This window comes from Ambystoma mexicanum, chromosome 11, assembly GCF_040938575.1.
Source record: "Ambystoma mexicanum isolate Mex_15411 chromosome 11, UKY_AmexF1_1, whole genome shotgun sequence".
Lineage (NCBI taxonomy): Eukaryota > Metazoa > Chordata > Amphibia > Caudata > Ambystomatidae > Ambystoma > Ambystoma mexicanum.
The window spans coordinates 361010264-361082352 of NC_090934.1; positions in this window are offsets into that span (position 1 = coordinate 361010264).

The window sequence follows — 72089 nt, forward strand, 5'->3', positions numbered from 1 at the left end:
ATTTTCTCCTTCTCAAGTTCGATGTTAAAGTCTCACAGTATGGTGAGATGTTGGTGGGTTACAGAGAGGTTTGTCACCAACTAAGCCAGGTTGTCTTTTAATCGAGAATTGTAAGAACATGGTCTATATATGAGGAATAATGCTATGGGTGATGTGTATGACATTGAGAAAGTTTAGAAGATATTTGCAACCTAGCTGCAATTGAGTGTTGGAATTGTAACTTTGAAGGAGTGTTTGTGAACCAGTGCTCCTCCTCTTCTGGCTGGCTAATTGGCAAATGTAAATGTGCATCCTAAAGATACCTTTAGTGTATGCTTGTTGAGTGATTCTCCGACAGCCAGGTTTCTGTGATGAATGTGTTTAATTTTTTGTTCTCGGTGCAGTAATCACATTTACTACAGAATCTGTAGCAGAAAGGCTTTTCATGCAGCATCTTTTAACCCAAACAATTTTAATGTGAATACAATCTGTAGAAAAATTGTTGTTTTAAATGTTGCTAAAAATCTACTGTATATAATATTCGGTTGTGTATTTTGTGAAGGCATCTTGGAGTAAGACACAGACAACAGATTCTGAATGAACATTAAAGGTTGAATAACCTAAAAGCCAGGATGGAAAAAACGCCTATCTTGCTCTATCCTATTGTGAGATTTCCTTACCAAACCAAAACTAAGGAAAGTCAAAGTCCAAAAGTTCAATATAGGAATCTGTCTGTGTCCTAAAATCTATATTTGCCCTCACAACTAATCTATACAATGTGTAGGGAGGACAGCAACCAACAAAACAGTGTTCAACACAAAGTTCAGAGTTCTGTCCTGCTCACAGCTTTCTTTCAGCTCCCTTCCCCAAGTATAAAGCAGTTCAAATAAATGTCTCAGGAATGCCCTCAGTTCAGATATAAAGTTAAGCAATACTCAGGGTTCCCTTCCCCAAGTTCAAAAGCACAGTTCCAACTACAAAATCACAATAAACCTCAGGTTTCCCTTGCCCAAGATTTGTTTCCAACATATAAATAAAATAAATACTAAATAAAGCATGTGAGAATGGAGATTTATAAGAGTGGTCTCATTACTTTAATTTGGCCGAAAGCCCGACTGTTTGAAGTGTAGAATTTTTTTGCTTCGATGAAACATTGAAACTGCATATTTGCTGCTTTGTCTAATACTTTCAGAAGTACATTGCAGTTAGTGATAGGTCTGATGTTGTTTGGGATCACCTGGATGAGGGGTCTTTGGGGAATAGAAGTGGGACACCGAAAGGTTGAGATGTGGTATCCCCTTCTTTATGACACCTTTTCCAATCCTGCCCACTAGGATACTTAAAAACTCTACCCCCTCCCCTTTTCCAGAACAGTTTCTCGTAGCGTGAACGACAACTGACTTATATCCAAGCTGTTTACCTGACATGTCCCAACACAAGGGCCAGGCAGAGTCAGGCAATTACCGACAACCAGTCACACCTTACTGCCCTTTCCCTTCCCCATAGGGATAAAAGGCAGAGCACAAGAGCACACTCCAAGTAAGGCCGAGCAAACGAGGAAGCAGCCATTCCAGGATGGCAGTTCAAATGGAGGAGAAAGGCGGCGAGACCTGAAAGGATGTCAAGGAGGGAGTCGCCTTTGACCTTTTCAACCCAGATCCACAAAGCCTCCAATGAAAGAAACATAAGACTGTGAATCGCAGCTGGCCCATGGTGTGACGGATGTCAGTGGTACATGGCACCCTCCCACACTGATAGCTAGGGTGGGGAGACATGGATGCCATTGTGGTACCATCCTTGACTCCAGCAGAAAAAGAACCGCCATCAAGTTCAGGGCAGCCGGTGAGTAAAAATAAAACTTGATAGTCGACCAGACTGGGTTGAGTTCAAGAGGTCTTATGTGAATAAACTGGCTACCAGAGATAGATTGGTCCGGCGTCACGTGGGCGCTCAGTCGAAAGGTCTCTGACTGGTACCACTCTCCTGAGCAAAAGAGAGTGGGCCTCATTACGACCCAGGCGGTAAGTTACCGCCTGGGCCGTGACTTTACCACCATGGCGTAAACTACGTTTACGCCATGGTGGTTGGCGGACTTACCGCCCCATTCCGACCTTGGCGGGGTGGTAAGTCCCCAATCCCCATTTACCCTTCCCCATTCCCATTTTTGCCCCATAGGGCATAATGGGCGTGGGGAAGGCGTTAATTACGCCACCGTAAATTACGGTGGCGTAATTAACTCCATGGTCCCTTAGCGCCATGGATTTTAACACCTGCTAAAAGCAGGTGTTAAATCCGCCATGGCGCTAAGGGACCTCGTACTCAGGCGGTAAGGGTCGGCGCTGTTTACGGCGCCGTAAACCCCTTACCGCCTGAGTTGTAATGAGGGCCAGTGTGTTGACCACTGTGAACTATCTAAAGAAAACTACAAGTACCAAGAGGCCATAAAGAAGGCCGGTATAAGGTGTGAAGGTGGTCATATGTTAGGGAGAATTCTCATTTTATGGCTAATTTCCCTTATGTCTAGAGTCCCCCAGCAGCTTTGCTGGATTTGGAGGGTTTGTTTCTTTTTACCTGCTAAGAGTGAGACTCTTTTTCCCACTCTTAGGCATTTTTGCTATGTGTGTTCTAGGCTATTTTTGTGTTTAATGCCTATGGGATTTTCTCTCACCCATAGGAACCATCTTTATTCACGTGTTACACAGCACCCTCAGTGCAGTGACACAGGGGTGTTGTGACTAGTAAAGTCCCCATTGACTTTACTAGTCAAATCTTATGAACTTAACCAGTCCAACCCATCTTACTATGGAGGTACTGGAAAGGGTGAATAGTTTTTCCCCTCAGGTTCATTTTCAAGGGGGTACCTTAAAGTCCCGCACTCTAAAGTTTCTGGCTGGTGGCAGTGGTTACTACCATAAATATTCAACCGCGAATATTTTCCTATGGGATTTTCCCATTGTTCGAGGCTAACACTTTTACTGACAGCCTCTAATATACCGCCGGTTTATTTTAATATTAACTTTACTCCGGTAGGTTTTATTTGCCAGAACTTTAATATAACTTCTTTTTCGTGTCTTTCTCTAAACTCCTAACCCAGGTCGGGGATCCTTTGTTCGCTCTTTTGGCGGGCTTCTGCCAAGAAGCCGTCCTTTCGGCGCCTCTGAGTCTGGGGTGGGTCTGTTGTTTGGGAGGCAACAGCAACTCAGTTCGCACTCTAACCTGATAGGCTGGAGGGTTTCCTGCCAAGAAGACCACTCCACTGTGTGAGTGACAGCTAGGCTGTATGAATGGGTCTCTTTCTGCATGAAAGCAGGGTCCTGAGGACTGGAAGAGCAGGACGTCACCACTGGAACTACGGGACCGAAGGGGAGAGAAGCCACAGATATCTTCAGCATCTACACCACTGGTGAAGTCCTGCCGGATCGTCTCACCACTTTTCTTCCACACGACGAGAGGAGATCTTCATCGAAAGAGCCTTCTTCCCTTGAGCTGGTGGGAACAACCAGTTCACCCATCGCTTCCCCGGACCTGCATTGGTCGAATCGATAGTGCCCAGCACTTGGAGACCGGATAGCCAGGCAGCTATCGACCCGGACCGCGATTAAAAGGCACGTACCTTTTAAACATAGTTTGGCAGCACTGCGGCTGGTTTCATCCCTGGGTAGTGCAGTGACTCGAAGCTTCCTCCACGAAGAGAGCCTCTCTTCCTCTGCTGGACCCCTCGAACTGCAGGAACTACCAGGAACAACCGCCACCGCCGGAGCCTCTTCTTCACGTTTAAGGTGCATTGTTCCACCAGGCCTCCCTTTCCCCGTGGTCGCCCTAAAGGTGTTTTAAATCCTTTATCTACTTGTTGGGTTGGCTGCCCTCTCTCTTAAACTTGTCTTTCGCCTCGCCTCTACCTTTTCAATATTCATTTACCAAAGACTTGACTGCAGCTACAAGAACATTTTTTGCTCCTATGCTCTTGGTCCTGTACCACTGACTCTGGCTCAGGCCTATTGACTCTGGCTGATTTGTTAGATCTGCTCTTACTAGATTGATTTTCAATAAGAAATTTGTTGATGCACATGAATCTTCTAAACCCCTCTTCCTTCCTACTGTTTTAACTTGTGGAGTGCCATTTTGCTCAGTTTTCATTCACTTATCTTTCTGCTAAAGTGTTACTGTGCATTACTTGTTCACAAAACTTCAGGGAAGTGTTGCTAGGGGGTGTCTGAAGATATTTAGGTTTAACTTGTGCTTTCCCTCCCTTTCGTTAAAGTGATAGAGTGCCATTTGTAGTTGGTTTTCACTGTGCCGGTTTGCTCAGTTTTCACTTTACCGCAAACTTGTCTACCTTTGAATAGGGAGTTGTATATACTTTTTCTTGACTGAACTTAACTTACTTTATCAAATGTGATTCATGTGTTGAACTAGATGTGTATAAAAAACAAATATATTCTCTTTTTGATACAAAGCTTTGGTCAGTGTTTCCTTGTTCCATAGTGCTGTGATACCTATTGTGTAAACCCTGAATACTGCTCATCTCCCTCTTGAGATAAGTCTGACTGCTTAACCTCAGCTACCAACTAAGGGGCCGATTCATGGAACAAACGTGCGCCGAAAATCTACGCGCAAGTAGGCGCAAGCAGGCGCAAGCAGGCGCAAGCGGAAAAAAACAGGCGCACGCGCACGCGCGCGATTCATGGAAGTCCCTGCGCGTGTTCACCGCGCGATGTGCGCCAAACCCGTGCATGGCGCACAAGTCACTGCAACATCGCGAAAGGCGTGCGCGACGGTGCGCGACGCGCACAGTGAAAGCGCACAACCTCAGCGCACACAGCAGAAAGTGGGCGGGACATGGGGCGTAACGCACGGAATGGGGAACAACACGCGAAAATAAGGGCGTAACTGGGGATGCACTGCACGGAAGCAGAGGTAACGCCCACACGCACACGAACCACACGTATTCATGGAATGGAATAGGGCAAACCCACGCACAGCCAAAGCCGCGCACAAGCTGAAACACGTCCGCCACACGAAGGCAGGCGGTAGAGTCCCAGCGCATCAAAAAAGTGGCGCCGCGGGAAGTAAAATACGCGATTGAGCGGGGTACGTGTATTCCGGGGGTGCGCGGGAAGTTACACACGCGAATGAGCGGGCTACGTGTATTCCGGGGGTGCGCGGGAAGTGACACACGCGATTGAGCGGGGTACGTGTATTTCGGGGGTGTGCGGGAAGTTCCACACGCGATTTGGCCGGGTACGTGGATATCAGGGGTGCGCGGGAAGTTCCACACGCGATTTGGCCGGGTACGTGGATTTCGGGGGTGCGCGGGAAGTTCCACACGCGATTTGGCCGGGTACGTGTATTTCGGGGGTGCGCGGGAAGTTCCACACGCGATTTGGCCGGGTACGTGGATATCAGGGGTGCGCGGGAAGTTCCACACGCGATTTGGCCGGGTACGTGGATTTCATGGGTGCGCAGGAAGTTCCACACGCGATTGAGCGGGGTACGTGTATTTCGGGGGTGCGCGGGAAGTTCCACACGCGATTTGGCCGGGTACGTGGATTTCAGGGGTGCGCAGGAAGTTCCACACGCGATTGAGCGGGGTACGTGTATTTCGGGGGTGCGCGGGAAGTTCCACACGCGATTTGGCCGGGTACGTGGATTTCAGGGGTGCGCGGGAAGTTCCACACGCGATTTGGCCTGGTACGTGGATATCAGGGGTGCGCGGGAAGTTCCACACGCGATTTGGCCGGGTACGTGGATTTCAGGGGTGCGCGGGAAGTTCCACACGCGATTGAGCGGGGTACGTGTATTTCGGGGGTGCGCGGGAAGTTCCACACGCGATTTGGCCGGGTACGTGGATATCAGGGGTGCGCGGGAAGTTCCACACGCGATTGAGCGGGGTACGTGTATTTCGGGGGTGCGCGAGAAGTTCCACACGCGATTTGGCCGGGTACGTGGATATCAGGGTGCGCGGGAAGTTCCACACGCGATTTGGCCGGGTACGTGGATTTCAGGGGTGCGCGGGAAGTTCCACACGCGATTGAGCGGGGTACGTGTATTTCGGGGGTGCGCGGGAAGTTCCACACGCGATTTGGCCGGGTACGTGGATTTCAGGGGTGCGCGGGAAGTTCCACACGCGATTGAGCGGGGTACGTGTATTTCGGGGGTGCGCGGGAAGTGACACACGCGATTTGGCCGGGTACGTGGATTTCAGGGGTGCGCGGGAAGTTCCACACGCGATTGAGCGGGGTACGTGTATTTCGGGGGTGCGCGGGAAGTTCCACACGCGATTCGGCCTGGTACGTGGATATCAGGGGTGCGCGGGAAGTTCCACACGCGATTTGGCCGGGTACGTGGATTTCAGGGGTGCGCGGGAAGTTCCACACGCGATTTGGCCGGGTACGTGGATTTCAGGGGTGCGCGGGAAGTTCCACACGCGATTGAGCGGGGTACGTGTATTTCGGGTGTGCGCGGGAAGTGACACACGCGATTTGGCCGGGTACGTGGATATCAGGGGTGCGCGGGAAGTTCCACACGCGATTGAGCGGGGTACGTGTATTTCGGGGGTGCGCGGGGAGCAGCACACCCTCTACAGTGTACCCTCTACACCCTCCACGGCCCCTGCAGGTGGCTCACACCACAGGGGCCTACCCAGCACATGTCCTGCAGGCACCCCATCCACCATGGCCATGCCCACCAGCCAACCCACATATCAACTAGCACTACTGCCCACCAACGCATGTCCCCCTGCACCCCCAGCCACCAGGGGCAGCCTCCAGCAGGCCCCCACCCATGTCTCCCCCCACCCCCCACCCCCCAGCAGTGCAGGGGCAGCCTCAAACAGGCCCCCACTCATGTCCCCCTGCACCCCCACCCCCTAGCATCCAGGGGCACCCTCCACCAGGCCCCCACTCATGTCTCCCACCCCCCAGCACTGTGGGGCACCTGCCAGCAGGCCCCCACCCATGTCTCCCACCACCCCCACCCCCCCAGCATCCAGGGGCACCCTCCACCAGGCCCCCACTCATGTCTCCCCCCACCCCCACCCCCCAGCAGTGCAGGGGCAGCCTCAAACAGGCCCCCACTCATGTCTCCCACCACCCCCACCCCCCCAGCATCCAGGGGCACCCTCCACCAGGCCCCCACACATGTCTCCCAGCACACCCACCCCCCCAGCATCCAGGGGCACCCTCCACCAGGCCCCCACACATGTCTCCCAGCACACCCACCCCCCAGCATCCAGGGGCACCCTCCACCAGGCCCCCACACATGTCTCCCACCACCCCCACCCCCCCAGCATCCAGGGGCACCCTCCACCAGGCCCCCACTCATGTCTCCCACCACCCCCACCCCCCCAGCATCCAGGGGCACCCTCCACCAGGCCCCCACACATGTCTCCCAGCACCCCCACCCCCTAGCATCCAGGGGCACCCTCCACCAGGCCCCCACTCATGTCTCCCACCACCCCCACCCCCCAGCCACCAGGGGCACCCTCCACCAGGCCCCCACTCATGTCTCCCCCCACCCCCACCCCCCAGCAGTGCAGGGGCAGCCTCAAACAGGCCCCCACTCATGTCCCCCTGCACCCCCACCCCCTAGCATCCAGGGGCACCCTCCACCAGGCCCCCACTCATGTCTCCCACCCCCCAGCACTGTGGGGCACCTGCCAGCAGGCCCCCACCCATGTCTCCCACCACCCCCACCCCCCCAGCATCCAGGGGCACCCTCCACCTGGCACCCACTCATGTCTCCCATCACCCCCACTCCCCAGCAGTGCAGGGCACCCTCCACCAGGCCCCCACTCATGTCTCCCACCACCCCCACCCCCCCAGCATCCAGGGGCACCCTCCACCAGGCCCCCACACATGTCTCCCAGCACACCCACCCCCCCAGCATCCAGGGGCACCCTCCACCAGGCCCCCACACATGTCTCCCAGCACACCCACCCCCCAGCATCCAGGGGCACCCTCCACCAGGCCCCCACTCATGTCTCCCACCACCCCCACCCCCCCAGCATCCAGGGGCACCCTCCACCAGGCCCCCACTCATGTCTCCCACCACCCCCACCCCCCCCAGCATCCAGGGGCACCCTCCACCAGGCCCCCACACATGTCTCCCACCACCCCCACCCCCTAGCATCCAGGGGCACCCTCCACCAGGCCCCCACTCATGTCTCCCACCACCCCCACCCCCCAGCCACCAGGGGCACCCTCCACCAGGCCCCCACTCATGTCTCCCCCCACCCCCACCCCCCAGCAGTGCAGGGGCAGCCTCAAACAGGCCCCCACTCATGTCCCCCTGCACCCCCACCCCCTAGCATCCAGGGGCACCCTCCACCAGGCCCCCACTCATGTCTCCCACCCCCCAGCACTGTGGGGCACCTGCCAGCAGGCCCCCACCCATGTCTCCCACCACCCCCACCCCCCCAGCATCCAGGGGCACCCTCCACCTGGCACCCACTCATGTCTCCCATCACCCCCACTCCCCAGCAGTGCAGGGGCACCCTCCACCAGGCCCCCACTCATGTCTCCCACCACCCCCACCCCCCCAGCATCCAGGGGCACCCTCCACCAGGCCCCCACACATGTCTCCCAGCACACCCACCCCCCAGCATCCAGGGGCACCCTCCACCAGGCCCCCACTCATGTCTCCCACCACCCCCACCCCCCCAGCATCCAGGGGCACCCTCCACCAGGCCCCCACTCATGTCTCCCACCACCCCCACCCCCCCCAGCATCCAGGGGCACCCTCCACCAGGCCCCCACACATGTCTCCCACCACCCCCACCCCCTAGCATCCAGGGGCACCCTCCACCAGGCCCCCACTCATGTCTCCCACCACCCCCACCCCCCAGCCACCAGGGGCACCCTCCACCAGGCCCCCACTCATGTCTCCCCCCACCCCCACCCCCCAGCAGTGCAGGGGCAGCCTCAAACAGGCCCCCACTCATGTCCCCCTGCACCCCCACCCCCTAGCATCCAGGGGCACCCTCCACCAGGCCCCCACTCATGTCTCCCACCCCCCAGCACTGTGGGGCACCTGCCAGCAGGCCCCCACCCATGTCTCCCACCACCCCCACCCCCCCAGCATCCAGGGGCACCCTCCACCTGGCACCCACTCATGTCTCCCATCACCCCCACTCCCCAGCAGTGCAGGGGCACCCTCCACCAGGCCCCCACTCATGTCTCCCACCACCCCCACCCCCCCAGCTTCCAGGGGCACCCTCCACCAGGCCCCCACTCATGTCTCCCACCACCCCCACCCCCCCCAGCATCCAGGGGCACCCTCCACCAGGCCCCCACACATGTCTCCCACCACCCCCACCCCCTAGCATCCAGGGGCACCCTCCACCAGGCCCCCACTCATGTCTCCCACCACCCCCACCCCCCAGCCACCAGGGGCACCCTCCACCAGGCCCCCACTCATGTCTCCCCCCACCCCCACCCCCCAGCAGTGCAGGGGCAGCCTCAAACAGGCCCCCACTCATGTCCCCCTGCACCCCCACCCCCTAGCATCCAGGGGCACCCTCCACCAGGCCCCCACTCATGTCTCCCACCCCCCAGCACTGTGGGGCACCTGCCAGCAGGCCCCCACCCATGTCTCCCACCACCCCCACCCCCCCAGCATCCAGGGGCACCCTCCACCTGGCACCCACTCATGTCTCCCATCACCCCCACTCCCCAGCAGTGCAGGGGCACCCTCCACCAGGCCCCCACTCATGTCTCCCACCACCCCCACCCCCCAGCCACCAGGGGCACCCTCCACCAGGCCCCCACTCATGTCTCCCCCCACCCCCACCCCCCAGCAGTGCAGGGGCAGCCTCAAACAGGCCCCCACTCATGTCCCCCTGCACCCCCACCCCCTAGCATCCAGGGGCACCCTCCACCAGGCCCCCACTCATGTCTCCCACCCCCCAGCACTGTGGGGCACCTGCCAGCAGGCCCCCACCCATGTCTCCCACCACCCCCACCCCCCCAGCATCCAGGGGCACCCTCCACCTGGCACCCACTCATGTCTCCCATCACCCCCACTCCCCAGCAGTGCAGGGCACCCTCCACCAGGCCCCCACTCATGTCTCCCACCACCCCCACCCCCCCAGCATCCAGGGGCACCCTCCACCAGGCCCCCACTCATGTCTCCCCCCACCCCCACCCCCCAGCAGTGCAGGGGCAGCCTCAAACAGGCCCCCACTCATGTCCCCCTGCACCCCCACCCCCTAGCATCCAGGGGCACCCTCCACCAGGCCCCCACTCATGTCTCCCCACCCCCCAGCACTGTGGGGCACCTGCCAGCAGGCCCCCACCCATGTCCAACTCATGTTCCCCACCCAACATGTCATCACAGTCCAGATCCCTGGTCTCTATGGTCAGCCCCCAAATGCAAAACACCCACCCGAGTATTGCATCCACCCACTCATATTCTGCAATTACATCACAGAACACCAATTGCAAGTTCCAAAACAAACACATGTCCCTCACATACACCCAATGGGTGTCAGTGAATCTCAAAACACATAACATGAAATGCATGAAAACAATGAGACACCACACATTGAAGTGCAACAAATAAATAATGTATTAAAGGAAAGATGAATAGAAACAAAAATGAAGAAACTGAAATGTGAATGGAAAAAAATGAAAAGAAGCATGTCCGTCCAAAAAAAAGAAAAAATCAAAGAATATAGAAATCCAAAGTAATGTACTACAAAGTCAATGTCCACCAAACAAAATCCAATGTGAAAAAAAAACATAAGCCATTGATCCATGGATAATTCAAAAAAAAAAATATGTCCAAGTCCACAACTATGTACAAAGCAAGAAGCCAGGGTCCATCATCCCAACAAAATAAAGGAAACCTAACTAACTACACTAACTAATAAAAAAAACTATATACAAAAATGTGGCCAATGTCCAAAAGGTCCAAATGAAATAAAAACAAAAATGAAACTTAACACTACCTACATAACTATGTACAAGGGCAGCGGGCTAGTTCCACGGCTCACTTCTGGATGTGCCGGGCCAGGGCATCATCGAACTCCTCCTCTATGTCCCGGAGGCGGTCCACCTCCATGGCCCCGAGGGTCCGCAGGGCCGTCGACGTGTCCACCTCCAAAGCCCTGCGGATTGCCTCGAGGCACTCGACCCGCCTCAGGGCCCTCTGCATGGAGTTCTCCGCCCTGACCATTGAGAGCCGTGCCTCTTCCGCCCGCTGCCGCTCCGCATCTATGGCGTGGCCCAACCGCTGCCACACGGAAGACACTTTTTGTCCTGGGTCCTCCTGCCCTCCGGCCGATGCCTGCCCCTCCGATGTCGAAGGCCCCGAGCCTTCATGGCTCCCACCATGGAGCTGCTGCTGCTGTGCCTCTGCCCCTGCACTGCCTCCTGCTGCCTGCACATCCTCCGCCGGCTGGGGTGCAGTCGTTGACGTGGCCACCCCTGCTGGACGTCCGACTCCCGACTGTGGCAGGGATGCCTCCTCCACCAGCCTGGCCGCACCGTCAGAGGCAGCTCCACAGGGCACCCAGGTGACTGATGGGTGGGAAGATGGCACAGAGGACGACTGGCGCGTAGGGGGTCCAGCTGAGGAGGGGGTCGTGGCAAGCCCCATCAGACGGAGGAATCCGGCCTGGGTGACCTGTCCCAGCAGGCTGACGTGGTCAACGAGCCATTCGAGATGACCTGCAGTCTCTTCATGAAAAGACTGCAGGTCGCCTCGCATGGCCCGTTGACGCAACGCCACTCCAGCCAGGACAGGCTCAACCCGGGCCTGGATAGCCACGTCCGCAGGCAGGGGAAGGCCAGTTGACGTCAGCTCATCCCCTGCCTGAAAACTGGTCTGGACATGGGCATCCCTGCTGGTGCAAGATGATGCAGGGACAGGATCAGAGACAGGATTGCACACAGGCACCTCCGCGGCGGCCTGTGCTGCCTCCTGTCCCTGGTCCTGCACTGCACCACTAGCACCAGTGGGATCCCCACCCCCAGACCCCGTCTCCGGTGCTTGCACGGCCTCCTCCTCCACCAAACCCCCCACCAACCTGGATGACTCTGTGCCATCTTCCCCCGTTGGGCCCTGTGGGGTCCCAGCTGCCCCTTCTGCTGCCGAGGAGTCCAACTGCAACCTCCGCCTCTTGGACCTCCCCCCGGCAGCTGCGGCCTGGGACGCGGCACCGGACTCCTCACTCCCCGACGAGATGACAACCTGGGAGGGGAGCCGGGCCTTGCGTCTCCGGCTGGCGGTCGGATCCCCGCCGCTGTGCTCCACAGCACCTTCTCCGCCCTCTTCATCAGTTGACGCTGCAGACAGGGAGAAACAAAACACAGGCATCAGGGCACTGTACAATGTACACATACACACATGACAGTTGTACATGAGTGGCATTGGCAAACCTCTGACATGTCATCACAATCCCCAACACACATGTCATTACAACTTGCACACACGAGCCATACCACAGCCATGTTGCAACTGCCAACACCATCCATACACATACAACAGCATCAGCAGGCAAAGGTGAGCCAGACATCACATGCAACACAGGAAGTGCACCACACATGTACACACACCACCACACTTGCATGCATGTGTACACCTCTGCTAAGTGTCGCAGTGTTCAGACGGGCATCCATGTCACATCTGCCAATCAGGCTTCCACATACCGCTGTCACATGCATCCATGTTGCATCACTGTTGCACCCTTGTCAAATACACACACATGCACATGTACACAGCGCTGATACAATCAGCTGAAAACAACATACATGCGTGACATCACGGACATGTCTACTCACATACACATTCATACAGACTTGTGTGCCCACACAACTGCATTTGGCATGCAAGCCCACACACACAGGCACCATCCATGTCTCACACATTACAGCCCTCGCATGTGTCAGCCCCACGGCCCTGTACACCCGCACCCACACACCCGCACCCATATTCGACCCCATACAAACAGATGTGCAACCTGCACACTACTGAACAATCACCAAACGCACTGCTCACAATCAGGATGCATGTACACTCACCGCTCGACTCCAGACGGGTCTGCCTCTCAAGGACCTGGACGTGGAGCGCTGGGGATATGTGTTCCAGGACCCTCATCTGTTCTTCCGACAAGTGGCCCCGGCGCCCCTTGGCATCCGCTGCCTTCAAGAGGCGCCGGGCCTTGGTCAGGGTCCTGGACCTGAAGTCCTCCCAGCGCTTCTTGACATGTTGGAAGTCGCGGACTGCCACCCCCTCCGCGTTGATGGCAGTCACGATGTCAGTCCAGATCCGAGTCCGTCCTTCCTTGTCGGCGCGGCAACTTCCGAAGAGGGCATCATACTGGCCCAGGACTTGCTCCACCAGGACACCAACTTCGGTGGCACTGAAGCTGGTGCCCCTCTGCCTCTCTGGCCGGGGGTTGTCAGTGGTCACAGATGGAGTTGGCCCCGACATGACAACCCCAGAGGCAGGAGTGGGTGGGCAACTGGGTCCTGGGGCTGGGCTGTGGAGCGATGGAATCCCAGTCGGGAGTCTTTGGTTCCAGCAGGGGTGGTCACACCAACAGCACCCCTGGCTGATGTGCAGGCAGCAAATGGCAGGGCACGTGGGCAGCAGGCAGTCAGGCAGCAGCAGATGGCAGGTGGGAGCGTGCTCGGGGCTCTGGGGGGCAGTAGTTCGGCCTTCTGGGCAGGAGCGTGGTCTTCCGTGTGCTTACGCGTGGCCAGCTTGATACGGAGTGATTAGGCACGTGAAAATTCTGCACGTCAGCGTGTAATTCGAGGAAAGGCCCTTAGCGCGTAAGCGCGTCTGCACGCATACGCATTTTCATTGGACCAAAGGCCCTCAGCGCGTGAGCGCGTCTGTGACGTGACGTGCGAGGGAGTATCCCTCATTGCACGTGATGACAGTACACACGTGGATCCCAACCAATCGCGTGTGAAAGTTCACGGGACCCCGAAACACACGTACCCCGGCCAATCGCGTGTGGAACTTCCCGCGCACCCCGAAACACGTACCCCGGCCAATCGCGTGTGGAACTTCCCGCGCACCCCGAAACACGTACCCAGGCCAATCGCGTGTGGAAATACCCGCGCACCCCGAAACACACGTACCCAGGCCAATCGCGTGTGGAACTTCCCGCGCACCCCGAAACACACGTACCTAGGCCAATCGCGTGTGGAACTACCCGCGCACCCCGAAACACACGTACCCAGGCCAATCGCGTGTACGCCCGCTCCCCTCCGATCACACGCGATGACACCAGAATACGGGAAACCAACGATTCCGCCCACACGGAGGCGTCCCGCGCACAGCATAAAAGTGCGCGCAAACAACAAACGCGTAAATACAGCGACGATGAATGCCCCATTTGTTGCTGCAGTGATTGTGGGACACCGCAGGAGGAGGAGAATAGCCAGGCCACGCATTTTTGCACCACGGACAGGCCTTTTTGGGATGCCTGACGACCAGGTCTACGGCAGGTATAGGTTTCCACCCCATATCATCCTAGACCTGGTCAGGGAGTGGGAAGATGACCTCACATCCCCCACCCTTTGCTCCCAAGCAATGAGCCCCTTGGAGAAGCTGCTCAATGTCTTGCATTTCTTGGCCACTGGGTCGTTTCAGTGGACCACTGCCATAGTGGGGGGGGTCTCACAGGCCACGCAGTCACGCTGCCTACACCAGGTACTGGCAATCATGACAGCGCGCCCCTCAGTCCGCAGGCACATATACATGCCCAGAACACCCGCAGAAAGGCAGGCCGTTGTCCTGGATTTTTTCAGGGTGGCACACTTCCCCAAAGTGCTCGGTGCCATAGATTGCACCCATGTGGCCCTACGTCCACCTAGGGCCACTGAGCACATATACCGAAACCGCAAGCACTGGCATTCCATCAATGTACAGGTGGTATGCGATGCAAAGGGAATCATCACCTCTGTCTATGCAAACTACCCTGGCTCCACCCATGACAGTTTCATATACAGAATGTCCGCCCTGAGCCGGGCCCTGGAAGCTGGGCAGCATGGCGACACATGGCTCCTAGGTGAGTACAAATGCCCTTGCACATGCATGCAAGTCACACACAGACAAATATACCAACCCCAATAATCTGAACAATTATCACCTCCCCAGGGGACAGTGCCTACCCTCTGAGCAACCACATGATGACGCCAATCCGGAACCCCACCACACCACCCCAGGTAAGATACAACGCTGCCCATATTGCAACCAGGGGCATAGTGGAGCGCACATTCGGAGTGCTCAAGTCACGTTTCCGCTCCCTTGACCGCTCTGGTGGGCAACTACTCTATGCACCAGCAGTTGTGTGCAGGATCATTGTGGCAGCATGTGTCCTGCACAATGTTGCAACACGGCAGGGCGTCCCGGTGGACATGGTGGTGCCCCCACATCCCCAACCACAGGCACAGGCGCTGGCCATGGGAGGGGACAGGGCACGTGGCGAGGTAGCCCGGACCCAGCTTGTGGCCACATTTTTCACCTAAACTCCCACCCCTGCGGAGTGCACACAGGCCTGGCACATACCAGGTGACAATCGATGATGACAAAGTGACAGTCAACTGTCACAACCCTACCACCCTGAGATAGTTGCCATGGAAGTGCCACATCGTCTGCATCCCTAGCTACTTAAACACAAGCTATCCTGTGCAACCAAAATGCACACATATGACATGTGACATGACATGAGCCATACACAAGTATTACAAGGCACAATGAGGCAGGGGGGGGGGGAACAAGGGAACACAGAGAATGGTACTACTAGGCCAGGTGTCATTGTGATTGTGCAAGTGCAGGGGTAGGGGGAAGGGAAAAGTGCAAGGGTGGGGGGGAGTCCAGTACAGGGGAAGTAGGCCAAACAATTATACATAGGTCGCCTGGTGGCAACTGCTAAGGTAAGTGCAGACGAGTGCTGGGAAGGGAGGGCTGTAGGGATAGAGAGACAGTACTGCAGTGCAGGGGTTGCCAGGGTGGCAGTGCAAGTGGACAGTGGCTGGCCCAGGGACCGAGGTTGGTGAGAGTGGCCCAGTTGCAGCTCATGTGCAGTACCAGTGAATAATTCTGCAAGGGAGAGGCAGAGAGTAAGCAGAAGCAAAGAGGAAGGTCTTGAGGTGCTTCCTGAACTGGAGATGGTTCCCCTCAAGTTCAAGTCAGGAAGTCTGTTTGAGGGGGAGGGCCCTGCTGCGGAGAGAAACCTACCCCCAGCTAGTTGCTCTGAGAAGCGGATGACCTGGACATGCAAGGTGTGCATCACACACACCTGCAAAACAGGCCATGGCCATCACTGTCATGACAGTCAAACCCTCCCAAACATCAACATGACATGGCAAGCAATACCCATACACCCACCCAGTAACGATAAGGTACACATTTCCATGTCCTAAATGTACAGTGGCATCGGACAATGATGCCTGACCCGGAATCCGATGAAATGACAGACCAACAAAATGTCCCACCAAAAATTAGTCGATTCCAAATGCATTACAACAGTCGTAGACGTAACATCACAATGAATGCCTGGCTATATGCACATGATGCATTGCAAAATGAACACCGCAGCTCATGTGTGCAATGTCCTACTCCTGCATCACACTGCTCAGCGCACAGCACAGTGAACAGCCATTGTGTGTGATGCACACCCTGAGCATCACATCTAAGTGACAGACTACATCAAACATCAAATTAGGCATGTACTCGAACCATAATCGGTCACAGAACATGTGCTGGCGGGACACAGTGGCCACCAGAAGGCAAACAGTGTACACGTGGATATGCAAGGGTGGGAGTACATGGAGTGCATCCGAGTGCAAGTGTGTGGTTCTGCAAGGACATGCACTCCACATATGCATGTGCACTCAAGTGACCATCAGTGTTCCCTACACATCACATGTGAACATCCACCATGTGTACACCCCAGCATGTCAAACCACTACTATCCCCTCGCACCTGAAAGGAAAACACAACACATGAACAGGCATTGATCAGCAGAACACAACATGTACATAGGACAACAACATTACAATGTCAGAGTTCCCATCACACTGCAGGGCAACGCAACTATCAACAACAACCCCCCCCCCCTCGCAAATGACCATGACCCACTGAACAACTGCACCTGGGTCATGGAGCCTCCAACCCTCATTCCCACCTGGCCACAGGATCACCTTTACCCTTCGTGTCCATCTCCCACCTTGTGTGTAAAGAGATGCCTGAACCCTCAGAATCCACACTCATTTCCAAATTCACATAATCCAAGGCATGAAAAGGAACCCAAACACCCTCCAGTAGATGACTTGACATAGCAGTACGTCTCAAAGGCCAAGTACTACCACAATGATGCAACAACCAAGGTAGCACAGCAAAACAATGTCACGACTGGATGTGAGACATGTGTGGTACATGACATAGGATGATGCACCATGAATGGATGTGTACTGTCACAGATCCCCTGTACAGGCGCTGGAGTCTCATGAAACAACCACCCACACCATGTCCCGGGTGCCTGCAAGGTCAAACTCACACAGGCCCCTGAGATCCTGGTGGGGAAAGAGGTTCAGGGATATGCAGTCTGGACAGGTGTAGACACACTGGATGACTGGAATGCGTGGCAGGTGAGGGGAGCAGGAATGACACATGAAACCAGGGAATGCACGAAAATGTACAACCTGCATGAACACATGCACAATACAAACAAACTTGGACATCATTGTCATGGCCTTCTGTAGTCCAGGCTCAGGAGTGGTACGAACCAACCACCCCCTCTAGGGTTTTGGCGCCTGCAAGTTCGGGGCTTACACAGGCATCCGCAACCCCAGTGGGGAAAGAGGGTCAGGGAACATTGCTTGGATAGGCATGGGAAGCAGGAACACCGGGTAGAGGGTACAGGTTTCGAAATTGCATAGGATCAAGGGTGATTAGGGTAAAAAACATACCAAATAGGACCACACATACATCCATGCATCAGTACACTCCCCAGCAAGCCTATGCAGGGCAGTTTGTAAGAAAATACAACAAGACACTTAGCTCTGGTTTTGAGTGCTGGCCTCCTGCCTGCGCACTCTCAGGTCCAGTTACAGGAGCACTGCAATGCTGCAAAGAGAGACACAGTCAGCAACCAGTACATGCCAATTGCACAAAAACACAACACAAAACATGCCCCATAACAACATACACCTCTACAAACAGAAAATCTGTGCTCCATGCTTCGTACCCATATATAATATCAACCCTGTGACGGGTCATTCACAGTCAATGCAGTAAGTCAGCCGCTGGTGGGTGCGTGGCAAATGGAACACCAATGTGTCACAATGCACACAACATGCAATGTTCCCTGGGTAAGCAGACAGACCCATATGGCAAGCCATGACTACAGATCAAGTTGCGTACCACCATGACCAAAAGAAAGTTGCCAGTGCATTTATCATGAAGTACGTGGAATAGACATGCACTGCACCCGAGTATGTCCCTTGCTGTATGTCCCTGTGAGCTGCCCCTTTCCATGTCTTGGAAGGCTACATGGTTGATACAAGTGCCTCAATGAACCCTGGTGTACTGCAGGGTATGTGCCACTGCCCCCGCATGTGTCCCAGACAACCCTACTATCAACAGCCATCAGTCCACAAACACATCTGAGCTGCATTCTGTGCTTCAACACCAATATTTGTCTAAGCTCACCCTCAGTGCTGTGACTAAGCCTGCACGTGCAACTCGCCTGGTGCAAGCTTTGCTGTCTCGTGGCCCCCCTGTGATGCTCACCTTGCCTGGAGTTGCTTGGAACATGTCAGCAGTTCTAGGATGTGGGTCTGCAATCACTGTGGCTCTGCTTGTGCACACATGTGCATGTGGGCACCAACAAACGGGTCAGGAATTAGGTCGTCCAATGGGCCATGTCTGCTGGCAAAGGTGCTCTGATGCCTCATCCCCCTGCAGAAAGTGCATGAAACACATGATTAATGCATCAAAGTGATCTGTGTGTGTCTCATCAGGCATCTCATTACTTGACCATGTCAGAGAGTCACATCACAAATCACACCATCAGTCCGTCTTTCACCTCCAAAGTGTGGAACACTAACTACAGCATGATTTGCAACAAGCACGTGTACAGGAAAGATATGAAACATAATACACAATGCATAGCAATCAATGTCCACATTAATCATGACACGCCCCATCTAGCAAAAGCTGAACAGTGGACAATTACACCTAAATCATCCCCACTAGGGGTGTCAACACAAGTCAAAAAGCACCAGACATGCCACAGATATGACAGTCCAAAGCCCTTGTGTAAAATTCTGTTACACCGAACCATCCTTGCGAGCCCATGGATAAGGGAGGCAGGAGTGGCATATGTGAGTCAAGGAACCCAAGCAGCAAACACATACACAAGACAACCATGAAGGGCCCAGCTGGAACAGACAGTGGATGCCTTCAAAAACCACAAGGCACCGCACTGTCACATGTAAGCACAATAGACTACAAATTTTAAACTAACTCAACTATTAACTAATTACACTAACTAAGGAAAACCTACATTACCTATTTAAACTAACTATCAAACAGAAACTTAACTAACTAAACTAAATGAAAAATCAAAAATGGCCACATACGACCCGGGGGGGAGGGGAGGCACCCAGGAGGGGGGAGGTACAGGGTGCTGCTCAACATCCACATGCGATGATGCTGAGCCAAAAAAAAATACCTCCATGGGCTCAACGCCTTCACAGCACGACCTATGTGGGAGATAGATGGTCGTCCGAGTCTGGCTCATCCTGGAAAGGAGGACATGGCACAGTAGCCTGGCCACGCCTAGCCGCAGCTTGCCCCTCGTCGGCAGCAAGTCTGCCGGACAGGTGAGCCTGGTTCTGTGTGGCGATGTTACATAGGTCTGCATGCAGGACCTCACGTGATACACGTGCTTCCTCTTGCAAGGTAGCACGTGTAACACGGAGTTCCTCCTGCAAGGCCTGGCTGGACAACCGCTGCACCTCCCGGCAAGCCTGTAGCTCAGCCGAGATGGTGCGCTCAAGCTGTGCAAACCTCTCCTCTGCCCGCTGCCTCTGGGACATCATAAGGACACCCAGAGTGGATCTGAGGGAGGCATACTCCTCCCTCAGGGCATCCATGTGCGCCTCTGCGTGAGCAGCAATTGCTTGACGCAGAGACGACATTTCAGCCTGGCGTGCCCTGTCTGAGGCCGCCATGCCCAGCCTGAGTGAGCGGGCCGTGGACCGTGCCGCCTGCTGCTGGAGTAGCACCTGCCGAGCAGGGGGGAGCACAGATCGGGCCACACGCTCCATGCTGTCAGCGATGTTCTCCATTGCTGCCCCCTGACGTTCTGAATTGGCAGTCATGTCTTGCTCCCACTCAGTATACAGCGGTTGTGCGCGGCGACCGCGTTGCCGGGCTTGACCCCTGCGGGACCCAAGGACCGGGGGTCCTCGCTGTGTTGGCACCGCCTGCGGCTGCACGACTACATGCCCCCGTCGACGTGATGTCCCAGGCACATCAGTGACTGGTGTGGAGGGTGACCCTGCGTCCCGATCCACCACGGGCGGAGGAACCAAGACTGTCTGATCCCTCAGTGCAGGGGTCGCAGACAGAGGAGTGTCCACATCAGAATCACTCACCCCTGACACATGGACTTGATGGTCATCCAACTCAACATGGACGTCAGAGTCGTCATCAAGGCTGGACTCATAGACAGCCAGAGACAGGATGGACTGCAGCACTTGGGGGTTTTCGTGGCCTACCACCCCACGACCCCCACTAGTGCCGGGTTGATGTGGTCTTACCAACCCTGTGTCTGGCATGACAACACCATCCTCTGCATCCATTGCGTCATCACCTGAAAAATAGAGAGGAAAGGGTCAGTACACATGTCAGAAGCACACAACACACACACACACACCGACAGCAAAGGCATCTGGCAGACATGTGACACACAACATATGACCATGCATGCATGCTGGGTCTACTTAGAATAGCTTCTGTGATCAGACCTGTTGAAAGGTGGCAGTTTGCATGGAAGTGGGTCTATGCAGTGCAGAAAATGTGTACGCCACTCACTACCTACATGTACAAGCACTCCATGGTGTGTGCCAGGAAATGTGAAGGCAGTGCAATGTCAAAATCAGACATCACGTGCATTGTGTATTCAATGTGTACCATGTCTAGAAGGCAAGCACCCCTCCACCCCAGTACCAAAGCAGGGATGCCTAGCATGGTATCAAAAGGCTGAGCATACACCTGTGTATTGACAAGCAGTGTTGACTGGCATCAACAGCTTAATGTGATTTCAATTACAACACTGCAAATGATGCTGGGACAGTGGGCAGGACACATGATGGAAGATCCGGAGGCCGGCCACGTGTGTAGAAGACACGACAGGAGTTGGACAGAGTCATTGGCCATTGAACAGGCTGAGGCCTGTGAGCCACACAGATTGTCAGAGCCTAAACATGTGTGCAACGCAGGACTGAGCCACAGTTGACATGGGGAGGCCGATAATATGGCAGGCAATGTATGTAACCAAGGACTCATATTACAGTGATCATCCAGTCAAGGACACATAGGGGCATGTGTGCAATGCACATGGAGCATTAATGGGCACTCATGTCCCTGCGGGACATCTGAGCCATGCACAGTACAAGTGGGATGCCCTGCATCGAGTACTAAGGCTGTACCACACGGCATATGTCTGGCAGTTTCTAAGCTGGAAGTTAGCATCTACACAGGACACATGAACATGAAACTACACATTGGCAAGAATGTAGCAGACCAGTGCAAAGGTGGAACTGGGGTGCAGAGTGGCGGTGGAGGGGCAAGGGGGCATGGCCACATGGAGTCCCGCATGCAGGCAGAGGAGACATGCATGACGGTGGCATTGCATTACTTACACATCAGAACCATGTACAGGTCACATGTAGCAGCAATCATGCACAACACATCCCACATGTGAAACACACACGTCCTCAACAACTACGCATCAACACTCACTGGACTGGGCATCAAAGTCCAGCATCTCTCCCACACCTTCGACCAATTCTGGTGGTATGAACTCCGCAACGAGAGCCTCATGCGGAGTGAGTTCTTCCTCCTCTGGTGCAGGCCCACCGCCAGTCACCAGAGTCAAGTTGTAATTTGAGGCACGCTTGGCCTTAGTGCTGCGCTTGATGTCATTCCAGCGCTTTTTGCACTCCTGCGCCGTGCGCACCTCATGGCCGAATGAACTGACATGTTCCGCCACATGCTTCCAGTGGGTGTCACGTTGGGCAGCCGTAGTCTGACTATTGGCACCCACTAGCATGTCACGGCTGTGTCCCCGCACGTAGTCCACGAGGAAGTCCAGTTCCTGCTTACAGAAAGGCTTCTTCCTCGACGTGCAGGAGGTCGTGGCTGTGTGTGGGGTCCCAGCCTGTGCTGCAGATGCAACCTTCCTCCTCTTGGACTGTGGCGCAGACCCTGGCTGGCTAATGCCGCCCTGACCAGTATGGCCAGTGGGTTGGGTGGATTGAGCCGAGGGAGTGGCAGGTGGAGGGATGACCAAAGGCCTGACTTGTGTCAGTGGCAGCTGGGTGCCCACTAATGGACCCTGCGCAGCAACATCAGCTGTGGCAGGGTCATTGACCGCAACGGTCCTGGTTGGCAGACTCACAACCGGGGTGCTGTTGGGTGCATCTGCCCCTGCACTTGCCAACACCCGGCTGTTCGGGGCAGCAGATGACATGACTGCCCCAGGGACACGTGTCTTGGTCTGAGCAGCCCGGCCTGCCCCAATGGTTTCCCCCCTGGCCTGTTGGAGATCTACCAAGGGCTCTTCAAGTGCCAACGCAGCCTGCGCTGGCAGACCCTGAGCCTGGGTGGCGGTGTCCACAACTGCACCTGCAGCTACCGCTACCCTTGGGCCCGTGGCAGTCGATGTAACGGACTGCCGGGTCATACGGGTGCCAGTGCCAGATGCAGGAGCTGCATCCCCCTGAACCACAGGGGGTGGTGGCATGGCTGCACCGACACATGGCACAACATTGTGCTCAAGTGGCGCACCCCTGCCTCTTCCCCCTCTGTGGCTGCCCTGGACACCCTGGAGTCCCCCTACTCCCTGGTCACCACGGCCACGTCCCCGACCACGCCCGCCACGAGGAGGACGCCCAGCTGAGGCGCCCCTCACCTTTGGTAGCCTCCCTACCATGGCACAGATGTTATAGTGCTGGCACAGATGGAGTGGTGCCAATGGGAGGTGTACAGCACAATTGACCTGGGCAATTGGGGTGAAGGGGGTGGGAAGCAAGATGTTAACAGCCCCCCTGCACCTGCAAGGCTGTATGTGACCCCGGTGATGTGTTGACGGGTCACGCAACGCTCAGGCACCCCAAAACTGCAGTAAAACCGTGCACGCAACCCTGCAGCCTACGTGCGTGGATTAAACCTCCCGCAGTACGCGGTGGCACCCAGTAACACGTATAACGCGTACGCGTGGGACACGCAGGCTACGATGACATCGAAAATGGGTGCGATACACAGGGGCACCCGCAGTGGGAAAAGGAGCGTTTGCGACTCACCGTCTGACTAGCGCGATGCAGAAAAACACGCGTAGCCAATACCCCCGCCAAAAGAAGAGATACGTCCTTGAGAGCTGTGAAGTAGATGGCGCGCGAAACAACTGGAAGCAGCAACACACGTCGGTCTCCACGATAGGCACGTACAGCGAACTGCTGGGCCCGCTCACCTTTAACCCGTGCTGAGGGAAAACGCACGCGCGCGTCAAGTCACATGCGGACGTGCACTTTTTCACGTTTGATTACGCGCATTACACGCGGACGTGCAGTTTTTCACGCGCGCACGCTTATGCATGGGCCCTTTCCTCCTATTACACGCGGACGTGCAGTTTTTCACGCGCGCTTACGCGCATTACACGCAGCGTGCAGATTTTTCACGTGCCTACTCACTCCGTATGAAGCTGGCCACGCGAAAACGCACGGAAGACCACGCTCCTGCCCAGAAGGACACTTCACTGGCCCCCAGTGCCCCAAGCAGCCTCCCACATGCCATCTGCTGCTGCCTGCCTGCCTGCCTGCTGCCACCGTGCCCTGCCATTTGGTGCCTGCACATCAGCCATCTGCAGGGGTCCAGTTGCTGTGTCCACCCCTGCTGGTACAGAAGAGTCCCGACTCAAATGACATCGCTCCACAGCCCAGCCCCAGGACCCAGTTGGTCACCCACTCCTGCCCCTGGGGTTGCCATGTGGAGCACAACCACATCTGACACCAGTTGCAACCCCCGGCCAGAGGGGCAGAGGGGCAGAGGGGCACCAGCTTCACTGCCACCGAAGTTGGTGTCCTGGTGGAGCAAGTCCTGGGGCAGTATGATGCCCTCTTCGGATCGTCCCGCGCCAAGAGGGAAGGACGGGAGAGGACGCGGAGGGGGTGGCAACCCGCACCATCCAGAAGGTCAAGAAGCGCTGGGAGGACTTGAGGTCAAGGACCCTCATGAAGGCCCGGCGCCTTGTGGAGGGGGGCCGGGGCCGCATGAGTTCCATCCAGTTGAGGGTCCTGGAACGCATACACCCAGCGCTCCACGCCCAGGTCCTTGAGAGGGAGACCCGTCTGGAGTTGAGCGGTAAGTGGCCAAGCATTGCTGTGTGAGACAGGGCATGTTGCAGTGTGCTGGTTGTCTGATACCTGCCTGTATGTGTGACATAGGCCATGTACGCATGTATGTGTGCAGGGACATCATGGTAATGCATGTGCGACCTGTAATGTGTGAACCGCATGGTTGTTGCATGTGTTTGAATGTGACATGGGGAGCCCTGTGCAGATTGCACACATGACAGCATGGAAGTCTCTGTTCCTGGACATGGGTGGGGGCCTGGTGGAGGCTGCCCCTGGTGGCTGGGGGGTGGTGGTGCTGGGAGACATGGGTGGGGGCCTGGTGGAGGATGCCCCTGGTGGCTGGGGGGGGGTGGTGCTGGGAGACATGGGTGGGGGCCTGGTGGAGGGTGCCCCTGGTGGCTGGGGGGTGGGGGTGCTGGGAGACATGGGTGGGGGCCTGGTGGAGGATGCCCCTGGTGGCTGGGGGGTGGGGGTGCTGGGAGACATGGGTGGGGGCCTGGTGGAGGCTGCCCCTGGTGGCTGGGGGGTGGGGGTGCTGGGAGACATGGGTGGGGGCCTGGTGGAGGCTGCCCCTGGTGGCTGGGGGGGTGGGGGTGCTGGGAGACATGAGTCGGACATGGGTGGGGGCCTGGTGGAGGCTGCCCCTGGTGGCTGGGGGGTGGGGGTGCTGGGAGACATGGGTGGGGGCCTGGTGGAGGATGCCCCTGGTGGCTGGGGGGTGGGGGTGCTGGGAGACATGGGTGGGGGCCTGGTGGAGGCTGCCCCTGGTGGCTGGGGGGTGGGGGTGCTGGGAGACATGGGTGGGGGCCTGGTGGAGGCTGCCCCTGGTGGCTGGGGGGGTGGGGGTGCTGGGAGACATGAGTCGGACATGGGTGGGGGCCTGGTGGAGGCTGCCCCTGGTGGCTGGGGGGTGGGTGTGCTGGGAGACATGGGTGGGGGCCTGGTGGAGGGTGCCCCTGGATGCTAGGGGGTGGGGGTGCAGGGGGACATGGGTGGGGGCCTGGTGGAGGCTGCCCCTGGTGGCTGGGGGGTGGGGGTGCTGGGAGACATGGGTGGGGGCCTGGTGGAGGCTGCCCCTGGTGGCTGGGGGGTGGGGGTGCTGGGAGACATGGGTGGGTGCCAGGTGGAGGGTGCCCCTGGATGCTAGGGGGTGGGGGTGCAGGGGGACATATGTGTGGGGGCCTGGTGGAGGCTGCCCCTGGTGGCTGGGGGGGGGGTGGTGCTGTGAGATGTGTGGGGGCCTGGTGGAGGCTGGCCCTGGTGGCTGGGGGGTGGGGGTGCTGGGAGACATGAGTCGGACATGGGTGGGGGCCTGGTGGAGGCTGCCCCTGGTGGCTGGGGGGTGGGGGTGCTGGGAGACATGAGTCGGACATGGGTGGGGGCCTGGTGGAGGCTGCCCCTGGTGGCTGGTGACTGGGGGTGGTGGGAGACATGGGTGGGGGCCTGGTGGAGGCTGCCCCTGCACTGCTGGGGGGTGGGGGTGCAGGGGGACATGAGTGGGGGCCTGCTGGGGGGTGGGGGTGCAAGGGGACATGTGGCTTGGCTGGGGGGCATGCCCATGGTGGATGGGCTGCCTGCGGGACATGACCAGGGGTGCAGGGTAGTCCCCTGTGGTGTGGGCTGCCTGCAGAGGTCGTGGAGGGGGTAGAGGGGAGACCTGGGAGGACCCACACTGGCAATTCACCTCTTCAACTTCCCGCACACCTACGTAATACACTGCCCCACTCGCACAGGCCCAATCGCGTGTAGAATTTCTCGCGCACCCCTGAAATCCACGTACCCAGGCCAATCGCGTGTAGATTTTCTCGCGCACCCCTGTAATACACGTACCCAGGCTAATCGCGTGTAGAATTTCTCGCGCACCCCTGAAATCCACGTACCCAGGCCAATCGCGTGTAGATTTTCTCGCGCACCCCTGAAATCCACGTACCCAGGCCAATCGCGTGTAGAATTTCTCGCGCACCCCTGAAATCCACGTACCCAGGCCAATCGCGTGTAGAATTTCTCGCGCACCCCTGAAATCCACGTACCCAGGCCAATCGCGTGTAGATTTTCTCGCGCACCCCTGAAATCCACGTACCCAGGCCAATCGCGTGTAGAATTTCTCGCGCACCCCTGAAATCCACGTACCCAGGCCAATCGCGTGTAGATTTTCTCGCGCACCCCTGAAATCCACGTACCCAGGCCAATCGCGTGTAGAATTTCTCGCGCACCCCTGAAATCCACGTAGCCAGGCCAATCGCGTGTAGAATTTCTCGCGCACCCCTGAAATCCACGTACCCAGGCCAATCGCGTGTAGAATTTCTCGCGCACCCCTGAAATCCACGTACCCAGGCCAATCGCGTGTAGATTTTCTCGCGCACCCCTGTAATACACGTACCCAGGCTAATCGCGTGTAGAATTTCTCGCGCACCCCTGAAATCCACGTACCCAGGCCAATCGCGTGTAGATTTTCTCGCGCACCCCTGTAATACACGTACCCAGGCCTATCGCGTGTGGGGACTCCCGCACACCCCTGAAATACACGCTCCCCGCACTGCGTTTGCTGCTGCCCTTTGCGCTGGATTGGGGATTTTGATGGCTTTTTCCTGTGCAAGGGGCGTTCTTGGGGGCGTAACTGACGCTGCTGCAGGGTCGCTGCGCCACTCTGCGCCACGGCTGGTTGTGGATGTTGGAATCCATGAATACGCTGTGCGCCTGAATGTGTTTCGGCGCACGCGGCTGGCGCAGCCTACCGCACGCGCACACTGTGCGCCAGCCGCGTGCGCCACTTGTGCGCCGAATTCTATGAATTGGCCCCTAAATCTTTGTGGTACAGACTTATACCAAAGGGGATTTATTGCTCTCACCTGTAGTCCTAATACTGAGTAGTGGTCCCTGAGGGAACTGCACAGGATTCTGCCTAATGTGAAGGTGGGCATGCAACAGTCAAGCTAAATCCCTTGTACAATTGAAAGTCCTTGATACATTGCAGAAATGTTTGATATTGTGAAACAGGCATTTGTGCCTGGCTGAGGGTAATGCTGTGTGAACTGTGTTGGTATGAAGTCTGCACTTGCCGTATGCTAACAGAGTGGCCCAGCAAGAGGAAATCACCCTGCGGAATTCTCTGTTAAGATTGGCAAGTGCTCTGGAAGGTCTGAGCCTGGATGAGAGGGCCCTCACTTAACCAAAGGGGTTGTTTAAAATGACATTACGACTTTTTGGATGTTACACCTTTCACGAAGCCTGACTGGAGACTTTAGAGAAAGCCTGACCGGGGGCTGAGACCCGTAATTAGGTTCAGGAAGTTGAAATGTGAACTGTACCAAATGTGAACCTGACATAGGTATGCCAAGAGAAATCTAGGGGACGAGAACCCCTGCTTTCTGAAGAACATTGTGATGACCAGTATGAACCCGACTGAGGGATGTCCACAGTGAGTGGTTGGTCTGAGCCCGACTGAGGGAGGCTGACAACTGAGAGAAGGATCAGAGCCCGGCTGAGGGGCTCCAAGGGTGTAGGGTACTCACCCGACGTAAAGTTTAACAGAAGGAAATTTTGTTTTGTTGTTTTGGCATATCATGCTCTCTGAAGCAAGAGCCTTTGGATGAGAAGAGACTTGGACACAGTAGGCCCTGATACTGAGGAAAGGAACTGTAAGCATGTACTGGAGAAGCCCAGGGGTGTGCTGTGCTCATGAGTGCCACTTTGTCCCGTGCTAAAAACATGGGGAAGGGAAACTCCGCCCATAACATCCTGAATTATCATTTTTGTGAACATATCTTTCATTTCTTATGAACATTATCTCACACAATTTTGTAACCTAGCAGTAAGGTTTGGCAATACGTTTCTTAGTATAGGCCCTTTTATTTGACTAGACTCCACTTGGACGGTATTATTATTATTTGTTTGTTGTAGCTTGCTCCCATCTTAGATTTAAGTTTAGATTAGACATTTATATCCCCCACTTTACATTTTAATAAACACCCTTGGGCCAAACAAGAAAAATAATGCAGGGAAGAAATTCCTCCCAACCCGCTGCTCTCAAGCACTCTATAGGACTTTTTCAAGAAGCATTATAAGCGCAAACTGGACCAGGATGCAGAACTTTCAGATGGTGAAATACTGGAAGCAATACAAGAAATGTCCCCAGTAAATAAATCACGGAAAACGGAAGGAAATCTGTGCAAGATAGGCGACCTGCCTCCCGCACTGTACCCCCAAAGTCCAACATTAAACAGTTCTCCAACAGATTCTCAGCTGTGGAAGCAACAAACCGACCACACGCCGGCACAGATGATGATCATACAAGTAGACAAAATGCTCAGTGCATGAAAAACCACAAATCAGGAGAAGGTTAACGAGTCCTGGGTGCCTGCCCCCCATTCTACAAATAATCATGCAGGAGGTGAGGCTGTACCAATCACACTCCCGGCTCTTCTGAGTGAAAATGATCCTGTAGATCGCAACCAACGTAATGTAGGGGCTAAAATGCAGGAGCGCTTAGCTTCAACGGACGGTGACCAGATCAGAAAACTGGGTGAAGTTCGAGACAGCACCCTGGCCAACACACGAGTCGCGGAAGCACCATTACTGCCAACATTGGGTCCTGATGCAAGTTATTCAGCTGATGATTTAACTTTCCTTCCACCTTCATCTTACCATCGTACCTCAAATGTTCGCACACCGCCGAAAAACAGAAGACTGAGCGAAATACCATTGGCATCCCAAAAAGATTCTCCAACTGACAATCATGTCAGCAGTGACAATAGCCTTGGCACCGTTTGGAAAGCTCTACGAGACAATAAATGACTCTATGAAAGACAACACAACAGTGATGGCCATGATGCATTCCAAACTTATTTTTGTCGAAGACTTTATAACAGCAATGAAGCAAAGAAATACAGAACAGCAAGCGGTTTGGGAATCACGACTCGCCCCACTCGAAGACATTCTAAATTCTAAAGGATCGCCCACCTTAACTCAAGCAAACAGAACAGAGAAAGAAACACAAACACCTGCAGACTCCTGCCACCTGGAAATGGCTCTGATCTTTGCAAAAACCATCCAAAAAAGTGACCTGAGCTACGAGCCCACTCTTGAAACTGACCATACCAGGATCAAAGACAACATTAGAACGAGACACCAACAAAAAGCAGAAAGTCTCATTGCAACTAGCCAGAACCAGTCATCCGACCACAACTAAAATGAGCACAACTAGTGCTCAGTCCTCCACCAAAGATCCTAACAGAAAAACATGCAAAAATTCTACCGGCCCGCAAGAAAATCATCAGGCTGACTCAGAGGTGGTGGACCTGATTAAACCACCCACGACAATTGAGGACTTCATGACAAGCAGATCCTTGATGGACATATCCCAACACTGGGACTCAGCAGATGGTCCAGAAGGCACGCTTGAGGCCAGCCTCCAAACAGCTGAATCTTTAACAAGTCCTGGGACTCCACGATCGACGAGGATAGTAAAAGTAAAGTTTCCATCCTTGCAGCTGCACGGAGCCCAACTTGTATCAAGTCTACGTCCTCTCAGTCCGTGGTTCAAAAGAGAACAAGCTACAACCTGTCCGCCAAATAAGTGCAAGCGGAGAAACTATCAATCAAACTGACTTTTTCTCAAATCCCGAAACAGCAAGTTCTACCTGATAGCCATCAATTTCACCCACGGCCCAGTATTGCTGGCACACAAAAGAGAGTCACCCATAACTTTAAACTAGAGCAGTCATCAAGTAAAGACAAATACATGGTCCTAAATAGGAAATCAGTCTTGAAAATACTTGGTAAAGTAGATAAGCTTCGATCTCTAAAAACAGAGGACTTTACTTTGATTGAGCCCTATCACAGAGACCAGAAAGCCAAAGCATATCTACATATAAAAGCTCCAGCAATTCAAGAAGTGCCACAGGAATTGTACTCCGAACTTTCTCATATGGGTTTCCAACTTACGAAACTACGGGGGACATACTCAGAGACTGAAAAAGTAAATAAAGACCGAGACATGACAACAAAAAAACATTATTACACATCATAAACTGAAGATCTCTATAAAAACAAGAGATGGGAAAGTAAGTAGAGATCCCCTGAAGGTAACCGATACAGATCAAATAGGCTACAGTCGGAATGGTCAGAAACCACCAAACACCATTCACACCATCAGAACGAAAACAGAGGGAGTGAGAGACGGAAGGCAGACAGAAACCTTGATCGTACAAGAATTACAAGTACTCAGCTGAACTTGCCCCAAACAAATGACCCTGGACAAATGACCCCGAGACCACGAATAACACTACCTCTCGCGATTCCCAGAAATTAGCATCAAAAGAATCAAAGCAGGAATTTTATGAAGAAAAGTCACTGAGGGGTCCTTGGACGTGGTTTCAAACAGCCCTAAACATCAGGTCTATGAAATAGCAACTACCACAGGTTGCTACACCACCATTAGATCTTCTTCAACAGGATTGTGACACCTCCTTAAATAAAACCTTAAACATGGGTTTGTGGAACACTAGAGGCTATGTCCATCTGACTAAATTGGATAGCCAGGACCTGGGGGCCTATGACATCTTGTGCCTCCAAGAGACCTGGCTGGCAGAGAAGCCTTCTCTTGATGGTTTCTCCATTGAGATATCTCCTGCTTCCAAAGGTTTGCTGGGCCGCCCGTCTTCCGGCTTGCTAGTGGTGATCCGCTCTGGCTCAGGGATTACTGTCACAAAAGAATTGATTGAGTCTTTTGGCATACTGGCAGTCTTAGCATCATTTATTTATTTATTTTATTTATTTATTAAATAGGGCGGTAATTTTATTAAATTTATATAGCGCGCAGGCAGCCCAGGGGCATTGTGGCACTGTTACTTGCAAGGAAGACTTAGTTACAATGTGTGCAGGTTGTGCCTTGGGTTACAGTGAGGCAGTGACCTGTGATCAGATATACCACATAATACATCATACAATACAATTATGAGGGCTAGGCCATGTAATTGTTAGATGAACAGGGTCGTTTTCAGGGTTTTCCGAAAGGCGGTCAGTGAGGGTTCAGAGCGCAGGGAGCTAGGGAGGGTATTCCAGTGTACGGCAGCGAGGTACGGGAAACTGGAGCCCCCTGCTCTGGTCCTTTTTACCCTGGGTACTGAGAGCATGCTGGCATAGGGTGATCTAGTGGGTCTTGTGGAGGAGACCAGGTGGATCCTCTGGGAAAGGTACATTGGGGCGGCAAGATGGACACATTTGTGGGTGATGCTTAGAGCCTTGAATAAGATCCTCTCCTTTATGGGGAGCCAGTGGGAAGCTTTTCTGGCAGCGGTGATGTGCTCTCTCTTGGCAATGCCTTGTGCAGCGCGTAGGGAATTGTTCTGTATTACTTGGAGCTTCTCAAGATTTTTGTTGGAGGTCCCAAGGAAAAGAATATTGCAGTAATCAAGTCGCGAGCCGGTTATGGCCCTGGCTATGTTAGTGCAAGTGTCTTTTGACAGATAAGGTCTGATTGCATTAAGGAGTTTTGCATGGTAAGCGGCCGAGGAGGCAATGGCGTTTACTTGTCTGGTCATGGATAGATTGGAGTCTAAGTAGACGCCTAGTGTTTTTACCGTGTCAAGTACTGGGATCGTGATTGAGTCAATGGTGAAATGGCTGAACTGAGCGTCAAGTTTCTTGATGGTGTCAGGGGAGCCTACGAGTAGGAGCTCAGTTTTGTCGGAGTTAAGGCAGAGGCCGTTGATAGCCATCCACATTTGAATTGTGTTGTAGATGTTGTTGAGGGTAGCAGAGTCCGTGTCATAGTCGCCTGTCAGAGTGAGAAGGATCTGTGTGTCGTCGGCGTAGTTGGTGTAAGAGATGCCCATGGCGTCAAGGATGAGGAAGAGGGGGCGGGTGAAGATGTTGTAGAGGGTGGGGAGAGGCAGGAGCCTTGGGGCACCCCACATAGCATGATAGAGGGTGATGCAGTGGCTAGGTCAGAGAAGACCTGCATGGTCCTGCCTTGGAGGAAGGAGGTGATCCATGTAATGGCTTCTTGAGAGAAGTTGGCTGTGGAGGAGAGGTGGTGGCAGAGGATGTCGTGGTCTACAAGATCAAAAGCTGCCGACAGATCCAGGAGAAGGAGCAAGACAGGTTTGCCTTGGTCCCTTGCGTCGTCCATTTGGTTTTTTAGGTCGAGTAGGGCGGTCTCTGCCCCATGCCTAGGGCGAAAGCCGGATTGTCTCAGTCCAAGGAGGTTCTGTTCTTCGAGGAAGTGCTGGACCTGCAGGTAGGCTGCTTTGTCTAGAATCTTGAGGAGGAAAGGGACTGTGGTGATGGGGCGGTAGTTATTAGGGGAGGTGGGGTCAAGTGTGGGTTTCTTTATGAGGGGTCGGACCCATGCTTCCTTTAGGCAGGCGGGGACTCTCCCTGTGGTGAAGGAGGCGTTGACGAAGGCTGTTAGAAAAGGGGCCAAGGTGTCTGCGCAGTCTTTGATGATGGAGGCAGGACAGGGGTCGCCTTTGCAATTGGAGGGTTTTATGTTTTTCATAATGTTGATCATGTCGTTTTCTTGGATGGTTTTAAACGAGAAGGTGGGTGGGGCCTCAGTGGGTGATGGGGACCATGGCACCACCTTGAGTCGGGTTCTAAATCCTGGATCACCACGCAGCTGGAAATCGTCAAGCTTTACTGGAACCCTCAGAGAACAATGACTGCAAAATGTTGTGCATCTGTGACGGACGCCATTGACGAAATGTATGTAGAGTACGAGACCTCCCATATAATCATCTGTGGTGACCTAAATGCCAAATGCGTGGACTCCAGCATAAACCCTAACAAACTTCTCCCCAGTTCCTCAGCTGAGGAAAGGTGTACGGCATGGCTGAAGTTAATGAACTCCCGGAACTTTCATAACGCAACATGGGTCTCATTACACGGTAGGCAGTGGACCAAGGTGCTATTAGCACCTTGGTCCATGCCGGTAAAATACTGGCACCTCCTTGGAGGAAAGGGGAATTACCGCCCTATTCCAAGGTTGGTGGGGCGGTAATTCCCCCTTCCCCCATTGCCCTTCCCCATTCCCAAATTGCGGTACCGTAATTAGCACCCTGGTCCCTTTGCGGGTTGGTTTTTAACACCTGCTTATAAGCAGGCATTAAAGTACCAACCCGCAAAGGGACCTCGTAGTAAGGCGGTAAGGGTTAACGGTCACCGGTACCATTACTGGTGACCATTAACCCTTACCGCCTTCCGTGTAATGAGGCCCCATGTCTGCAAGGTAACCACTCTTTGATACCAATGTGGGAACATAAGAACTCTGCAGCAACACTGAACTATATATTTGTCGCTCACACGTTGCTTCCATATATAGCGACCTTTGTGGTAATTAGTACTAAAGAATGTGACCACAACTTGCTAAGGATGTCTTGGACCACTAGCTGTCCTCAGAAAAAAACCTATAAGTCGAGCATCGAAGCAAATAGGCAGCAAACATGTCTTCGTCTGACAGCATCAGATATAACTGATCTCATGGAAAAATACAAAATCCTAATGTCTGGCGAATCTATTCAAAAAGCGACCCAAAGATCGAGTTATTTGCCCCTCCTATCGACATATAAAAAGGGGCAGTCGAGAGCAAATAAAGCTAAAACAAACAACAGGCACGGTTACAATGAGACCTTGGTGATGAAAAGGAGAAACCTGAGAAAATTGAAAAGAAGAACTAATACCCTTAACATCGAGGAATCCTGGACCGCTTTCCACCTAGAACCAAAGAAATACAAATCATGGCTTATAAACCACAGGATAACGCTTTATCAGAACGATGCGGAGGAAATGCTAAGGACTTTAAGCAGCAAGAAGTCGAGAGTTTTTTGGACATTAATTAATAAAACAGACCGGCAAACTGACGAGAAGCTCTCTAACGTAGTATCTGAAGCAAACTAGGTAAGTTACTTCTTGACCCTGTTTGACTTCCCTACAATTTCGGCCTCTAACAACAGACGTTACATCAGAAGCTACATGGGTAGACTTAATATACGAAGACAATATTAAAAGTGTAATACTAAAACTCAAATCTTCAAGAGCTCAAGGCCCTGATGGCCTGACGAACATCGACTTAAAACAGCATCCTGAGTAGTGGACAGTCCTTATCAGTAAGATCTTCTTTCAATGCAAGGAAGCAGAGCTAATTCCGGACTCTTGGACTCAAGCAGTGGTTCTGCTGATCTTCAAAAAGGACAATAGAGAAGATCCGGTCAATTATCGCCCAATTGCCCTTTTAGACATCATTGGAAAGATTTTTGCAACTCTACTGCTTACGCGATTTCAGAAATGGGCTAGAGCTTTGCCTAGTGTGGACCCCTTTCAAACGGGTTTCCAGAACATCCGACTTCTAAACATAATAAAAGGCAATATAATGACAGGTGCCCCTCAAGTTTTCTTAGCTTTCGTTGATCAGTCACTGGCTTTTGACAAAGAAGACAGACAAAAACTCTGGACAAAACTCAAAGCTTGGAACTGTCCTCTCTCAATCTTGGAGACGGTGATCGCTCTGCACACGAACACGAACTTACGTGTGCGCCTAAGCCAGCAAGGCCATTTGTCATGCGAAATACCGTCTGAGCGTGGAGTCAAACAAGGTTGTCCCCCGGCTCCAGCTCTTTTCATTGCCTTCTTGAGAGATTATAAAGACACAGAAGCCAAGATAATATCTTTCTCCCCAAAAGTAGTTAAATGTGCTGTTTCGCGCATTCTATACGCTGATGACTTGATTTTACTGGACCAAACTCAGATCGGCCTCCAGCGCCAGTTAGACAACCTTGCGCAATACATAGAGGAAAACAACCTTGAAATCAATAAATCAAAGACCAAAATACTCATTTTGGAAAAACATCAGAAAAAGAAAAATGAGAGGCTACACTGGTCGCTGGATAACACCAAAATTGAAATTGTCACATATTTTAAATACTTGGGAGTTCTAATCTACAGCTCTATGAAGCAGGTGAAAATGCTACAGAAGCTCTGGGACAAAACTAAAAATTTAACAGCCCAAACCAGAGTGGTCGATAAAAAATATGCAAGATTCTCACTACTCCCTGCAATTCAATTTTACAAGGCCAAAGTGGTCCCTTCTTTGGTCTATGGGATGGATGCTACTCCAACCATTCCTGATAAACTATGGCCAAAATTGGAAGGCTATCTATGGAAATCAGTCCTCTTCGATCGCAGCAATTAGGAGAGAACTTGGCCTACTTTCCCTGGCTGCAATAGTTGAGCAAAGTACTATGCAGCTATTTAGAAAAACCTTGATGCCTGACAGCTTACCGATATATCAGGTGATTGCGGAGGAAATCAAAAGTGGCCACAGCAACCTGCTTAATGAGTGAGTGACAGTGCGAAGAGGCAAACTAAGCGATATAGCCTGCACTGAAGACGATTTGATACTAAATCCGCAAAGAGTGAAATTTAAAATGGAAAATCAGAAATGGATTCTAACAAACTAGAAAGCAGCATCTAACAAACTGCTAAAGCATCTCCCAATGACTTCTAACAAAGTGAAAGTGCCTCAGGCATACTGTGCAGAATTTCCCCACAAATCTCTGAGGAAAGTTTTCATGAGAGCGCATTTAAATCTGCTGCCAACACAGCAAATCCTGGCCATCAGGATGACTAGCGACTCCAACAAATGCAGACTGTGTGAGGACCTGAACCAACCGGAAACTGTAAGACATCTTTTGATGGTATGTCCACAAATGAGACTAGAAAGAGTCGCCTATTTGACGCCACTTCATGCGGGTTCGACTCTCGTCGAAGTTGAAGTATGGTAGAATCGATTGATTTCAGGCAAACAAACGAGATGGGCTATTGCAACGGCAAAGCTTTTGGAAATTGCCTTGAACAAGATAAAACTCCATCTAAACTCAGTGGAAGACATTTCTCTTTGAACTTTCTTCGGACTGGGTGCAATCGTGAAGCAAATCCTGTAAGTTCTGTGTTTATGCCTTTGCAATGTTTTACTTATCTTCTACTTCTTATTAGACCTTGGAAAAATCTCATTGATTAAATACAAGTAAATAAAAATATGCCTTTCTTACATCCCTGACAAGTTGTTGACCCCAGCAGGCAACCGTGCCCTCCATCAAAACAATTGGCAGACCCAATGGGGGTTTTCCTGATGGAATTTATGGAGTCAATCTCTTAGAATCATGGACATTCATGTACGAGCAGAATACATCAAACCAATACAGTTGCAAGAATTACAAAACCGATGGATTTGTTTAATTATTTATAAACCTGTATTCAGTATCCATACTTGTAAAAATTGAGCAAACCTGAAATTCGAAACACAGGGGTTATGTGTATACACATTAGATTCGACGTGTACACAGAGAAGTCTCTGGCGTATGAACCCAATACCCAGAATTGTCATTGTTATTGTTAATTAATTTTTCTCTTATAGGAATTTATTGTATTCAACTCCTTGCTGTAAGGAAACTTGTCCTAGACTTTATTTTGTAACCAAGCTTTCCAAAAATGTTCTTTTTTAAATCAAAATATTTTTGCATTTACCCTCTCTCTCCGACCTGATTCAACTCAGGGATGCTTGTTTTTTAAAATTCTCTCACTCTAACTCCCCTTTTCCATCCAGCACTGGGTTTCTGTTCACTGGTACCACTACGTTTTCTAAATCTGGTTTTCACTACCTTTTTCTCAAACAACAGGATTGTACAACAAGGTTCTGTACCTCCTCTACTGTATTTACATTTTGTGTCTGGCACATTATTTCATTTGTATATATATATTCTTTAGTGTGCCAACATTAATAATCATTTACCAAAAACGTTATAGCTGTTGTGGCATTTATTTTCTTGAAACATCCATAAATATGATGTTGCTCGGGCAGAAATAGGTATATTTGCTCCCACCAAAAAGGTATCTCACTAAGTTAACAAATGTCTAAGGTGAAGAGCACCATTCTTTTCACAGCGATTGTTGGTTTTTGTGTTATTTAGTTCGCCATCAAAACATGAACTCTTATTTTGTATTAAATGAGTGCTAATTTCTTCTATTTCTAACCTTCTCACTAAAAACAAAAGAGCAGTTCAGGACCAGTATGACCAAACAGACGTGACTGACAGACGGCAACTGCTAAATTATCATTCCAGAAAGCGATGTTTTAATAAACTGCTATTTAAATTTTTTAAATTTACATTAACAATTGCACGTACCCTCCAAGATCAGGTTTATTTCAGGAGAGTAAGCGCTAGAATCTGAGAGATTTTGAACCTCTGGAGGACTTAATAATAATAATAATAATTTGCCACTTATATAGCGCTATGAACCCTCAGGTATCTGAGCGCTGCTTATTATTACCCACGGTGTGTGGTGCTCATTTATCGACCTCGGAAGGATGAAAGACTGAGTTTGGCCCCACCAGGATTCGAACCTGCGTTAGCAGACTCTGCACAGATGTCAAAGCGAGTGCTCTATTCGCTGTGCCACTTGACCGGCTCGCTCCATAATGAAATGGATTCACTTCAGATGGGGTCCAAGCTACCTAGGCCAACTTCATTTATGCAACCAAATGTGAAATATAACATAAGCAACTTTTTAAATGAGACTGTTTCCGCCCCGGATATTTTCATAGACTATCTGGAACTTAGACAATATAATATATTTTCAGCCTGTTCTTTTAGCGTTATGAATTTTGTGAATCATTATGATTGATTCGGAATGAAGCCATTTTATACAGTTGGAAGCAGTGACCTGTGGTGGAAACCACCCTTTTAATTGACATCAATAGCGAGAATTCACAAGAGGCTTAAGAGAGAGTCATAGACGTGTATTTTCTGTAAAAATATTAAGAGACCCCACGATTTTTGCAATCTTGGTTGAATGTTGGTGACAATCTGTCTTGGGTCTGTTGACAGAAACCTGAACAGAAAATCTAGAATGGATCTATAGGTGACATGATTGGAATTAACAGTTTTGTTCAAACCACACTCTTTGGGGTAGCTAATTTTGCAAACATTTAAGGGAAAGAACACTTGTACTAGATTCCCTGTACAGTATATGAACACAAGCACAGATGTGCTTGGCGAATGAGACCCCGCTTCCCATAAGCCACCAGGAACAAGTGGGGCATAATTGTTTACTTCAACCACTAGCACATGAAGGGGCTACACGGTAATCAGCAGAATATTGGGAATCTCAAAGCATTCACCACAGATTCCAAAACTCCCATACTTCATGTCAAAGTATATGGGACCTATTCACAACATGGGAATATCTGCTCCCGATTTTCACATTCCCTGATGTTTGACACTGCAACACATGAAAAGTAAAGTGAAAAATCAAAAAATATGCTTCAGATATCTCAACTTTAAAAACAATACCATTGCTGCAGGTCACACACTGTTCGCAACAGACCTTAACACTCTTTTATGGGGTGTGATCATGGAAAATCTTTAAAATATGTATGGTGCAGACCTTGCAAGGTGATCTTAAAATAAATATTTTCTATGCAGTATCATGTTGATGCTCTTTGACCCATTGTCCAAATGCTGCGAGAGCACAAATCATCACATATGACCTGCAGACAGGGGAGTCAAGTAGCTTTTCCCCACTTCATTATCTGATGAGCAATTCTAATGTTTAAAGGATGCTCATGCTAGTCAGTCAATGCAAACATCTATTTTGCCATCTTTGGAGACAATTTCCATCTCTATGGAAGAACCGTATTTAGAATTTGGAGTGTTTTTTTTTTGGCACCCTGAATCAGACCACTTTCAGAAATCAAGAGATGACAAAGAGGAGGGTGAGGAGTATTGGAAGTGAGATCAATCCACATTCACATAAGATGAATTATGGAATTTGAGTGGAGCCACTGTCACGAAAGCAATGGGGGAAACAGACCAAAATAATGAATCCCTGTGCTGCTAAGGCATATGCTATCTCAACCTCAGAAATGAGCAAGCTACAGGCATAGTGGGCACATGTTGTAAAACATTAAGGAAAACGGGTATACAGTGGATAAGAATGAATCTGGAGCTGAAGCGATGAGAATGTATCTAGACTATTATTTATAGAATGTTAGCAATGTGCTGATTACAAATGCACAACTGGCAATTTATTTTCTTCAAAAAGCTTGATTGTAGCCCAGAAAAAAAGCATTCCTTAGTTGTATGTTGTACAGTGCAGCTTCAGATTTCAAGATATCAACCTTGAATTGAAATTCATCAGGAAAGTTTATTTGAAGCATGTTCCTTTAAGAAGGCTTTGAAGGGCAGTGTGGATTTAGTGATCTATTGTCTCAGAGTGTGGCATGTGTAAATTGCTTAAAGTTTACACTTGAAGAAAAAAGTGTTCAGGGCAGAGGTCTCAGACTAATTTGGAAATTTGGACGGGTTGGATTCAAAACCACCTCTTGCAAACCACACTGTTGGATCTATGAAAACAAAAAGCAAAATAATACATAGCGGTGGCCAGAGAACTTTTTAAGCAGTGGGATAGAAACATTTTCTGGCAAATAAGTGAAAGTGAGGAAGTGTATTGAGCAAGTCAGCAATTACTCTGAAGGATTATGGGGGGATTCCCCTCCCAAACCCTGTTTAAAAATAAAAGGTTGATATGTTACATTGTACATCACACAATTCTAGATACATTTTATTAAAAAGCCATAGATTCAAAACATTTCTACGGGTGTACATGTGAACAGGCAGTTTAATAATGATTGTATATGGCTTTCTTGTAACAGTGTGTATCAGGTTACAGTGACGCAATATAGTCTATTTTAGTGCTTGTGCTCTGAGAATAAGTGCCTTCTCGGTTTATAAATTGTGGCCAATTCTTACGGGTGGTTGCAGAAACAAATACCATTCTGATTTTGCTTAAAAGAAAAACACTTTTAATGTTAAGATCACTGTTTATTTCTATGGTTTTATTCCATTGGGTACATTTTCACTTGAAACTGCATTGATTACCTTGTTTCAATATGTCATCTATAGTGCAGTTGTCCCCGATTGGATCTACACAGGATCAGCTAATGGTGAGAGTGTCTCTCTCACATTATGGAAATAGAGGTCACTGCAAAAGAGGAGCCTCGTCTTTGCTCTCCCCAGGTCCAAGAACGTTTTCCGGTATTGTGTACTATGTGTGGGGAGACTGAAGAAGGGGCTTGAAGGGTTTGATTCAGCCCAATGGCCTTATGTTACTTTTGAGCTTAAATAGATGTGTTCCACTTATTGTGATGTTGCTAGATATATATATCTAAGAAAAGATATAGTAAAGTACGTTGAAAAATGGATTTGAACAGAGAGCCTACATCAACATTAGATGTAACAGCATCTGCTACCGTAAAGATTATTGCTTTCATGAACACAAATGAAAAGATACTTTTCAAAATTACATCTTAGATCATGTTTTTGAAGGTTTAGAGACTCCCTGCCAAAATATGTTACATTATTCAACATGTCAAATTGGGAAACGGAGTAAGTACTGTGATTATCAGAAGCAGAGCACAGGGAGCCATTGGATTGATGGACAATGTGACCTTTGTATTATTTGAGAAAAGACAGAGTTTTGTTAAAGACGGATTCCATGTAATTGGAAAATGCATCTAATGAGTCAATTCCTGTTAGAAAGTTCATACCTATCAATGTCAGTTTCTTAAAAGGTATCTCTGAGAATAAAGGAACTTTCACACCTTTTCAACAAGCTCAAATCTTGATTTAAAAAAGTTTTTTCACACCTTTTCAACAACCTCAAATCTTGATTTAAAAAGATTTTTCAAAATGTTGTTTTAAAAGTCACAGATTCCACAACCCAATAATAATTTAGATTCCTAGGTTTGGTAAGTCTTCAGGAAATATCTTAACTAATTCAACAAACATTTATATTATATGTGCCTTACACACACACAAACACACACACCTAAACACACACACACCCACACATGCCCACACACATACACACACACCCACACACACATGCCCACACACACACATTCACACACATGCACACATAATAACACACACATGCAGACACATGTACACATAATAACACACACATGCATACTGTGAAAAACCTGAGGTTGTTTCACAAACTCAATCCCCAGGGATCCCTTATTCAGGTATCCAGGGAAGGGCTATTGCTATTGGATCCTGAACCTGGGCGTAGACAAGCGAGGGAGGATCACCTGGGTAGGGAATCCTTGGGGGAGTGGGGAAGAAAGACAGGAAGGTAAGACAAAGTATTTCCCATTTCCCAACAATTGTTTGCCCCATAGTCCCTCTTCCTTTATGGGATACTACAACTCCCATAATTCCCCTCCGTTCTGCGTCGGCCCAACGACTGAGATGAGGAAAAGGAGGACTGAGATTAGGAGGATTACCACTAGTAATATGCAATGGTCCTGTCCCAGCAACGAGGCCAGGCAGGGTCAGGCACTCAGACATAATCACCCACACCTGAAACACATTGACGGCTACCCAGAGTATAAGAGGTGAAGAATAGGATCATACAGAGAGCGAGTTGGAGCCCGAGAAGGAACATGAGTTGGAAGTCGAGCAGCAAGCGTACTGGTTCACTAGGTACCCAGAAATCTATCAGCGGAGAACAAAGTGCCGAGACGCTGAGGGGCTGAGAGGTGAAAAGGCTGCAGAAAGCGTGGCGATGGTGCTGGGTCTCCAAGGAGCCAGAAGGGGGTAGCTTGAGGAAAGGTAGGTGCTTTTTCCCGTAGGCATGTGAGAAGGCCCCAGAGTGTCGGAGGGGCCTCAGAAGAGACCCTGACCTCGACACACAGCAAATGATAAAGAGAAACACAGCCAGTGAGTTCAAAACAAAAAGGAGCCTGGTTTGTAGAAGATGCGCAGTGCGAGTGGAATACAGTGTTGCAAAGTGAGGACAGGCTTATGGCGAGAGACGGGATGGAGATGAAAGCTTCAGTTGTCCACGTTTAAATGAGTAAAAGAGAGAGTTTTTGAGATTTCAAATTATAGAAGGCTCCAAGTACGAGCAAAAGTGAAATAAGAACTGTTATGTTTGTGAAATTAAGAAGAGGGTCTCGTACCCATAATGAGAATTGAGAAGAGGGTGTGAGACCCACCAGTGAAGATTGTAAAATATAGTGCTGGGGGCATGCCCAAGTGAAGATTGTGAAATGCAGTGCCGGGGGCATAAACAAGTGAAATATAATGCTAGGAGCACAAACTGTAGAGACAGCCTTAGTAACAGATTAGTTCTGCACAGACCCAAGCAAGCTACTGTGAGTTGCGAAAGTCTCTGTCATGCAAACCATTGAAGGATTGTTCAACTGTTGGGGAAGGGAACCCCAGTGTGAGGCCAGTATTGAACTGTGGGGGAAGGGTACACCATTGGGAAACATTGTGAGTTGATGCTGAATCAGGCGAGGGAAGCCTGGGAAAACTGTGTTTTGAGAAACTGATACCAAATCAGGTGATGGAAGCCTGAGTGAACTGTATGCTGCAGAACTGAGTGAAGTCTGTGCCAGGCAAGGAGACTGGAAGAATTGTGCCTCATTTAACTGTGCCATCATTAATGTGATGGTCGAGACTACTCCCATTATAGAGATAGGGCCAGTTTGGAAGTCTCCAAACCCTTTTAAAATTAAATAAAAGTTTCAAAAACTGTTCACTTGTGTCTGTGTGAATTAGCCACCCAAGCACCTAACAAACTCTTATTCCTCAAGCTTGGGGGAGTGTTATTCAACTCCATTGCCATCCTTATATTATTTTGACTCACTGTTTTGTTTTGATCTAACCCTGTACACTTTATCATTGTAAAATTAAGTGAGGGCAAGATTGGGTTTGACACAGACAACTTTATTATTTTGCCAGACTGACTTTGGCAACCTTTAGTTTAAAGTGATGGTCGAGACTACTCCAATTACAGGGATAGGGCCAGTTAGAAAGTCTCCAACCACTTTTAAAATGAAATAAAGGTTTTTGAAAACTGTTCACTTGTGTCTGTGTGTACCTCCTGAAACCATTCCTACCTCACAATTCAAATATGCACACACATACACACACAAACACACGCACACACACATGCACACACACCTCCCTGACAAAATGTACACTTGCTGCACAATTTATTTTTTATTTTTTTTGACAACAGTTTTGCAAAATTACAAAGTTCCACATGTTTCACTTTCACAATGTAAATTATCCAGGTTTAGCATGAGGCAGTTTTACCACTCAACATTATTTTGTCCTCCATGAATTGGAATAAGCTAAATGTAAGATAAATATTGGCAAGAGCACTTCCCAATGGCTGTAGTTCTATGCCACTCAACAATATGAAAAAAAAAAATAATTCTAGAATAGGTGGAAATTAATTTGGAAGACCGCTGATCGTGGGGACATGGAAAAACCTGTCAATCCATGTTATGACTATATCAGTACTGCAGCCATGAAAGTTGGCCACATTTGCATGCTGTTTAACTGTCCTGAAGAATACTGTTAATGGTGAGATAAAATAAACCAGTAGACATCTTTCAGGACACTATCATATTAAGGGGTTTTGAACAAGTGTGAATGGAGACCGTTTCAGCTGAACCCGCATCTATTGCCATAAACAATTACCTTATCTTTCTGGATATGTGCACACTGAATCAATCACACTCCTTTCAAAACCAGCTCGCAATCCTATCCAAGCATCAGAGCTCACAGTTTGCTCGTTCTGGTGCTCAATTCGCATATACTTTAAAGGATGTATAGAAACACATCCACTGTGTACACGCCATGCCTTTAAGCCTTATAATGAATCAGCCAGCATATGACAGCCCAATCCCCCGGCACCAGGAAACAATGTTTCACAATTAAAAACTGCATTGTCCACCACCACATCAGGTAGCGCTTGTCGGGGGCTCAATGCCACTACCTATAATGGTCCATGATTGGCTGCCTAAGATATATACCCCCTTGTGACAACAAAGCAGTGGGATCTGTCATGCTTCCTTCGGCTGGTGGCTAGCTGCAGCATCCAAAAGCTCCTGCCCACTTTCCGAGGCATTCACAAGGCACCTGTTGCTGAGGCCCATTAACGAACCAGAAAAGCCAAACTCGGGTGCATAGGGGCCCCCATGATCTCATCAGCCCTTGCTAGGGGCCACAATCCATACACACCCCATTTCTGCATTTGAAGAACAACTTTGTTGCATCAGGGTTCCCATGATCCAATTGACCCTTGTTGGGGGCTGCAATCCAGCCACACCCTTGCCACATCTGAAGAACAACACTGTTGCAGCAGACCCCCATCATCCTTGGGTCTTGTTGGCACCCAAAAACAGTTGCTGCTTTTTGGCACCTCCAAACAGTTGGCACTTGTTGGCCCCCAAAGCAGCCGGGCATGTTGCATCAGATGCACAAATCTCCATAAATCCAATAGGTGATAATTGTCGACGGGCACATTCCACATCCGAGTGTCTGCATCCAACTGTTGGAAAACATGCTATGTCTAGAAAACTAAAATAATATGGAATCAGAATAGGACTATTGTACACAATGACAATCACCTCTTTGAAATATTAAAGTGTTACAAAACACATCTTACATAACATCTTAAGACCAGTGTGAAACTTGCCCTCTTAAAAATGTCGTCAATTCCAACATTTAGTTTGAATGAATCTCAGCTACACCATTTCTGCACCATGTGTGATCTTTGAAACACAAAACAACCCAAATGCAGTTGAGCCTGGCCTACCAAAATTGTCTATATACATTGTCAGCATTGTTAGTATTGTGTGAGAGACAGCTGGAATTATAACTATTCTTTAAAAAGGCTATCACAGGGTGTAACACTTTTATCTCACAGTTTACCAATAATGAGCTGTGCAGCTTAAGATGCGGCCTAACAATACGTGCTTCCTTGCACACAGAGAATAGACACAAAAGTGGCATGAACTTATAACCAGTTAGGTCACAATGTCATGAGCAAAAGAAAAGGAAATAATTTGGCCAACATGAGTGTTAAATCACCAAGATGTTCCTAGAAATGAAGGGAGAGAAACTGTGTATCGAACCTCATGTCAAAACTCTGCTTAGTCTTGATTGCAACTTCAACCAAATAAACACCTTGGTATTAAGAGCTCCTGTGGGTTCTTGCAGATCTTTCCAGCACCCAAACCCATCCTGTATGTTTGGGACAATGGAATTCTGTTTGGGCAGGAGTCAGCAACAGCAAATCTCCCAGAAAAATGTGTTATACTCTGCAAATTAACAGGAAATGGTGCCCAATAATAGGATCAGATCACTTTCTCTTTGTGGGTTTTGCTGTAAGAGCAGGAGGGTAAAAGGGAAACCCACAACATGTGGTTCAGGGGTAAGATGGTACGGTTTAGAGAAGATTTGTGATATTTCTTGCAAGTTCATTATGTTAGAGTGCTTTTTTAATCCCTTTTTGTCCTATTTTGTCTGGCTGTGTATTTTTTGCAGTGAGATCAGAAGGGAAAGATGTGGTGCGGAGGTTGCAACCACTCAGGAGATTAATGATAATATTCAGAGGGGGGTAGTGGACAGTGGACAAAGCGGTTGGGAGCAGTGCTCTTTTACTATTCTTTATTACGTTTTACTGTTCCTATCCTTTATTTTAAAAATAAACAGTTCCGGAATGGTTTTGTTTTAAAATAAAAGTGTAGGAAGAAGTTGAGACTTGCACTTTCAGTGCACTGCACTGAACATTCCCTTAAACAGCAGGCACATGTGTTTGAGGGTTTGTATTGTGCGTGGGAGGATGCATGGCGATGGGGTTTGTGGGGAGCGCGGCCAGACCAGTAGAGAACATAGTTCCACTATTTCTTTTCGTGCACTTTGACTGTTAGTGGAGCCCCAAGGAGGAGGTATATACGTGAAGAAGAAGCAGTTGGTGATAATGCTTAGGGGGCGGACGTTGTTATATGTGGAAGAGTTGTAGCAGAATAGGGAGTGCTGTGAGTTCACTGGTAGGAAGAAGCAAAAAGATAGCACTAAAAGGGATTGGGCAGACAGTTTGCACGAGTAGGAACAGGATTGGATTTCGCAATTAAAAGGTTTATTTGGGAATCAGTTACAAAATGGGCCAAATAAATCAAAGGGGTCTTCAATTGAAAGGAAAAATTGTTGGTATGGTCCCACCTAATTCATAATTATTATTTATTTAATGTGATATGTTTTAGAAAAAGGCAAACCTTTCACATATTTACAAGTAATTGTGAAAGAATATATCACAAATACAGTAATCATAACTAAACAGTACAGTTGTAAGTAAAGAGTTAATAAATATAAGCAACCCATCATGCTGTAGTAAAAAGTATTTTAGAAAATATAACTATAGCAAGAATTAGATTCTCAATGGTACCACATCAAGCCCCGGTGACTCGACAATGTCTTTCCTAGTCCATGCAGGATCCTTTGGCTTCCACAGCCTTGTGTTGTCCGTCCAAAAGCAAATTCAGTTTTCAGTCTTTCTTTATCCCATGGGGTTTCCTTCCACCCTTGTTTGCTAGTCTATCAGAGATTCCACTGACTAGCTAGGGGAAGGATTACAGGGAGCCCAAACCCCAAGACTGTCTAACACAACTTCCCGCACCTCTGTATGTTTCTCTATCGGCTTTTTGAGTAGATAGAATATGTAACTCCCCCCCTTCTACTCCAGAGACAGTGTGCTGAACTCTGACTTAATGTCTTCTTCTGCCGCTGGCACCTTTATGTGCTTGGGATATCTTGGCATGAAAAATTGTCACTTGTATGAAACCACAAGTAGATGCCATTTTGTGAACTCGGTTACAGCCTCAAAATTGAAAGATGTGTTTTTTTATAACTTGATAATTTATGAACAGTATTGCATTTGGTCACTAAAAGATGGAACAGTCACTTACAGCCACTACATAAACTCATTCCTGATTACTAAGTGATATAAAGTCTTTCTCCTCTGCCACTAGTATATGGTATTATTAATTACAGCCTCTGAATATATTTTCTTCATGCCTACCAAGAAATATGGGTTTTTTCTCTGCAACTAGTATTTACTTTGGCTAAAAAAAATATGTCACACTGATTTGCAACTACTGAATGTAAATTAATCGACTGCCTCCATCCAAGTAATCTCAAATTGACAAGAAATGTTACAATTGTTTATGTCATGCAAGATGGGCACTAGAATGAGTAGAGTCAGTAGTACTTATAAAAAGATGGCCTATCCGTTTTCAATGTCCTACTTTTTTAGAGCTAAATCTTGTTTTCATTTACTGCCTGTCCCTCAACTGAATCTATTCAAATGTCCTACCTGTTCTTCAACTAAGGCTTATTTAAATGTTCTACCCCCACTCGCTTCTGTGCATGGTACTATGTCCCCCTCAACCAAAACTGTCTCCATCCACTTTTCTAGCCATCTACTGCCTCTGCCTACTGTGACGGATCCTGAAATTGAACCATGCCTGCCCTATTTATATGTTTGTAGCCTGATCCACACAGACCAATTTGCCAGAACTAATGATATTTTTCCCAACAGCTTAGTTCTCCTGGTAATAGTTTTCACCTGTCGCGATAGAGTTCACCTGTGGGTTTAAGAATAGTTGAATAGACAGCGTCCGTTTTATGTGCTGATGGAAAGAGTGGAATCTGTATTCCATGATTCAGGCCACTGATGGAAATGGCTGTTTGCTGGCTGGGTACAAAATGAGATTATTTTTGTTTTATCATTATTGATGACATATTAACAACTATTTGACAACATTCATGCTTATTTATTGGTCAAGCAGTTAATACGCACTATATTTGTTGTTAAATCAGAGTTCTCATCAGTTTGTTTTGGCAAAAATCGTAAAAGCAGTACATCAAACTTTATAATATTTTTAATATTTCATAAAAAACAGGAAATTTTAAATGGAAAGATTATCCTGAAAATTAGAATAACATTAAGCATTATCAGAAGTTTTATAAAATAATTACAATAATTACAAAAGAGCCTAAATAACGGCAATTGTGGCTGGTTTGACATATTTAATTATGTTAACCATTATAATGTTGTGCCTTTGATGGACCTAAATACTAGTTGAATGTCATCAATACTGAGTTGGAAGGAGCATGTGCATTTCTTTAAAAGGTTCATTTAAGCAATCAAGAACCATGGCGAGAGAGGTGAGTCCTGTGAAATTCATATGAGTATGACAGAGGTTTCGTGACAAAGAAACCCTTCAAGTTCTGTAAGCATGAGTGGGGTGGTTCAGGCAGAACTCTAACCGGTTGAATTTCCATGGGTTTGTCCAGTTCGAACTTTGCAGGTTTTTTTGATACATGAGGTTCTACTACATTTTGGCAGGAGTGGTTCAGGCTTGCTATGGAAGGGATGTGTATGCTAGATAGGTTGGAGTAGAATTACATCAATAAGAGAATTTAGGAAGAGTTAGGGAATTAGGTTGATTTTTTGGGGGAAATTTGAAACCACATGATTTGTGGGTGGGAGGGATTGTAAAATGTGGTTGGATGGGAAGTAAAACCCATATGCATTTTCTAGACATAGGAGAAGGGCACAACAATGAGTCCACACATGTATTTACTAGGCAAGGGAGACGACTAAAGCACTGAGAATGCCAATAAGCATTATGTCAGCATCATGGAAGGCCAAAGCTCTCAGACCTCCACGTGCATTTACCAGGCAGAGAAAGATAAAGCACTAAGAACCCCCCATTTATTTACTGTTGTAGGAGAAGGGCAGAGTACTGAGAGCATTTACCAGGCATAGGAAAAGGTGAAAACACTGAGAACTCCATGTGCATTTTATATGTGGAGAAGGCCAAACAACTGGGAGACCCATGTGCATTTACTAGCTTTAGGAGAAAACGAATGTCATGAGAACCCCACATACATTTTGTAGGCATTGGAGATGCCCAAGCACTGAGAAACCCACATGCATTTAATAGGTGGAGGAGAAGGTCAAAGTACTAAGAGCTCCTCGTACATTTACTAGGTGTAGGAGAGGGCCAAATCAGTGAGAACACGTGCATTTTCTAGGAATAGAAGGCTAAAGCACTAAGAACTCCACATGCATTTGTATACAAAGGAGATGGCCAAAGGACAGAGAACCCCACATAAAGTATATAGGCATAGAAGAAGGCCAATGATCTGAGGACCCCACTTGCATTTAATAGGCAGAGAAGGAGGCAAAATTACTAAGAGCCCTTAGTGAATTTACTAGATGGAGAAAAAAAAACACTCAGAAAACCATTTGTATTTAATAGGGTGATGAGATGGGAAAAACACTGAGAAATCTCTATATTGTAGGCAGAGGACAAGGGTGAATCACTGCCAACCTCACAGGCATTTCATAGGTACAGATGCAGGTCTAAGCACTGAACCCAATGTGCATTTACTAGGCATAGGAGAAGGAGGGAAAAAACACTGAAACTCCACATGCATTTTGTAGGCAGAGTAGAATGCCAAAGAACTCAGGACACCACGTGCATTTTGTTATCAGAGGAGGAGATCAAAGCACTGAGCACATATATTTTGTAGGTAAAGGAGTAAGCCAAAGAACCGGGAACCCCCCATACATGTATTGCAGGGAAGTGTGGATTAAATTAACATGTCAAAATCCATTTCAGGGCCCAAACATCATAGGGGGTGGAATAAGGGTCGGAGGAGGTATGTATCACTTGGGTGTTTTTTACCTGCTACAGCAGCAGCTGTCTGGTTGGAGAAGACAATATAGTGCGTGGGTCTCTGTGCTACCCATGCTGGTTAATCAGTAGCTGCATATTCATCCGAATCTGAATCTGAAAAGAGCAGCGATCTCTATCTCAAAAGAATCTGGTGCATCGAGAAAAGGTGCAATTGTGCATGCTTGGTGCCAGGGGATGGAGTTTGGTGGAGGGGGGAGGAAGTTGACCTCTACCAATTTAGGTGTAAGAAGGAGAACATATGACATGAGCTCAGCAACAAAGAGAGAAATCCACAGATGAGGAAGATGGGGTGATAGCTGTAAATTCGTCACCTCTGATTTTCTTGGAAAAAAGCTGACAATGAAGACTATGATAAAGATCATACTGCATCCTCTAATTCGTGATCGAGTCTCTGACACTTCTACTTTGATGATACTAAAGATAGAAAAGGAGACCAAGAGAGAGGAATAAGCAGTACAGGCATTGACAAGCTCAACCAATAATCAAGTGCAAACATTATACATTAGGAAGTTCTGAAAAAACGTATGATAGTGGGAGTACAAATTTGCAGTCAGTCGCATCAAAAGCACCAGCTCCTCCGTCAACAGCATCCACACATCATCCCCTTCTGAGTACACCAAGCAGACCCCAAGAAGGAGAAGAGTTAAGGGCCTGTCTAAGCCCTTCCACAAATTCAGGACTTTGGAGTTATTTTACATAAGAAAAGAAGCACAGCCATCTTGTCACATGCCGTATATGCAAATCTTGGGAAAGAAGCGGGGTGCCCATTTGAGCACTTCTTCCCTCTGGGGCCACATCAGTCAGCATCATCTGCATGCTTGCAAAAGGAAAAGGGGACAGGGCAGCCTCCGACTGACCCTCAACTGCAGGCAATTGACACATTTGCACCAGCATTTCACACCACTACACCAAAGAATATTGCTGATTGAATGAAGTGGGTCATGCTCAGTATGCTTTGACGCCTCATTGTTAACTTGAATGAAGTGGGTCATGCTCAGTATGCTTTGACGCCTCATTGTTAACTTGAATGAAGTGGGTCATGCTCAGTATGCTTTGACGCCTCATTGTTAACTTGAATGAAGTGGGTCATGCTCAGTATGCGTTGACGCCTCATTGTTAACTTGAATGAAGTGGGTCATGCTCAGTATTCTTGGATGCATCATTACTATCTTGAATGAAGTGGATTATGTTTAGAATGATTGGACCTTCTCATTGTAAACTTGAATTAAGTGGTTACTCTCTGTATGCTTGGACCGCTTCAAAGTTAACTTTAATGAAGTGTCTATGCTCAGTACGATTGCACCACCTCAAAGTTAACTTGAATGAAGTGGCTATGCTCCGTATGCTTGGATCGACTCATCGCTAACTTAAAAGAGGTGGTTCTGTTCGGTATGCGACTACGCCTCATTGATAACTTGAATGAAGTGGGTATGCTCAGTATGCTTGGATGCCTCATTGCTAACTTGAATGAAGTGGGTATGCTCAGTATGCTTGGATGCCTCATTGCTAACTTGAATGAAGTGGGTCATGCTCAGTATGCTTGGATGCCTCATTGCTAACTTGAATGAAGTGGGTCATGCTCAGTATGCTTGGGTGCCTCATTGCTAACTTGAATGAAGTGGGTATGCTCAGTATGCTTGGATGCCTCATTGCTAACTTGAATGAAGTGGGTATGCTCCGTATGCTTGGATGCCTCATTGCTAACTTGAATGAAGTGGGTATGCTCCGTATGCTTGGATTCTCATTGCTAACTTGAAGTTGTTCTGCTAGGTGTGCTTAGGCACCTCATTGAAAACTTGCAAGAAGTATATTATGTTCAGAATGCTTGGACGCCTCATTCGAATTAAGTGGACCAATGTGTCAAGGGTGCTACTTGCTGCCCTTGCAGTGCTTATTGCAGTGCTTTTGACATGATCATTTGTGCGACTCAATAAATGCAACATAACACGCCATTGCAGTTATTTACAGAATACAAGGCCCACTTCTTGTTCAAAACTTGAACATAGAAACTTTCACTAACATCTCGGGTTACTGGGGGTGGGGGGCTCAGATGATGATTATTTAATTGCAATTTATATCAACATCACACACTGCCGCACACACATGTGGGAGCTTGTACAATGAACACGGCCTTTCAAATTGAACGTCTTAATGCCACATGCAGTGCAATATTCCCTTCATGTGTGGCCTGTAGTGAAAAACACGCAGATGGATAAAGAGGGCGAAATAGGCTCACATTGTTAGGGTAGAACATGTTTACCTCAGGTGAAGAGATTCATGACACCAACATAATAAGCAGCAGTGAGAGGATGTCACGCAGAACCCAGCGGGGCGGCAGTCTTAAGTTTAAGGACAGGAGAGAGGCCATCACAGGAGGAATGTAGAGGCTGTAAAGGGACGAAGGTCTGGTGCAGAGCCGAAGAGAAAGAGCAAAGAGGGAACGAGGCACCGAGCACAGGTTCCAGACAGCAAGGGGAGACAGGGGCGAAAGGAAGGCCATAGTTTAGAAGTGTTTTCGGAGTCAGAGCTGCCGACAAAGCCACAGGAGGAGAGGTGTGAGCAAGGAACCCGAAGGCCTGCAAGCAGAAGCCACAGCAGTGCAACGCAACACAACACCATAGACTGGCAGCACATAGAAGAAACCCATGGGATGGGGTCCGGTTATTGGTTCCCAGCATTGGAAGGATAAACGCTGCATTTTAGGATATGGAATACAAAAACCATTGAACCAACTCTGGAAGTTGGAGAGGAGAGGGTGTGTGTGTTGGGGCCTGGGGGTGTAAGTGTAACCCTTTTTGTCTGTCTGTCTCTCTAGAGAAAGAGGGGAGGTGGTGGTTATGAGCTCTTTTGTGGCAGATTTGGAGTTTTTACCTTCATTGTCATCCTTCCTTGTGTTGTGACAATGTTTGTTCATGTTTCATGCACAAGTGGCTAGAATGTTTCAGGGAACTGAGAGGAAATTACAGAGTGAGAGGGATGGTGTTGGTGGATATCCGACCCCTGTGCTCTGCGTTAGGCACTCAGCACCCACCCAGCAAGTGAACAGAGGGCTTGAATCCCTGCATGCATAAGATTCTAATTCTTTATTTAAAACTGCATCTCGAGTGTGCAATCTGCTCATAGTTGACCTTACCCAGGCTCACCTCTCCCCACTCCCACTGCCCGCCCTGATTGAGACGGATTGGTCCTGAAAGGGACACGTGACCAAAACACCAGAACCTATGAGGTACACCTAGGGCAGCCTTGCCTGGGCAGCCGATAAGGGCTAAGACAAAGGGGCTCCTTACATCTCTGTTTGCCTGTGTGCCTTGGGTGCCCCAGCCCGGCCAAGTCTGGACTGCACAAACTGCAGCTACAATCAGTTAGGAGACCTTCGCCATTAATATACCACTGCATTGCATCTTGCTGTTATTGATATTGCTATTGATATTTTAATTCTATCGCGCTCATACACAAGTGTTTCAGAGCATGACAAGGCAAGGGACGGGGAACAGGGGAGAACAAAAACAACGATCTTACTAGGCCCAGTGACATTGAGAACACGCAAGTGCATGGTAGAGGGGGAGGGGGAGAAGTGCATGGAAGGGTGAACAAAAAGGAGAGTGCGGAGCGAGGAAGAAAAAACATAAATAGTAATAATAATAATAATAAATTAATAAATAAAAAGTCAGCAAACAATGGGGGTTCATCCAGCAAGTGGCAAGTGCTGGATTTAAAGCAGCAGGCTGGGTAGGTCTGATAAGTGCAGGAAGAAAAAAAAGGTGGGCTGTATGAGTAACGATACATACCCCAGTACAAGGGGTGACCTGGAGGCAGTGCATGAGGGTGGCAAGAGGATCAGGTACCTGGGCCCGGAGCAAAGATGGTGGACAGGTGCATGGTGCCGAGGGAGAGTAGAATCAGCAGGGGAGAGGGGGGCAAAGGCAGAAGCAAAGAAGAAGGTCTTGAGGTGCTTCCAGAACCGGAGATGGTTCTCCTCATGTTTTAGAGTGGCAGGGAGGCTGTTCCAGAGGGAGGCCCCAGCCGAAGACAGAGATCTACCCCCAGCTTGTTTCTTTGAGAAACGACTCACCCTGAGGGAGTTAGAGGTACAGGAGTGGAGTGCTCAAGATGGGAGGTATTTGCGGAGGGATAGCTGAAGGTATGTTGGACCCAGGCCCCAGAAAGCCTTGTGGACAATAGAGAGGGTTTTGAATTTAATCCTTGCATCCACTGGGAGCCAATGGAGATATTTCTGAGCTGGAGAGATACGGTCCCTGGATTTGAGGCCAAGGACAAGTCTGGCAATCCTGTTCTGGATTAGTTGCAGAGGGCGGAGAGCAGAGGCAGGTCAGAGATTGAAGGGGAAGGAAGGTGATGGTGTGCCGATGAGGAGGATCTCAGTCTTGCTGGCATTCAGACAAAGATCGTTGGCGGCACACCAATCTCAAATGGCAGTTAGGCAATCGGTGATGAGAGAGGTGGAGGAGGTGGCTGAGGGCAGCCTGAAAATGAGTTGGGTGTCATTTGCGTAGCACTGGAAGTTTCAGCAGAAAATGGCGAAACAGTGAGCGAGAGTTCCTAGGTATTGGTTGAAAGGCCACAGCGAGTGGTTAGACCCCTGGGGAACACCACAGGTGGAGAGGAAGATAGATTATAGGAAGGACCCAAGTTTGACCTGGGAGGGTCGATCATAGAGGAAAGAGGTCAGCCAGGCCAGAGCCTGACCGGTGATGCCCAGGTTATCACGGAGATGGTTGAGCAGGATGGTATGGTTGACCATGTCGAAGGCAGAGGAGAGGTCGAGTAGGATGAGGACAGAGGGAATGCTAGAGTCAAGGTTGGAAAGCAGAGCTTCACAGATGTTCAGGCAAACAGTTTCCATGCTTCAGCTGGACCTGAAGCCAGGCTGATGGTCATGGAGACAGCCAACAGAATCAGAATGAAGGATTAGCTGAGAGATGGCCAGTTTTTCAAGGAGTTTGCCCAAGAAGGGAGTAATGGAAATTGGGTGATAGTTGGCTGGACAAGAGAGGATGCACAAGGGAGTGCTTAATAGGGGAGGTGAAGGATCCTGAGGCAAAGGAGTGGTTGCAGAAGTCAGCAAGGGCCGTAGCGAGGGTATCAATGTGGTCCTTGATAGTTTTAGAGGAACAGGGATGAACCTGTTTTGACGAGGCTTTCATAGATCAGACTTGTCTAGCGACCTCATGAGGGGAGAATAGAGGAAAAGAAGAGAAGGAGGGTGGGGTGGTGGCTGGAGGAGGGTCAGTGAGTACAGACGGAGAGGGAAGAGGAGAGGGAGTGTAGGAGAGGGTGGACAAGATGCCCTGGGTTTTGAGATACAGTGAAAGGCCAGGATATTGCAAAGAGCCTTAGAGGCAAGAGGAGGGGTAGAGACTGCAGCAGGGCTGACCAGCTCCTTGCATCAGAGGAGGAATGCAGAGGCTGTAAAGCTTCTTGCAGATTTTAAAGAGTTTGGCTGAGCTGTTAGATGCTACAGAGACACAGACTTGAATGTGGACTCTCTTCTTGGTACAGACAGAGAGACGGTATTGCCTTTGGAGTAAGCGACAGGCCAGTTTGTCAGAGGATGAACAGGAATCCCTCGATTTTCTCTCCACTGTCCGACACTTACATTTAAGTGTAGCTAGGTCGGAGTCATACCAGGAATTTCACTTGGCTTTGGACTTCAGGTGGATCCTCGTGACAGGGGCAAGAGCATCAAGAGTATCATAAATGGACGAATAGAGAAAAGACAGGGCTGTGTCAGGGTGTGAGTCAGCCAAAGGATGTGGGTGGGGAGAAGGTGGAAGCAAAAGCCTCGACTGACACACGCTACATGGGCCGGATATCCAGGAAGGTAGGTGGCAATGTTGGGTAGGCTTGCCTTGGGGGGAGGAGTTGAGTGGTTGAGGCCAGGAGAGAGGAGGAGAGGTCAGCCCACTCAAAGAGAAAAGAGGTGCTTTGACCAGGGGGGTGGTAGAGAGTGGTAAAAGAAAGAGAGTGGCTAGGATAAATTGAGAGCCTGCAGACGAGGCATTCAAAAGAGGAGTAGATCTGAATGCGAATGATTGTGGCAGGAATCCACTCAGGAAAGATCAAGGCTACAGCCCCTCCAGGCCAAGTGGTTCTGGGTGCAGAGAGGATCGTGTAGCCATCTGGGAGGAGAGTGTCAAAGCTCGTGACAGAGCTAGCCATGAACCATGTCTCTGTAGGAGCAAGGACATCAAGGTCAAGTTGTTTGTGCCACATTGCATTTCCTTCCTACAGGATTTCAGGGTGGGGCACGTATTTTGAATCTTGCTCTTGACTGGTGGGGCACGTATTTTGAATCTTGCTCTTGACTGGACCACATTGCATTTTCACATCACTACCTTAGGTTCGGATAAACATTTTGAATCTTGCTGTTGTTTTGGGCCATTGCATTTTCTTCCTATATGTCTTCAGTGTTAGGTATGCATTTTGAAGCTTGCTGTTTGTGTGGGCCACATTGCATTTTACATCACTGCCTTAGCGTTGGGTTGGCATTTTGAATCGTGCTGTTGTTTTGGGCCACATTGCATTTTACATCACTGCTGCAGGGTTCGGGTATTCATTTTGAATCTTGCTGTGGATTCGGACCACATTGCATTTTCTTTCTACAAGCCTTCAGAGTTGGGTATGCATTTTGTGTCTTGATGTTGATTTGGATAACATTACATTTTATTTCACTGCCTCGGGGTTCGATATGCATTTTGAATCTTGCTATTGAGTTGTGCCACATAGCATTTGCTTCCTACAGGGCTTCAGGGTTCGGTACGAAATTCTGAAACCTCATGTGGATTTTCACACCACATTGGATTTGCTAGACCGTGCCTGTTTTCATAGTTACATTTTGCTGTCCTTGTGTTCTGTCACAGTGCCTCTTTCCTCCCACAGGGTTTACTAGACGGTGTCTGTTTCCTGTCACAGTGTGTTTTTCCTCCCACAGGGTTTGCGAGACTGCGTCTGTTCCCATATTTGAATTGTGTTGTCCTTGTGTTTTGCCACAGGGCATTCTCCCTCCCACAAGGCTTGCTAGATTGGGTCTGTTTTCATATTATAATTTTGCTGCCTTAATGCTCTGCCACAGGCCGTTTTTCCTCCCACAAGGTTTGATGGACTATGTCTATTCTCATATCTGAAATTTGCTGTCCTTGTGCTCTGTCACTTTGCACTTTCCTCCACCAGGGTTTGCTTGACAGGTCCTTTTTAGCTCTCATCTCGCTAGAGTCAGTCCCTGACACATTGCATCGGCATAATCAGTTGGCCTCAGTCAGGGCACCCACCATCTGGAGCACCAGGGAGTGTCAGGGCTGGCTTTTTCCTTCGGCATCCTGATGGATATAGTCTATCTCCTGGGTGGACTATAGCCCCCTCCTGGCAGGAGTGCGGGGGTGCCTGCTGAGTCGACAAGCTTGATCCTAGTCAACCAAGGGAAACTTCTCAGTAAGGCATCATGAGAGTCCACTCACACTATCGCTCAACTAAATCTCAACCCTACTTCTATATAACGTCTTGCACGCCATCACAATGGAACTTATCTGTGACCCCCCCACCTCCCGGGGCATGACTTCTCACCCCAATGCATCTGCATTAAACACTGCTCGACTTCACGCACCCAACACATATCACTACTTCCAAAAGAATACAGCTACATCCCACGAAAATAATTAGGTCCAGCTGTGCATACAATCATTCTCCTTGACTCTCATCATGCCCGACAGCCCGGCACCCATCCTCTCCTGCGAGTTCTATGCATCACTAGTATGGACCAGCCACTACCCATTTACCTCTGGCTGGCTAACAAATGCACACATGCATTTTTATAATATTGGGACCTAGCCACTCATGACCTACCTTTGTGATGGCTAAAGTATGCACACGTGCATTTTCTAACCCTACCTTCACTTCTCACTTCTCGGACCACAGTCCTTGGAAGGGCGTTCACCCCAACAGTGCTTAGAGGGCATACCAATTGGAGAAGCCGCTATGCAAATACCATATAACATAACAATCCCCTATGCATACAGAAGGCTAGAGAAATGTAAACCTATTGCATTCTTGGACGCAGAATACTATCCATAAACTGGGGAGAATACTATCCATAAGCTGGTGAAAGTCAAAGCAGGACACATATTTAAATGCTGCATTCTGGGAGACAGATTACAATCCATAAATGTACCAGACACTAGAGTAGCAAACATATTGCAAAACTGCATTCTGGGATATTGAGTGCTATTCATATGCCTGACCAAAGCAGGGCAGAGACACCAATTGAATTGCTGTAGTCTTGGAGATAAGGTTGGATCCCATATTGTAACTAAATGTAGAGAAAGAAATCAACTGAAACAGTGCAATACAGAATGGTGGAGTTCAATCCCTCAGTGTACGCAAGCCAGAGAATGAAACCTATTGAACAACTGTATTCAGGAACATCAAATGCCTATTGAAACCAGAAGAAAGAAGCCAATCAAAACGTTGCATTTTGTTGGACAAATGTCCTCTCTCAAAGCGTAAGGAAAACCAGGGAAAGGAAACAATTAAAAAGCTTTATTGTTGGAGACCGAGTTCAAGCTCAAGCACAACCAAAGCATGGAAAGGAAAATATCCGCTGCCTTCTGGGAGAGAGGGTAGGGTCCCAAAGCAGAGACAAAAGCAAGAGGAGAAACAAGTGAATTCTGCAGTTTGGGAAAAGGATCAGAATCCCAAAGCGCAACACAAAGGAACTAAGTGCAGCCCCAAAACTTGACCAAGTCAGAGACATAGAGCCAGTGGGAGGGTCTCACTTTAGATTGATAATCTTAATGATATGATATGGCATTTGTAACGCGCCTATACACAAGTGTTTCAAGGCGCGACGAGGCAGGGAGGGGGGAACAAGGGGAAGACAGACAACGATCCTACTAGGCCAGGTGTCATTCAGACCGCGCAAGTGCAGGGGTAGGGGGAAGGGAAAAAGTGCAAGGGGGAGAGGGGGAGTGCAGTACAAATAAGTAGAATAGAAATAAAATAATAAATAAATAGGGCCAGCTGGTGGCAAGTGCAAGGTAAGTTCAGACAAGTGCTGTGGGGGGGGGGCTGTAGGGATACAGAGACAGTCCCGCAGTGCAGAGGTTGCCAGGGAGGCAGTGCAAGTGAAGAGTGACTGGGCCCAGGACCGAGGTCGGTGAGAGTGGCCCAGTTGCAGAATCAGTGCAGTTTAGGTGAAGAATTTAGCAGGGGAGAGGGAGAGAGAAAGCAGAAGTGAAGAGGAAGGTTTTGAGGTGCTTCCGGAACCGGAGATGGTTCTCCTCAAGTTTCAGGGAGGCAGGAAGGCTGTTCCAGAGGGAGGCCCCTGCCGCGGAGAGAGATCTACCCCCAGCTCGTTGCTTCGAGAAGCGGCTGACCCTGAGGGAGTTGGAGACGGATGAGCATAGGGCTTGGGAAGGAAGATATTTAGGAAGAGAGAGTTGAAGGTATTTAACCCCAGGCCCCAGAAGGCCTTGTGGACAATGCAGAGGGTTTTGAACTTAATCCTCGCAGCCACTGGGAGCCAGTGTAGAGATTTCAGTCCTGGAGAGATACGGTCCCTGGGCTTGAGGCCAAGGACAAGTCTCGCAGTTCTGTTCTGGATGAGTTGCAGAGGGCGGAGAGTGGAGGCAGGCAGATTAAGATAGAGGCTGTTACAGTAGTCCAGCTTCGAGAGAACCAGCGCTCGGGAGACAGTGAGCTTCTGGGGGAAGGAGAGGAAGGGAAGAATACCTCTGAGGGGGTGCAGCTGGTAATGTGACTTCTTAGAGACGTCAGATATATGAGGAGAGAAGGAGAGTGTGGAGTCGAAGATGACCCTGAGGTTTTTTGCCTTGCAGGTAGGAGCAGGAAGAGGGCCAAGAGAGGCCGGCCAGAGAGCTGCAGGGAAGGAGGGAGTGGGTGTGCCGATGAGTAGGATCTCAGTCTTACTAGCATTAAGGCAGAGGTCATTGGCAGCACACCAATCCTGGATAGCAGACAGACAGTCAGAGATGAGGGAGGGAGAGGAGGAGGCCGAGGGTAGCCTGAAAATGAGCTGGGTATCGTCCGCATAGCACTGAAAGTTGGGGCAGAGGGCGGCGATGCGGTGGGCAAGGAGTGCCAGATACTGGTTGAACAGCCAGGGAGAGAGATTAGATCCCTGGGGAACGCCACAGGTGGAGAAAAAGATGTCAGAGAGGAAGGACCCAAGTTGGACCTGGGAGGGTTGATTGGAAAGGAAAGAGGTCAGCCACGCCAGAGCCTGACCAGAGCCTGACCAGTGATACCCAGGTTATCACCGAGACGGTTGAGCAGGATGGCATGTTTGACAGTGTCAAAGGCAGAAGAGAGATCGAGCAGAATGAGAACACACAGAGTGTTGGAGTCGAGGTTCAAGAGCAGGTCCTCACGGATGTTCAGGAGAGCAGTTTCCGTGCTTCTGGCCGCTCTGAAGCCAGATTGATGGTCATGGAGACTATCAACAGCTTCAGCATGGAGATTAAGCTGGGAGATGGCCAGTTTCTCCAGGAGCTTGCCCAGGAAGGGAGTGATGGAGATTGGGCGATAGTTAGCCGGACAGGAGGGGTCAGCAGAGGGTTTATTAAGGAGAGGGTGCACAAGGGAGTGCTTGAGGGGGGATGGGAAGACTCCAGAGGCGAAGGAGTGGTTGCAAAAGTCAGCCAGGGCAGGAGCCAGGGAGTCGATGTGGTCCTTGATAGTTTTGGAGGAACAGGGGTGAATCTGTTTAGACGAGACTTTCATAGATCGGACTTGTCTGGAAACCTTGTCAGCAGAAAAAAGGGGAAAGGCAGAGAAGGAGGGAGGAGGGGTGGCTGCAGAAGGGCCAGAGGAAGAGCAGGGAAGAGAGGGGGGGAGGTGATAGGAGGAGAGTGAGGACAGGATGTCCTGAGTTTTAGAGATGAAGTGGGAGGCCAGTGCAGTGCAGAGGGCCTGGGAAGGGACAGGAGAGTTAGAGACTGCAGCAGGGTTGGCAAGCTCCTTGCAGATTTTAAAGAGTTCAGCTGAGTTGTTAGATGCCGCAGAGATGCGGGCTTGGATAAGGACTCTCTTCTTGGTGAGAACAGAGAGACGGTATTGCCTTTGGAGCAGGCGGCAGGCCAGTTTGTCAGAGGATGAACATGAAGCACGCCATTTCCTGTCTGCCACCCTGCACTTGCGTTTTAGGGTGACGAGATCCGAATCATACCAGGAGTTACATTTGGCTTTGGGCTTCAGGCGGATTTTCATGACAGGGGCAAGGATATCAAGAGTATCAGATATAGCAGAGTGGAGCAAGGAGAGGGCTGTGTCAGGGTGGGAGTCAGCCGAAGGGGGAGGGGGGGGCCAGAAGGTGGCAGCGAAAGCCGCAACTGGCACACGCTTCATGGGTCGGATGACCGAGAAGGTGGGTGGCAATGATGAGGGTGGCTTTGCCTGTGGGGTAGGGAGGGTGAGGTGGGAGGATAGGAGAAAGTGATCACTCCAGGAGAGAGGAGTGGAGAGAGGGACAGATAGGGGAAGGTCAGAAGAGATCAGAGCATCAAGAGTGTGCCCTGCAGAATGAGTAGGCCCAGACGGGAGAATAGAGAGTGAGAGAGAGTCGCAGAGGTCACGAATGAGTCCAGTGGGGGGACAGGAGGCCTCTAGGTGGATGTTGAAGTCCACAAGAAAGAGGAGTTGAGTGATAGAGGACAGGAGTGAGGAGGAGAGGTCAGCCCACTCAGAGAGGAAGGAGGAAATTTGACAAGGTGGCTGATAGATAGTAGCCACGGTAAGGGAATGGCTAGGAGAGAGAGAGAGAGTCGGAAGACAAGACATTCAAAAGAGGGGTAGGTCTGCGTAGGAGTGACAGTGGCAGGAATCCACTCAGGGAAGATAAGGGCAACACCCCCCCCCTGCACGGTTGGTCCTGGGCACAGAGAGGATCTTGTAACCTTCAGGTAGGAGTGTGTCAAAGCTTGTGACAGAGCTGGCTGTGAACCATGTCTCAGTGAGACCGAGGACGTCAAGGTCCAGTTCCTCAAGAAGGTGACAGATATCGGAGGAATGCTTGATGGCAGAGCAAGAGTTAAGAGTGGCAAAGTGGAGAAGGTTGCCATCCTTGAAGGACTTCCGGGGAGGGGTACAGATCAGAGGTACGCCCTGCGGAGGTGTAGAAGAAGGAGGTGAAGAGGGAGTGTGAGAGGGGGCAGGGAGGGAGGGTAGAGGCAAGGTAGCCGAAGACAAGGGGGGACAGCAGGGGAGGAAAGGAAGTTGATGAGGCGAGGGAAGCGTCTATCAAAGAGGTGAAGGTTGGCCTGAGGGCCTTAGACCAAGACGGTCCCATTAGCGTAGACATTAATGATGGCCTTAGAGGAGCGGAAGGGGGCCAAGAGGACATCCCAACGGGTGCCCCATTAATGGGCGAAGAGGAAAAAGGAGAGAGCACAGAGACCATATGAAGGGTCCATAGGTCAGGTGAAGGCACGAAAAAGAGGATGTCAGTGAGAGTTTCCTTAGAGCAGGCACTAGTGTAGGTGTCAGCAATAGGGAGGCCTGGGTTGGAGACCAGGATGTCCTTTTTAAACTTTTTCCTACCAGATTTAGTGAGGAGAGCAGGATAGACAATAGAGAAGCAGTTGGAGAAGATAGGCGAGATAGAGAGCACCATGGAGTGGGAGGGGGGGGGGACAGATGATGCGAGAGCCCACAGACAGGAAGGAACGGCAAGCCAGGTTACCACATTTCAGAACAACAACAGTATTGTGTTTTAGGAACACAGTGGAGAGGCCACCTAAGTTTGAGAATCCTGCGAGGTGAGAAAAACCCTAGTTACCACAACTGTGGAACACAGTGAGGTGAAGACACCGTGCGAATGCAGTGGCCAGGCGTGGGTGGGGGTGGGCAGGAAGAAGGTGGAGAAGGCGAAATTTACTCGCGCCTTGCGTCCCCTGCGGACACCTGCAGACACACAGGGAGCCGCAACTGCAGGAGTCGCCCTTGGCCTTGGGGACCTTAGCCGCAGGGGGCTGCCGGGCAGAGGGCTGCCCAGGAGCAGGGTGGTAATAGAAGAGGGAGGAGAGGAAGGGGAGGGCGGTGTGGGCGGGCAGGGAGGCGGGAGGGAGAGGAGGACCAGGAAGTGGGAGGGGAGGGGAGAGCAGGCACAACAACGCGCTCAGAGCGCAAATGCAAAATTCTTCTTTAAAAAAAAAAACACAGGAAATCACTCACAGAGGCCCGCTAGGGCCAGGCAGGGCTTCCTGGTCTGCAGTTCCCTCTTGGCTACCGGCGACCGCTCTCCAACGCTCAGCTCAACAAAGAAGCGAGCAGGGGGAGCTGGCGTCGAGTAGCCCAGAAGGGAGGCAGCCAGACAGCCAATCAGAGGGGGGGGTGGGCGCGCAGGGAGGCGGGAGGGAGAGGAGGACCAGGAAGTGGGAGGGGAGAGCAGGCACAACAACGCACTCGGAGCGCAAATGCAAAATTCTTTTTTTTAAAACAAAAAAAACACAGGAAATCACTCACAGAGGCCTGCTAGGGCCAGGCAGGGCTTCCTGGCCTGCAGTTCCCTCTTGGCTACCGGCGACCGCTCTCCAACGCTCAGCTCAACAAAGAAGCGAGCAGGGGGAGCGGGCGTCGAGTAGCCCAGAAGGGCGGCAGCCAGACAGCCAATCAGAGGGGGGGGTGGGCGGGCAGGGAGGCGGGAGGGAGAGGAGATGAATATAAAATGAATATAAAACATGGAATATACATGTATAAACTGAACAAAGCATTACTTAAAGATTTCTGTTCATCACGGTTAGCCTTTGTTTTCACTAGTCTGAGCTATGACATTTCAAAGTTTTCCTCTTGGCATTCACGGCTCGAATTCTCAGCATGTTGCATTTAAAACAATGGATAGGTTCCCACTTTTCTCAGCTCAGGGATAAACCTGCCCTTTCAACCAAATAACGTTTTTTAAATTCAATATTTTATTTTAGGTTTTAATATTTTGTTTCCCAACGCAGCACGCAGTAGGTCACTCATGAAATCTATACGCTCTTCACTTTCAGCCTCACCTTCCAAGTATGTAGAGTGTCAGCCAACACATGACGATTCCATTTGCTTTGTGTTGCAAAACTCATGTTTCCATCATGCAGTGTTTCAAGAAATGTTTAATGATTCAGTTCACTCTATGCTTTGGGACCTACTCTCCATGTTTAGGCCATTATTAATGTTTCAGTTTGGGCTTTGCATAAACACTCACTTTCCCAGCGTACAACGTTGCAAGTCAAGAATAAGGGTGCTGGTGGCCCATGCAACTTGGCATCATCCCAGGAAACTGGTTATTTGCCCTCATTTCTTTCTTACTGGAGGGTATGCCACATTTTTGGAAAATATTGTAATACATTTTTAGTGTTTTACCGTAAGTTATGAACACTTTTATCCTATGCCTAGATGGAGTCTGAATCTCACCCCACCTCCCTGGTAATTACCACCAAGGCAGAAAGTCATTTCTGGAGTTGATTTGAGTAGCCCTGTTCAGAGGAGAAATGCCTACCATTTCTGTACTGGGCTGCCCTTGTGGAAAGGACCAGACCTATTAGTGAATGGTAAGGCACGGTGAGCTAAACCATGATTGTAGACACTACTGAGGGGGCACAATGCCATTGAATAGGTTGTTAGGCCTTGTTCATTCTCAGTTGAGGGATTCTCACATTTTTTGGCAAATGTTGAATCTTGGGGCTAAACTGTAAGTCAGTTAGTCCTCACTGTTGAATCTCAAGAAGGCAGAAACACACAGCTGGGGTTGCTTTTGGTTACTCTTGCTCAGGGGATAATTACTTAGTATTTCAGCGCTGGGCTGTCCTTGTGGGTAACTTCCGAGTGATTAGTAAATGGGATTTTCTTTTTTATTAAGGAGCTGCCAACTAAAATGTGATTATAGACCCTCCTGGACGAGCACCATCCTGCTGGACAGAATATTTGGCTTTTTGTGACAAATCAACTTCAGGGGTACCAGTGGTCCAGGGATGAATATTGGTTTCTAACCATCAATCAATCCCACACCTCTAGGACACCAGAAGGGATCCGAACAGTTTGAAATAGAAGTAAATTATAAGACCGCCTTGTCCAATTTTGGTAACGTGGATGGAACGGCAGGCTTATCTCTGCAAGGTTGTGGATCGTTGGTTAGTTGTAACACAGTGAAAATACAATTATTACCCAATGATAAAAGGGACTGTCCAGTCAAGGTTGTATACAAATATCTACTTTATCAATACTGCAACAGAGAGGTCTAGCACACTACAAATACGACACATCCTGTAAAGGAACACAAGGACAGACAGTTTTACAAAGGAAAGAGATGCACTCTAGTTGGTAAAGTAATCAGTATTACTGTTCAAGGTTATTTGGTTCCAGCACCAAGGGGGGAAAGGGTCGTAAGGACAAGGTGGGCAGAACCACAATGTACCTGGTGCTGAAGAAGTTCTTGGTGCTCAATAGCACTGAGGCGGCTCCAGGGCAGTTTTCAGCCTTTGAGACAGAGTTAGTGGCGGGAGACAGCTGTGGGTCCCAGGCGGCTGGCAGTTCGGCAAGTAAGGCTGGATGGACGTCTGCAGGCTGCCCGGTGCGGCAGCTCAGGCCAAGAATCATTGACTCTGTGCTGGTTGGTGGATCTTGAATTCTCGTCGAGGCGCCTCGGATGGCTGTGGTGAGTGTGGTGTGACAATAGTCAGTGGTGCAGCCGGATGCGGTTCGAGGACTCGACTGTCTCGAAAATGTATGTAAAAGATGGACGCTGGATGATGCTTGTGTGGCAATCCTCCTTGCTTCTTCACAGAGCTCATGTCCTTTCAAGGCGGACGGCCCAATGCTCAGGAGAGTGATTGCAGGCAACTGCCTTGTCCTTTGTCCAGAGACTCTCTGGTACTTCCCACCTAGGAAGCCTGCTGGCAGAACCAAGCAGTGCATGTTGTGTGCTGGCTGGGTACTGGTTCTGGAGCTACTGTATGGGTCCTCTGAGTCTGGTATCTCCCTCTCATCTCCCAGGGAATCTCTGTTCCCTGGGAGATGTTTAGGGCAGGGATCTCATTTTCCTCTTGGATCTCCTGGCCTTCCTTCACTGGTGGAAGATTTAAGGTAGACTGTACCTTCAGGTGAGTTCCAAATGAGTCCTTCTTCTTACTCCTTTCAAAGCCTTTCTTAATCTGTTAAGTGAGGGGTTCAGCCCTCTATTAAACCCAAATGGGCATAAGTGATTGGTGCATGCTAAGCCTTCCTTAATGGACCAATCCTGGGTCCCAAACAAACGGCCTTCTGTTATGCATGAGGTCAGGACCATAGTGCTCTGCAACAGGACAGACAACGTGTGACAACATATATCTAGGTCCCACCCATCTTCCTGTCTGTTGTAGATCAAAGTGTCTCTCTGGTTAACTGAGCCCTCTGTGACTCTTGATTAAAGCGCAGGGTTTCCCTTGAAGTATGTGGCTGGAGCAGACTTCTTGTCTCTCCCAAATCACATACATCTCCCCTCTGAAAAGCGTCTGCTCTGCAGGGACCCTGTGGTAAATGCTGGACCCAGACCGGCCATTCACTGCCTTTCATACAGAGAGGTGGGAACTAGCTCCAATTTGACACATTACATACCAAAGGGGTGTTAGTGCCGCCTTCCTGTTGTCTCTTCCGGCAATCAAGCCTCTCAGGCTTGCCACAATCATCTCGTTAGTATGCACTGCAACCAACCAGAGTAGACAAAAGGAATGCAGATCCATGGAGTCTTTGATATTTAAATTAGGCTGCTCATGGCTGGAGGAAGGTGTGCCTTCGCCCTTCTGGAGATGCTTTGATGTACCAGGGCTGTTACATTCCAGCTGAATATGACAGGGGAAGACGACGCCTGTAGGTTGTGTCTTCACAGAGTACATGTGACTATGCGTTTTGTGCTGGTAGCAGATGAAATGGGTACGGAATGACCGCACATATTTCTCGGAGGTTGGTCTCCCATCATTCGTTTTCATTACTAAAAAATCAAAACAGCCCGGGTGAGCGCACTCTGCCTGTGCGGACTGCCGAATTCCTCACACTTTTTGTGTCCACAGTAGGTGGACTCTCACATTGCAGGCTAACATCTTAGCTTGCATTTGAATTGTATTTCGAAACTTAGCAGCCAGATATTTTCCAAACATGCTGAAAGCCTTGTATAATAAGGTGAACGTTTGTTGCATTGAAATGTAACTTTCTGCACAAATGTCCTTCAATGACATCACATTATCCAGAACACTGCTTTACAACCAGGGGTAATGTACCTTAGCACAGAGATGTGTGGGTCTTAAGAAGGTTCAAATGGTTCCTAGCAAACAGTGCTCCTTTTATCTAAGTGAAAGATAAAAAATATATACAATTAGATAAACACTGTATCAAAAATATACATGATGAGCTCACGAAATTTGAAAGCAGACTGTATGTGTCCTTTGGGGTGGATTTAGATCCACTATGAGTAATCTCAAATTCAAAATGTTATGCATTAGACATTTACATTTTTTTTCTTGAAAATTCCAAATTATGTCAATTGAAAGAAAACGATGCTGCTCCATACCGATCTCTTTAGCAACGGTCGAAAGATGCCAGGTGTGCTCGAGGTGCTTAATAGTGTTGAGCCAGAGACTTTTTTTTTCTATCTGTGTCTTTAGTATTTCCCCCATCATGATAAGCTGTTCCGGCAAATTGCAGAAGGGAAACATTTTCATCCTGCTTGTCAGAGTTCATGTTCTGCGAAAATTGATGGAGCCTACAGGCTCGGATACTAATTTTAGAAGAAATCACCTAAGTGGGTTGTTAATTTTCTCATCTCCCCAGACGATCTGTCTGCATAGCGTGAAGGTTTTTCGATCTGAGGAACAGAAGGATATTTTGTGCACAGCTGACCGTGATCGAAGAGCAGATCTGGAATAAAGACTGAGCAACACCTTCACAGCAGTAATGGTGCAAGACTGCATGCTTTATCAAAGTGGCTTTACTTTTCTGCTAGGTCGGAGACCCTGAAGGCTTGCGGCCATGTCAGTAATCAAGTACTTCAAAAATCGGAGGTAAGTTGTGAATAGAAACAAAATAAACATGATGAACAAAATATCCTCATGTTGGTAACTCTCCTGCATTCTTTTTCTAGAAAGCTGGGGCCCGATTCTCAAAAGTGAGCGCAAATGAAACAAAATGCACAGGATGTGTTTTATTTATTTGTGCTCATTGCAGAAATGTGCAGGTGACCTCATTCTCAAAGATGAGTTGCGTTTCGATCACGGGGTGGGAATGTAGCACACAGATGTGCTGGCCTACCTCCTTGCACGCTTCCAGCACTAATATAAGACTCACTCCTAGAAACCGCATGATTTCTGGCAGCACATTTCACAGAAGCAGCCTGTCACTGTGAAACGTGAGAAAAAGAAAGAAAGCATGCCTATCCCTTTTTCGGGGATAGAAATGCAAGTGGGGCAGCAGTGGTTAATACATCTGCTGTCACACTTTAAAGGAAATGTGCATAATGGTGTCAGCAAAGACCGTGGGGGTCATTATTAGCGTCATGTCTACCCCTTTACCGGGTACCAGGTCCGGGTTTCTTGAATGAGGAATTACCGGGCCATTCCGACCTTGGAGGGCCAATCCCTCATTCAAGGAACCTATCCCCATTCCCATTCGAGCCCCCATATGGCTCAATGGGAATGGGGTGGGTGCCCGTTAATAACGGGCCCGTTGTTAGCACCCTGGTCTGCTCGTGGGACACGCTAAGGTGCCTGGTTTTACCAGGCGGCCTTAGCGGTTCCCGCAAGCAGAACTCGTAATGAGACGGTAAGGGGTTGACGCCGCTGTTAACCCCTTACCGCCAGGGTCGGAATGACCCCCTATGTTTCTTGCGCATTTAAAGCAGATCCGTGTCTGAGAATTTGAGATGCGCTTAGAAATGCAAAGATATTCCTCCTGAGTAATTGAAAAGAGCATGTGAATATACGCATCTAAGATGTATGGACTCAGCGGCTGAGGGTTTTTTAATGAGTATTGTATGTCATGTATTCGCTGGAGCAGAGCGCTCTATTTAGATCTGTGTGAAAAAACAAACGTGTAGAATAAACTAACATGTTGCCCATGACTTTAAGTGGGAATAGGTCACAGAACTTAACTGCTTCAGCAGTTCAACTGTGTACTGAATACATTCACTGGAGGAAGCCCATTCCCATTGACTAACAATGTCCTTCCTGACTCAGCTGTTTAGGTTTTGTTGATACCTATTTTTACGATTTACTGCAATCGATCTCTGTGTTTATTACTGTTTGAAAAAACATGTAGAATTAAAAAAATACATGGTACCAATGATGTTATGTTGGAGGAAATAAAACACAATACACTCAGAAGTGTGTTCTGGTGAAAAATAACGGGTGGTGAGGATCGAATCCTGGTTCTCTGTTGATTAAGCAGCAATCAACCGCTCAAGGGATCTGACCTTGAGGCTACAGTGTGTGACCCACACCAGAATTAAAAGGTGCTTGTAAAAGGATGTGCGAGGGTCCTGTGGCTAGGGCATGCAGGCGCAGGTGCTTCGATCACCATTGATTGACAAGGAGGCCCCAGTGTTGAAATAATAGGCAGCATTTCGCACGCCTGTATCGGCAGGACATCAGCGATAAATTGGGCCCAAGATGGTGCCAGGATGTGTTGTAGAGATGGGTATTTCAGTGAAAATCTAGGCACATTGCCCTGCTGGGTGAACCAATCGACCGTTAACTGTGGCAAGTATTGCAATAAGGGTCACATATTGCTGCTTTTGTTCTCAACCACACAACAGTTCTGAGCCCATCACTAGAGGACATGTGGCCCAGCACAAGTTGCTGCTGCCCAGAGCTGTCCATCCCTGACCCAGACTCCTCTGTTAATGGTCTGGGGAGTTCCCGCATCACTTCAGCATCCATGCTGGCCTCCTTCAATGATGACAGCTGCCTTCTCACTTGCTATCTTCTTGCTCGACTACCATTCCCTGTTTCTGCTTCTGAGTTACAGTACCTGTATCTGCTTTGTCTCTTCCTGTAGTTCTTTCTACCATCCTGAAGTTATATACAAGTATGATCTGCTGCATCCTGACCTGCTTCCACATGAACCAGTCGGTTTGGAACTGCGGTGAGTATGCCATGCAGAACAGAATCTGACAGTGACTGGCTCCAAACTCACTGCATTTGTTCCCAATCGTGGACCAACAACACTACAGTCCCCCCATGTCCCTCAATAGAGCACCCTTTTACAAGTAGTAATTCCTTATTCCCACACTGGTAGCATTGCACGTGCCACAGCTGGGCTCCTGTATTGCCAACTAGTGCATTCCCCTGGTAACTTCAGACACAAATGCCCTTCTCCGGCAATGGCATTAACAAACTTTTGTAAATGATCCACAGGCTGTACTCCATTCCTCTTCACCCGCTCTTGTGCCACCCTCTGTGTCTCCTCCTTTCTCCTCCTGCATGACTCAGCATTACCCTGGAGTGTTGCACAATGGCCATGTGCTACATTCAGACCTGCTCTCTAAAGAGAACATCCATGTGAACTCTCGCTGGTTAGGTCAGAACCTGACAGTCACTAGCTCCAACCTATCAAGGGTTTCTCCAACCATAGGATCCACAAAAGCAAAGTCATGGGCATCTACCTAAGGTCCACTTTGTTCAGCACCAACTCTTGCTGCCAACAGCAGCTGGTCACCTGTGCTTTACTTCTGCAGCACCAGACCATGCAGTGATATGACATGATAGGTTATTTATAACGCGCTTAATACCCAGAGGTTTCTAAGTGTGGACCCGGGGATCGAACCTGTGTTGCTCCATGTCGTCTTGCTTCCAAGGCGAGCATGTTGCCGCTGAGCTATCCTCCTGATAACCAGTGCCTTGGTCACATCAGCTTCCTTTGTTCCTGGTATCAATTTTCAATTCCAGTTTTCTGTGGCCACTTCAGCAACACCGTTCATGTATGATTCTGCAGCTTCCGGACTCAGAATCGCCCTGTAAATGTTTGACAATGATAATGTTCTGGAATCAACCATCCTGTGTTTTTCCTAAATGCACAGTTGTAGTGTCTGGCAGGCAACAGGTATAGATAAATAATGGGGCAGAAATATAGGAATTAAGTGTAATGTATCTTTATTATTATTATAAAGTAAATTGGGAATAGGATGGAGCTAGCGTCAGCTGGTCTGATCGGCTCCAGTAGCTGTTCTTATTCAACTCGCGTTCCACCTTCCATCCGGACTCTTTCAACATGATGCAATGCAACGCAGCAGGCTCGCTCACATGAAGCACGGAAGGTTATCAGATGACGTTACTGTCTAGCTGTGCTTGTCTCGTCATGAGAGAGAGTATGCTACACATCTCCCCTCCTTTATAATAACACGTAACAAAAGTCACAACTCCAAAACTTATTGTGAAAATAAATATGAGTTCACACATAGTCCTCCATGTGTCGTGGTTTGCGGCAGACCCTTCTCCATCTGGACTTGCGAGGAGAATCTCTGATGGAAACTGGCAAGGAAATACCTTTTGTTATATTTGCACATACTCCTTGCCCTCTCTTCTCTCTTGGTACCTTTCTCAAATAACTTGCTCTCACATTGGCACCACTCAAATGTCCACCTGAACTCTCACCACCACTGTCATCTGAAAATCCACTGTCACTCTTGGCAATTTTATTCTGTGATACTACAACCCACACTCTCTCAGCATTCCATATCCTTCCATCCTCTGTTCTGACAGCATGTTTAAATGCTTCAATAACTCTGACTGGTTTGGACCATTTACACGGACCCTTCCTTAGAGCAGGAGGAAGTTTGATTCTTACCATATTTCCTACTACAAGCTCTCTGTCATTCCTATTCACAGGCTGTCGTTTGTCAT